The sequence below is a fragment of the Rattus norvegicus genome, chromosome 8 (genome assembly GCF_036323735.1).
Source record: "Rattus norvegicus strain BN/NHsdMcwi chromosome 8, GRCr8, whole genome shotgun sequence".
Taxonomy (NCBI): Eukaryota; Metazoa; Chordata; class Mammalia; order Rodentia; family Muridae; genus Rattus; species Rattus norvegicus.
The window spans coordinates 28952702-29018031 of record NC_086026.1 but is presented as its reverse complement, the minus strand read 5'-3'; the positions used below and the strand labels follow the sequence as shown (position 1 = coordinate 29018031).

General features: G+C 45.8%; 4 protein-coding genes and 1 pseudogene across 8 annotated transcripts; all 5 read right to left on the bottom strand.

Moving 5' to 3' along the window:
• Nucleotides 1–12234: 12234 nt before the first annotated feature.
• On the bottom strand, nt 12235–13584 carry Trir-ps1 (telomerase RNA component interacting RNase, pseudogene 1; annotated as a pseudogene).
• Nucleotides 13585–20437: 6853 nt separating this feature from the next.
• Nucleotides 20438–31560, bottom strand: Znf709l (zinc finger protein 709 like). Of its 3 annotated transcripts, none has more exons than XM_039082259.2 (4): nt 30939–31439; nt 26461–26587; nt 26216–26276; nt 20438–24155 (listed from the first exon to the last, which is right to left on the bottom strand). In XM_039082259.2, the coding sequence occupies exons 2-4, from the start codon at nt 26492–26494 to the stop codon at nt 22427–22429; spliced, it is 1824 nt and encodes a 607-aa protein (XP_038938187.1). In that variant the 5' UTR covers nt 26495–26587; nt 30939–31439; the 3' UTR covers nt 20438–22426. The 3 variants fall into 3 exon arrangements, with proteins under 3 accessions (XP_038938187.1, XP_063120789.1, NP_001396167.1); NM_001409238.1 differs by lacking the exon at nt 30939–31439 and adding an exon at nt 31446–31560 and having other exon boundaries at nt 21771–24155; XM_063264719.1 differs by lacking the exons at nt 26216–26276; nt 26461–26587; nt 30939–31439 and adding an exon at nt 24845–26194.
• Nucleotides 31561–40048: 8488 nt separating this feature from the next.
• On the bottom strand, nt 40049–48339 carry LOC120094092 (zinc finger protein 564-like). Of its 3 annotated transcripts, XM_039082262.2 has the most exons (4): nt 45538–48339; nt 42374–42500; nt 42139–42196; nt 40049–41163 (listed from the first exon to the last, which is right to left on the bottom strand). In XM_039082262.2, exons 1-4 carry the CDS (start codon nt 45538–45540, stop codon nt 40236–40238), a joined length of 1116 nt encoding a protein of 371 aa, XP_038938190.1. In that variant the 5' UTR covers nt 45541–48339; the 3' UTR covers nt 40049–40235. The 3 variants fall into 3 exon arrangements, with proteins under 3 accessions (XP_038938190.1, XP_063122445.1, XP_038938189.1); XM_063266375.1 differs by having other exon boundaries at nt 42374–48339; XM_039082261.2 differs by lacking the exon at nt 42139–42196.
• A 1816-nt stretch (nt 48340–50155) lies between these two features.
• On the bottom strand, nt 50156–52398 carry Pigy (phosphatidylinositol glycan anchor biosynthesis, class Y). Its single transcript, NM_001271975.2, has 2 exons — nt 52347–52398; nt 50156–51607 (listed from the first exon to the last, which is right to left on the bottom strand). Exon 2 carries the CDS (start codon nt 51330–51332, stop codon nt 51117–51119), a length of 216 nt encoding a protein of 71 aa, NP_001258904.1. The 5' UTR covers nt 51333–51607; nt 52347–52398; the 3' UTR covers nt 50156–51116.
• Pigyl1 (phosphatidylinositol glycan anchor biosynthesis, class Y like 1) lies at nt 50978–53002 on the bottom strand. Its single transcript, XM_039082810.1, has 2 exons — nt 52793–53002; nt 50978–52557 (listed from the first exon to the last, which is right to left on the bottom strand). The coding sequence occupies exons 1-2, from the start codon at nt 53000–53002 to the stop codon at nt 51919–51921; spliced, it is 849 nt and encodes a 282-aa protein (XP_038938738.1). The 3' UTR covers nt 50978–51918.
• Between the last annotated feature and the right edge of the window lie 12328 nt (nt 53003–65330).

Sequence of the window (65330 nt, the reverse complement as noted above, 5' to 3'; positions counted from 1 at the left end):
GCATTGAATCTGCAGATTGCTTTTGGCAAGATGGCCATTTTTACACTATTAATCCTTCCAATCCATGAGCATGGGAAATCTTTCCATCTTCTGAAATCTTCTTCAATTTCTTTCTTCAGAGACTTTATGTTCTTGTCATATTCACTTGCTTGGTTAGAGTCATACCAATGTATTTCATATTATTCATACTATTGTGAAGGGTATCATTTCCCAATTTTCTTTCTCAGCCTGTTTATCCTTTGAGTAGAAGACTTTTAACATGAAGAGGTGTTGAATTTTGTCAAATGATTTCTCAGCATCGAATGAGTTGATCATGTGATTTTTCTTTGAGTTTGTTTGTATAGTGGACTATGTTAATGGATTTCCATATATCGAACCATCCCTGCATCCCTGGGATGAAGTCCACTTGATTATGATGATTGATCATTTTGATGTGATCTTGGGTTCGGTTTGTGAAGATTTTATTGAGTACTTTTGTGTCGATATTTATAAGGGAAATTGGTCTGAAGTTCTCTTTCTTTCTTGGGTCTTTGTATGGTTTAGACATAAGCATAATTGTGGCTTCATAGAAGGAATTAGGTAGTGTTCCTTCTGTTTCTATGTTGTGGAATAGTTTGGAAAGCATTGGTATTAGGTCTTCTATGAAGGGCTGATAGAATTCTGCACTAAACCCATCTGGTCCTGGGTTTTTGTTTTTTGTTTTTTGGGTTTTTTTGGGGGGGGGTTGGGAGACATTTTAATAACTGCTTCTATTACTTTGGGAGTTGTGGGACTGTTTAACTTGGTGTCTGTCTAGAAAACTGTCCATTTCATCCAGACTTTCCAGTTTTGTTGAATATAGGCTTTTGTAGTAGGATCTAATGATTTTTTAAATTTCTTCAGTTTCTATTGTTATATCTCCCATTTCATTTCTGATTTTGTTAATTTAGATACTCTCTCCATGCCCTCTGGTTAATCTGGGTAAGGGTTTATCTATCTTGTTGATTTTCTCAAACAACCAGCTCCTGGTTTTGTTGATTCTTTGTATAGTTCTTTTTGTTTCTACTTGGTTGATTTCAGCCTGAGTTTGATTATTTCCTGCCTTCTATTCCTCTTTGGGGTATTGCTTTTTGTTTCTAGAGCTTTTAGGTGTGCTGTCAAGTTGCTGATATATGCTCTCTCTGGTTTCTTTTTGGAGGCACTCAGAGCTATGAGTTTTTCTCTTAGCACTGCTTTTTCATTGTGTCCCACAACTTTGGGTATGTTGTGCCCTCATTTTCATTAAATTCTAAAAAATTTTTAATTTCTTTCTTTATTTCTTTTTTGACCAAGTTATCATTGAGAAGAGCCTTGTTCAACTTCCTTGTGTATATGGTCTTTCTGTCATTTTTGTTGTTATTAAAGACCACCTTAATCCATCATGGTCTGATAGGATGCATGGGGTTATTTCAATCTTCTTCTATCTGTTGAGGTCTGCTTTATGACTGATTATATGGTCAATTTTGGAGAAGGTACTATGAGGTGCTGACAAGATATATTCTTTATTGGGGGGGTAAAATGTTCTATAGATATCTGTTAAATCCATTTGGTTCATAACTTCTGTTAGTTTCACTGTATCTCTGTTTTGTTTCTGTTTCCCTGATCTGTCCACTGCTGACAGTGCGGTGTTAAAGTCTCCCACTATTACTATGTAAAGTGCAATGTGTGCTTTGAGCTTTAGTAAGGTTTCTTTTATGAATGTAGGTGTCCTTGTATTTGGAGCATAGATATTTAGGATTGAGAGTTCATCTTGGTGGATTTTTCCTTTGATGAATATGAAGTGTCCTTCTTTATCTGTTTTGATAACTTTTGGTTGAAAGTCGATTTTATTTGATATTAGAATGACTACTCCTGCTTATTTCTTTGGAGCATTTGCTTGAAAATTTCCCAACCTTTTACTCTGAGATAGTGTCTGTCTTTGTCACTGAGGTATGTTTCCTATGCAGCAAAATGCTGGGTCCATCCAGATGGTTAGTCTCTGTCTTTTAATTGGAGAATTGAGTCCACTGATGTTAAAAGATATTAACAGATAGTGATTGTAGCGATTGTTGTTTCCTGTTATTTTTGTTGTCGGTAGAAAAGGCTAATCCCAACAGTATTACAGAATGAAATCTACCAGGACTCTCCAAACCAGGACTCTCATCCTCACTGTGTTCTGCTGATGTCCTGGTTATCTACGGTCCCTACAAAGACAGTCATTCGTGTAACCAGCTCCAAACAACTTAAAAACCTGTCTGACCCTGAAAACTCTCAACTCAATAGGTCTCAGATAATATATTCATCAACACTGAATTCTTCCTTGTAAATGCCGCGCTTTACCGGAAAATCTTGCCCAACTTTGAACCCAGCTACTGTGCTGCCAGTACTCAGCAGACAGCTCTGATTCTACAGGCAGGACATAGGCTTTGAGAGAATGCTATGGTGACCCCCCCATAAGTCACAGAACATGAGCCCCTTCTGAGTAACTGTACTTCAGCCCAAAAAGCTGAGCCAGCGGTCCTCATAAGGCTCTCCCTCCACACAGAGCTCGCGGGAATGGAGCTCGCCAGAATGGAGCTCGCGGGAATGGAGCTCGCGGGAATGAAGCTCGCGGGAATGGAGCTGGCACTGCAGATTCGGCCTCTACTTCCCTTGAGAAAGGAGGTCTCCCTATCTCCATGCAATCCCAGTTAAACACGTCCCGGAGACTTTGATCTTACTGATAACCATCTGGCTTCCGATTTAGGTGGCCACTATATACATTCCAAGGATCATGAACGAGAAAGACCCTCTGACATTTCTGGTCAATGAACAGCTCAAACCGACAGCTAAGCGTCTAAAACAGGCTGCCTAACTTTCCTAGCCACGCTCTCGCTCATCCTCGTCCACCTCCCACGTGCCTCTGTGGGCTTTCCACCAGAAATCTGTAGTGCAGCTTTTACCTTTAAAAAAATGTCTTTTGCTCCCTGGGTCCTCCCAGTGGAGACTCCTCAACAGTTGAGCCTCAAAACTGGGCACCAAAGTCCTCCAGCTTCTCACTGAGCCTGTTTGCAAAGCCTCTTCAGACCTTGTGATGTTTCCAAAATTCATCCCACCGGTTGCCAGTGCAACCCTGAAGGAGCCCTTAAACTCCCACCACTTTTGGGGCCTGTTGGGTGTAGGAGAGCTTCACAAACAGGGAAAGGACTGGGTGAATAAGGCACTGCCCACCGAAACACAAATGGCTTCATAGAATGCATTATCCTATGCTCTGGGGGGGGGGTCCCTTGATCACTTCAAACTGACAATACCTCACCTTTCATTCCCACTATCGAGTGGGAGTGAGACTCTCAGAATCAAGGATTATTTCAATGCAGTATCCTCAGTCTTCTGAACAAGTAGCAAGCCCTAATCTCGTTCTTAAAGAGTTCCAACCAGGCTCACACTGGAGACAAAATGTGGCTTCTCCTGGTCATGGTTTTACAGTCCTGCAAGACTCCTCAGCAGGGCCACTTACGGCAGGCTCTTCCTCCAGACAGACTTCCACTCATTCCACCACAGAGACAAACTCTCACTGAAAAGAGGGCAAGCACAGCCCTAAACTCCTCCTTTTTGGCATCACCTTAGAACCTGGGGGACTGTGGGTACCTTAAACCGTCCCACAGAATGAGATGGCTCAGCACTTACTGGCCCTACTGAGTCTTCCTCAAGTCTCCAAGTGACTCCGATCACTGTAGACTCATCTGTCTAGGGTGAAGATGTCCCACCCACATCTATTCCTGTGAGTCTCATTAGCTGTCCCCACAGACACTTCAAGACACCAGTGAGTAGCAATGGACCAACTCAACACTATAGTTATGTCTCCAAAAACCACCCTATGGTCACTTCAACCGCTATGACTTTACAATTCTAGCGCCCCTTTTTGTTTTGAATTCTACTTTTTTTGATTCTCCATGGTAAGATCTATTTCTTCTAATTATAATGAGATTAAGGGGGCTAAAGAGATGGCTCAGTGGTTAAGAGCACTGACTACTCTTCCAGAGGTCCTGAGTTCAAATCCCAGCAACCACATGGTGGCTCACAACCATCTGTAATGAAATCCAATGCCCTCTTCTGGTGTGTCTAAAAACAGCTACAGTGTACTCATATAAATAAAATAAAAAATTTTTAAATTTACGAAGAGATCAGGGTAACTGGATAAACTCCATCTTGCTCTCCAAACTCCATTTTGAGTTGTCCTCTGAGTGAAAGAGACCACAGAGTGTTCTCAGCAGTTAAAAGTAGACATGACACTGTGGCCAGCGCACAGTAATGGGATAGACAACAACAGGATGAGTTAAGAAAACATGAGTCATTCCCAGGTCAAGATGCCCCATGTAGATGTGTGGTCTCCTTGCGGTTTGAACAGATGCTGTGCACCAATCAGTTTAATTCCTTTACCCACATAGCCAATCGTGGCTCTGTAATGCAGTGTAAGCCTCTGCTTACAATTTCTTCCCTGTATAAACCCTAAGCCCCTAGACCTGGGGGTCACTTTCCTAACCTGTTACATCAGGAAACTCCAAACGTGAATAAAGATTCTGGTGTGTTTACGTCAGTGACGTTAATTATCATTAAGCTCCAGATGGTATTATCTGAGTTATCAATTATGGTGACTATTCCTGGTTGTCAACCCGACTACATCTGCAATGAACTACAATCCAGAAATGGAGGGCACATCTGTGCCCCAGATCTTTAGGTTGGAAGACCCAGATTTTGACATGGGATGACACACACTTTTAACCTAGATCTTGAGGCATAGTGGCCATGAAAAGCTGAGGCCCAGGCAAGAGAGTGCACACCTTTAATCCCAGGAGACTGAGGCAAGCAGATCTGAGTTCAAGGGCAGCCTGGGGCAGAGCAAATTCCAAATCCAGGCTGGGGGCACATGCCTTTAACCTGGGCCACAACCTTCCACTGGCGGCCCACATAAGGACATCAGAAGAAGGAAGGCTCACTCTTCTTCCCCTGCCTGCCCTTACTAGCAGCACATCTGTTGGAATCCACGTCGGGATTCCAGCTTACACTGAAGACCAGCTGAAACGATTGGCCTCCTGAGACTGAGCAACTTCTAGATACTCAGACTTCCCATCCACAGCTGCCCATTGTGGGTTAGTTGGGCTGTAGACTAAAGTCAGTAAGATAAGAACCCTTATAAAGAGAGGCATTCCATAAGTTCCGTGACTCTTGAGAACCCTGAACAACATCGACAGTTACCACCGACACCTGTCTCCCATCACTGAGGACCGCTTCAATTCCAAGAAATGCCACAGTCCAACCCCACTTCAATCTACGGAGATAACCACTCTTGCCCCTCTCCCAAAGGGGGCTCAGTCACACCCTTCCAAAGCAGTTGGCAAGAAAGAAATCTTCACCCATTTTCATCAATTTATCATGCTAATCAATGGGAAATATTGGTAAAATGGACAAAAAAGCAAAGTGTGGTCCAGCAGTGGCTGAGCTAATAAAGGCATTTGCCACCAAGCCCGATGACCCCCACATGCGCACCATGGCACACCCCCTTATAAATAAATAAATGCAATAAAGTAAATTGTCAAAAATGAAAAGCAAACTCTGTATGTATGCCTTCTGCAATCCCAGTGCTCAGAGGCAGAACCAGGCGGCTGGCTCTCTGGGGTTACAGGCTGGCCTGGTTTACATACTAAGTTCCAGGACACAACTACATACTAAGACCCTGCCTTTAAAAAAAAAAAAGGAAAAAAGAAAAAAGAAAATAAGTCAGGTCATGGAGAGATGTCACATCAAACTGCCCCCCCCACCCTCCACCCCTCACTCCTCCCCCCTCCCCCACCCCACCCCACCCCACCCCCACCCGGCCTTCTGCTCTCCTCGTCCTGTCACAGTCTGTACCACACACATTCAGTGTGTGCTTGAAGAAATAAAGTTTCAAAGTTTCATAGATATGAGAAACAAAGTTTTAAAAACAAGGTTTTGAGACATATATCTGGAGGTCAGGATGCCTATGACAAACTTGTGACCTTTCTGAGAGATACATCTGATGTCAGGATGCCCAGTGATATGATAAAGTTTTGGTGATCAAGATTCTGACTAAGCTAATTAAGCAATAACAACTGTTCTCAGAAAGACCTCCTACCCCTCCCTGTGGTAAATTCCAAGAACAACCGCAAGATGTCATCCTGACCCTGCCTGACCACCCGGTTCACCCCACCCCCCACCCCCGAGGGATGTGCCAACTTAACCCTTTCCCAGTGATTCACCAAGGCCAGGTACAGGGCTGGATGAGGAAAGTGACCAACTGAGCCAAGAACAGCCCCTTGAGCAGGCCAGCCAATACCTGACCAGATCCTTTGTCCTGTGTACCACCAATGAGAATGGACCAGCTAACCCTATTGCTGAAGTCGGCCCTCTGTAACGAATAAAAGTGTGCTTCTTGGGTTTGGAGTTGCCTCTCCCTGCGTGGATGAGTATAAAAACCTTATACCCTCATGCTATCGCAGTGGTCACTTTGTCAATCTGTGCTCTGTGGGTGGCGCTCTTGAGGTAGGGCCACTATGGGGTCTTACAACAGTCATTTTCTTCTGGGTTAGAGTTGGCCATTGATTTAGACCACATACTGCTCTTGCAGGTCTCAAGTTCAGTTCTTAGCACCCGTTGTCTTGTGGCTCACTCCACCTTTAACTCCAGCTTCACAGGACCCGATGCTATTTTCTGATCCCCGTAGGTACCTACACATGAATACATGTATCGCCTCATATTTCATCGCAGAATAAAACACAAAACAGCACAGAAATTAAAAACAAGTCTTAAAATTTTTTACGACTTCCTACATTTTAAACGTTTTGATCTAATATGTACTAATCTTTTTAATTTAACAAGTAGTTTTATAACAGTATATATAGGCTCTCAAACTCATAGACATCTGCCTACCTCTGCCCACAAATGCTGGGATTAGAGGCTACCAAATGCTACCATGCCTGCCTGAATTAATCTTACCCAAGTGTCTTCGGCAGTGATAGGATTATTTTTGGTAGACAAGCATTCAACTACTGCGCTATCCTCTGGTCCTCTGCGGTGCATTTCCGCAGACAGGAGCCTCCTGGAGGTTACGGTTCACTGGTCACGTTCCACTGCGCATGCTCTCTCTGCCTGAGCTCCTTCGTGTTGTAAAGCTGAAGTCAAGTGGCATTGTTACACTTGATATGCCTACAGATTCCCCGCTAACACGGCCTCAGGGATGTTACAAAGGTGTGTGATGAGAGACTTCTTGTAGTCCCTAACACAGGGTATGTGTGTTTTCGAGTTTTTGAAGGAAACGACCACAAAGAGGTTGCTTAGTTAGTGAAGTCTTCCCTTGTGAGACCTCATGTGTGACTGGTAGTTTCTGGAGCGGCTGTGTGCACTGATAGGGTTTCTTCACTGTGGGTTCTTTCATGTTTGTGAACGGTCCTGGAACAACTAGATGCTTTCCCACGCTCTGCACACACAGAGGACCTCTCCCCAGTGTGAGTTCTCTTGTGTACTTGAATGGAATTGGAGCTAGTAAACACTTTGCCACACACTTTACACTCACAGGGTTTCTCCCCACTGTGGATTTTAGGGTGCATCTGAAGGTATGTGGAGCGGGTGAAGGTTTTACCACACTTTTGACACTCAAAGGGCTTCTCCCCAGTGTGAATCTTTTCATGCCTTTGAAAGGAGCTGGGGCAATTGAAAAATTTCGCATATTCCTTACACTCGTAGGGTCTCTCTCCGGTGTGGGTCCTTTCCTGTCTTTGAAGGGAATTTGAACTACTTAAGGTTTTACCTCAGTGTTCACATTCATAGGGGTTTCTGCACTGTGCAGTTTTTCACGTACTTGAAATGAAACCTGACTAATAAATGAGTTTCTACATTCCTTACACTTATAAGGTGAGTTACACGTGCCGTTGATGTAATGTAGCAAGAGAGAGCAAGGCTTTCCCAAACTCCTTACATTGACAATATCCCCTCTCCTGTGAATTTTTCCATGTATTCAAAGAGAACTCTGGCGACCAAAGGCTTGACCACATGTGTTGCATATATAAGATCTTTCTTTGGTATGAGTGCTTAAATGTCTTCACAGAGAACCTGAACTTTCTCTATCTCCAGGGAGAGCACTTTCGAGGATTTGAAAAGCTTTAGGGGGCTGGAGAGATGGCTCAGCGGTTAAGAGCACCCGACTGCTCTTCCAGAGGTCCTGAGTTCAATTCCCAGCAACCACATGGTGGCTCACAACCATCTGTAAAGAGATCCGATGCCCTCTTCTGGTGTGTCTGAAAACAGCTACAGTGTACTTATATATAATAAATGAATAAATAAATCTTTAAAAAAAAAAGAAAGAAAAGCTTTAGAAGTATCTGCATCTTGACAGGTTGGCAGGTTTTATCTTGAACGTGTCTGAAGCAAACTGGAGAGTTTAAAGGCTTCTCCACATACCTTAGATTTAAAGGTTCATGTCCGCTGTGTATTCTCAAGTGTCTCTGAAAGTTTGCTAACGAAATAAACAGCACACACGACTCCTGCATTTACAATGTGTCTCTCCAGTTTGAGTCTTTTCGACTTCATGTGTCTTAGCTGGCTGAGTCTTCCCGACATCTTCTTGATGCTCATCGAGTCTGTGTTCAGTGTGAGCGCCCTTGTGCCTGTAAAGAGATTCGTGAGCGGCTTCCTTGCTCAGACAAAGGTCTGGAATCTGGCTTACCTCATACCAACCATATTCTTTTCTTTCTGAAAATCTCTCTACCACAGGACTTCTGTGAAAAATGAGATGTGTTATTCAATTAGACACAAACCAGAGTCACCCGGAAAGTAACCTCAGTTGAGATCTACCTCCATCCGACTGGCCAGTGGGCTTATCTACCTGGTTTTTGATTAAAGTTGAAGAAGGCTAGCTCACTGTAAATGGCTGCCCCAGACAGGTGGTCCCGGTTGTAAGAGAAAGCGAGCAAGCCTTGGAGAGGGCAAGCCAGCGGCAGTGTCCTGACTCAGGCTCCTGCCCCGCTCCCACAGTGACACACTGCTGTCTGGAAGTGGGAGACAAAATAACCCTCCCTTCCTCACTTTGCTTTTGGTTCGTGTTTTATTTCTTAAAATTTCAAGTTCATCAGCAGGAACCACACGTGTGTTGTCAGCACGGTCAGGACAAAAGGAAGGCTCTTGGAATTTCTTCGGTATGCACTGGGTAATTGTTCTGTAAAGTGTCTGAGCGCAACTAATACCAAAACACTAAACTGAAACAGCATATACGTAAAAATTAAAATTGTGATTGTAAAAAAAAAATGAAGGATAAGTAAATTGAAACAGGACTTACTACTGGTAGGGTTTAGGTTTTCTATCGTTTTTATTTAATGAACAATATAGCTCTATAGTCCAAGACACTAAAACGTTTAAACAGATGAATCCTGTGAATCTACAGGTTGAATCCAACTTCAATGACTTCATATAAGCCATGACATCATGTTTTTAATAAATAGAATATATTCATGCCTTACTCTGTTTCATGCTAGTGGGAACTATTTCCCCCAGTGAATACAAATTACCTTAGGCTTCTTCCAAGAATTTTGTACTGATCCTCAATGTGCTGACTTTCCCACTGTATTCCTAAAACACAGAGCAGAGCAAACTAGAAATTATTGAACTTGGAAGAGTTACTCAGTTCTGTTTTCCTGGTCCAGTGAGTTCCTGCTGATTCATCCAAAATACTCTCTTTCATTTGCTGAGTCAGTGAACACCATGGCTAATAAGACACGATTTCCTTAAAGTGAGGATGGGAAGGAAAGCTGTCACTCTTACCTACAGAGGTCAGGTTCCTGACAGTTTCTGATATTGCATCCCTGTAGCAATGCTTCTGAGAAGGACCCAGCAGAGCTCAGTCCTCCTGGGTGAAGTACACAGCCACATCCTCAAAGGTCAGTGACTCCTCCAACATCCCACAGGACACACAGAGGAGGATGCGTGAGGTAACACTGGGTACCCACACTCAGTTTCTGAGCAGTTTCTTTGATTCTGATCCACAGATGTTTATTCCATGACTGCACCAGACTCTTACTCACTATGTTCACACTGCCTTGTAGAAGTAAATCCACAAAAGAAGTGTTGATACGAGCAAGAGCAAAGCATGTCGGACACTGGGAAGCACAGTAAGACTTGAGCCTGAGTCACTCATAGTTTCTCTCTCTACAAATGTCTAGTTCTGTTCTAGAACAGCTCTACTCATGAGAGAGTCAATATGACAATACTCAGAATGCTTTCCTTCACACGTGAGCCATGGTGCACAGATAACCTCCTCCCCCCAACACACACACTTTACAAATAAATGAAAATAATAAATAAATAAATAAAAATAAATATAAATTGTTTTAATTTCCCCTTACATTTAACCTTTGCTCCAAGTTGATAAATGAAAACTTGAAATTTTTTTCACAACACTAAGTAGCTTATTTTGCCTAAATATTTATGCAATCAGTTTACTATTGCAAGCATGTCACAGCCTTTAATGCTAGCACTTGGGAAGGAGAGACAGTCAGGGTACAGAGTAAGAACCTACCTATACACACACACACACATACACACACACACACACTCACATGCACACACACACACACACACTCACATGCACACACACACTCCCCTCTTAGTAAGTCTAAAATACATATGTACTTAGAAACATTATAAAGTTCGAACATGTGGATTGTAGCTGTTACATAGTAAGACTAAGAGTGTGGAAATGGATACCTTGTTTCCTCTACAGATTTAATTAATTATGACATAACAGAACTTCATTTTTCTTTTTCTTTTTTTTTTTTTTTTTTTTTGGTTCTTTTTTTTTCGGAGCTGGGGACCGAACCCAGGTCCTTGCGCTTCCTAGGTAAGCGCTCTACCACTGAGCTAAATCCCCAGCCCCGAACTTCATTTTTCTAACAGCAAGGGTGACATTCTTACTAAATTCTGTCAGATGTGTATAAAGAAAGGTGAAGTGATTCATAATTTTATAAAACCCAAGATGTCAAAAAAAAAAAAAAAAAAGAAAAAAGAATGTACAAATTCTGAAAATCCTCTAAGAAACACTTTAGGAACCAACAAAGCTTCTTTTGTAATCTACGGAGGAGTCCACAAATGTCAGGAGTTGACTCAGTGGAAGAGAAGATTATCACGAATGAAGACTTAGATACACCCCAAGCGCTGGAAAAATAACACAGACAGTGTCTATCACTAGTCAAAGCCTTCTGTCAAGAAGGCAATGAGGGATCTGGAGAGATGGCTCAGTGGTTTGCTTTTTCAGAGGATCTGAGTTCGATTCCCAGCAACCACATCAAGTAGCCCATAACTCTAGCCTCAGAGCATCCAACATCTTCTAGCCTCTGGGGACGCTACACTCAAGTGTACAAACCTACACATAATTTTTTAAAAGTAATAATAAGATGCTTTTTTAAAAGAAGAAAACCAGTGAGCTGAATGTACACAGTGGTATAGAACTGCATTCCTGTAGCAGGAGGGTCACTTTAGTCCAGGGCCTTCAAGGGCAGCCTGAGAAACAAGCACAAAAACCAGTTTCCAAAAATGAAATCAGAGCAGGTGATGGATTGCTCATAAAAGCAAAGATTATTAGGCCTATGCTATTCCAGATAATTGAATAGCAGGCTTTTACCAAGGACAGGAAGTAACTTGAGTTAGCCAAGATTCAAGAATCTCACTTGGGCTGGGGAGATGGCTCAGCGGTTAAGAGCACCCGACTGCTCTTCCAGAGGCCCTGAGTTCAATTCCCAGCAACCACATGGTGGCTCACAACCATCTGTAATGGGATCTGATGCCCTCTTCTGGTGTGTCTGAAGACAGTGTACTTATATATAATAAATAAATAAATAAATCTTAAAAAAAAAAAAAAAAAAACCACACACACACACAAGGTCGGGAAATTGCTTCATACCAGGCTGTCAGGAGCTGATTAAAATCCCCATTGCCCCTAAATCCACCCCTCCTTCATTTAATGACTTTTTGTCTGCTTCCTTCTTTTTTTTTTTTTTTTTTTTTTTTTCCAGCACTAAGTCGGGTTCTTTACTTCTCAGAAGTGACTGCTAAAAGGAGAGACAGCAAGAAGAGACAGACAGAGCCAGAGAGAGCAAGGTGATGGGAAGAAAGGGCACAGTAAACCACTGGTCTAGTAAGTCTCAGGAGACAAGTGCTCAAGGTAAAAAAGAGTCGTCATGGAGAATGGTCTGCGGCCACGGGAAGCGCCTGGGTTTCCTTCTGTGTATCAGTCCTCCAGGAAGGCCGCTGCCATTATCGCATTAAATATTATGTTCATCAAGGAGTCCCAGGTAGTGAGCACCCGGGGGGTCATTTCACCAGGGGCCGAGTTTTATCATCATCACCGCACTGGTGGGCTTTGTACTTTTTCACTTCTGCCATGTACTTGGCCCACGCGTCACCTTTACTTGTTAATACCTCATCCTCCGTCTTCTGCTTCTTGGCTACTATTCCCGTCTTGAGGGCTAGTTTGTTCCGGCCTCTGCGCTTGCCCACGAAGCTGAACGTGGGGCCTGGGCCGCCCTTCCTCTTCTGATTCCCTGGGCCCCGCTGCGGCGGAGGCCGGTTGATCAGGTCGCTGCGGGCCCGGGGGTGGCTCCTCCTGCCGCTGCCGCTGCTCCTCCTCCATCTTCCGCTTGAACAGCTCCAGGAAGCTGCCATCGTTGGCAAACAAGTTCACACCGCTGGACACCGGACTTGAGCCCGACACCTCGTCATCCCCACTCTCGGGTGATGTTCCCGGCCCCGACTCAGCCCATCCTTAAAATCCCCATTGCCCCTAAATCCACCCCTCCTTCATTTAATGACTTTTTGTCTGCTTCCTTCTTTTTAAAAGATTTATTTGTATTTATGTGAGTACACTGTAGTTGTCTTCAGACACACCAGAAGAGGGCATCAGATCCCATTACAGATGGTTGTGAGCCATCATGTGGTTGCTGGGAATTGAACTCAGGACCTCTGGAAGAGCAGTCAGTGCTCTAACCACTGAGCCACCTCTCCAGCCCATCTGCTTCCTCTTTGACCAGACAGAAAGTTACTGTAAGGAACAGCCATACAGATGTAGAGGCTGCCCGTATTGGTCTTGCAGATACCATTTGCCGTACTTAAAACCTCTGCCCTGATTTCCTCTGTTTATACGATAGGACCCTCCACTTCCGTATCCGGGACCCATGGTATCCCAGGTGAAAACAAGCAGTGCTGGTAAACTCTACCATAGCTCCAACCCAACTTCCGGTGAACACAATTACTATCCAGAGGAAATATGTCCCAATTACGCAGCCCCGGAGACAGGGGAAGTACAGGGAGTAAGTAAACAAAAGCCATTGTCTCTTTAACATCCCCTCTCTCCTAAATAGTACAAGCCTGTCATTTCACCTCCTGCTTCAGACTCTGATCTCAGCCTATGGGCTCCCGCTTTGGTGATTGTTGGCTGTGTGTTCCTCCTGGAACTAGCTCACCACTGCTGCTTGTGGCTTCTCCTGTGACCCTAGCAAATAACCTTACCTCACCATTCACCAACTGCGCTGAGCCCCGTGTTGCCATGACTCCTTATCTGCTTTCACCTTCTCTGGCTTGCCAACTGTTTAAAGGCATCTGGGACACTGGAACAAAACCATAACCCTGGATACCTCATCTCAGCTCCAGTCCCCTACAGTCCACAACACCTCAACTCTTTGTGGTACTCAAATCTACCATCGCCTACCCACTAGTTGGTCAGGAGTTTGCACGGTAGTTTTTCTCTCACCTAAGTTGGGGGTGACACATGGACGAGACCCTACCGACTCTGGTCATGGACTCAACAGCTGCCTGACACAATTAAAGGGCTGAACTGTCACTCACAGCTCACCATGGCTCTCTTAGTGTGTACGGTTAGTTCACTTACACTTGCAGCCGTTGCCACAACTTTAGAACTGTCACCACTCAGAACGAAACCCTGCAATCACCAGCTGTCCCTTCACTACCTCCCTAGCTCTTCCTCCAGACAGCATACAACAATTCATCTATTTTCAGTTTGTACAGACTTTCCTTTTGGGGCCTTGGTATGAAAAGATCTGAGCCACTTGTGGTCTCCTGATTTTTAATATCTCCTTTAAATTTTTAACTATGGTTGTATGATGGTTTGAATAAGAACAACCCCCGCCCCCCATAGGCTCATATATTTGGATGCTTGGTCACATACTATAGCCAACTTTATTCAGATCATCAGACATTTTATACTCTGAGAGTTAAGAAAAGTCACCTGAGTAAATGTACAATTACAAGGATAAGCCACACATGGTCAAAAACATATTTTTCCATAGAGGCATATAAACAAATAATACTGACCAGTTGTTATGAACAATATGAAGTAAACTCACTCCTATCCACTACACCTGGGAGGGGGTGTGAGGTCCGAACTGAACCTCTTCCAGGACCTCTTGAGTGAGACTCACAGAGGCAGCGACCGATGCAAAAGCCAGAGGAGCTAGATTCTGGCATGTTGGGGTCATCCCACTTCAAGGGGAGACGACTCTAACAGGGAGTTATATACCTTGCAAACAATTAGGGCAGAACTCAAACAATGGTAACTAGGCAGGGTACTATTGATGGGGCGAAGCGACCTTCAAACTGACTCGTGGTCAGTGGACCGTCTGGACCTTCTACGGGGAGGACAGTTGGGAGTCACAGGTGGCTTTGTCTGGCAGTTTGGCTTGTAGCTGATCCAGGACCTAAACTAACTCTACTCCTACTAGACGGGAGGGGTCCTTCTGAGCTTGGAGGTTTGTGGTGGAATTTTCCCACTGGCCTCAGATTGACCCCAACTCTGACCCTTTCATTCCCCCCTTTTCTTTTAGCATAGCTTCCATCTTGAAGCTTATAGTCCTCTGGCTTGTACTCTTGACTCCCTGCTTCCAGCCTCACACAGTGTTGGTACAGCTGGAGCCATGGAGTCTTCTTCAGTGGAGGGGCAGGTCTGGCATGGTTGTAGTATACCCAGGGGGTGATCGTGGTCAACAGGATGATGGAATGCCCTTTTCACCTGGGTTTTAGCATGCCTTGGTGAAATCTTGACTTGTGTGGCCTGGAAACGGGCTGGCTTCATAGAGGGCACATAATTTAGGCCAAACATATCCATGAGCCTATTAGGTAGCTCTGATCTTAAATTTTAAATTATCATTTTTCAGTTCTGTAACAGCTGCCAAGTGTAGGCTGGATACAGTAGGGGCTAGAATGCCTTATACATCTAATATAGGGCAAAGGGAAAGAACATCATCCAGTCCCCACCAGTCTCTAAGGCTAATTTAATTAAGGTCTGTTGTAGAGTTCTAGTTATCCTTTCTACCTGCCCTGAACTCTGGGGACGATATGCACAATGGAGTTTCCAATTAGTCCCCAGGATCTTAGCAAGTCCCTGACTTACCTGAGATACAAAGGCAGGCCCATTATCTGATTCTATTACCTTAGGTGCTCCAAATCTGGGAAAATCTCTTCTACTATCTCCACTTGTCTATCCAGAGAAAATGTCCACAAATACTAGCAGATATTTTGAGCCATATCTTTCTTGCTTGATCCCTGTAAAATCAATTTTCCCAATAGGCCCCCAGTCTTTTACCTCACAGTCAGGAATTCGGATATTTGGGGTTCCTGGGAGTGTTGGTCAACAGGCAAACTTTAAAGTTTGTCATTCATTTTACTCCCAAGTGAGTGACTCTGGATCTTTCTGAGAACAGTTCTTGTGACAGACGTGGGTAATATCAGCTTTCCTTCACCATCCCATTTAATTTCTTTTTCTGCATATATTGGTTGCTCTGAGTAATTCAGGAAGAACAGAGGCCAATCTAGAGATGGCCGTTTCCTTTAAGGTTGCCTCTTTAGCAGCCTTGTCAGCCAGGCTGTTATCTCTAGCCATCGGTTCCTTTTTGATGTCCTTAGAGTTTTATCTTTATTTTTGACAGTTTTTCCTTCTGTTGTTAGGAGCTGTTGTTCCTGGTAAATGGCTCCCTGCACATGAGCAGTTACGTAAATGCATATCTGGCTGTCCCTGCAAATGCTAACACCCAGTCCTCTTCCCATGACGAGGACCTGTATTAATGTTATTAGCTTGACCCTTTCAGTTGAAGTGCCTGGAGGAAGAGACTTAGTCAGTTACCTCCATTTCCATTGTCACCGCTGCCCCTGCTCTCCTCTGACCCTCATGGATGAAGCTGCTTCTGTCCATAACCCAGGTCTGCTTTGTTTCTGACAGCAGAGAGTCCCTCAAGTCAGGTCGGGTACTGTGCACCTGGGCCATGACCTAGTCACATTGATGGAGTGGACAGTCCAAGTCAGGGTCTGGTGGGAGAGTCACAGGGTTCAGGGAAACAGGTGGCTGGAAAATGTCTCAGCCAGGGTTGATTAGTAAAGTCTAATAATGAAGCAGGTAGGCATTACTGAGCCATCAATCAGAACTGCAGTGGGGAGGGGTAGTCAAGATCAACTTTTGTCCCAAAGTTAATTTATCTGCATCTTTACCAAACAGTGCTGTGGCAACAATAAATGCAGGCAATCTGCTGTCACTGAGTCCAGTTTCTTTGATAAATAAGGCTTTGGCCATTTCTATGTAGTCTTTTCTCCTGGATCCATGGCTTTGTTGACTAGAGGGGCTCTAATTAATTTTTCTTGTCTAGTCTGCACTCTTCTATACACTCTGCATCTTTTATTAGCTTGTATCTGTAACTTTTATCTAAGATTTGGCACTAACTAATTGATGAAAGCCAGGGCTCCCATACTAGAGTTCTCTGTTTTCTCTGATTTAATATCATATCTAAACATTGGCCAAATTATTGTTGAGACCTGCTTACAGAGCCTAGTGGCAAAACTGGAGATGCTGCCTACCCCCTACTGCGTTGAAGACCCAATCTGGGTGGGTTCCCTGTGGGGCCAGGAGCGAGTTTCTTGGCCTCTGTCTGTGCTGAAGGGAACCTGTAATAACTGTTCGGGGAGTAGGTGTCATGCCCTGAAGAAACTTTATTCTACATTATGCCATCCTGTGGCTGGTCCCTCAGGGGAAGAGATGCCTCAACATGAGCCTACCAGAGGCATCCCCTTTCTTTATATAAAATAAATCTTTTTCCTCTAAACAACTCAGAGACCACATTTATTCAGACAGGGAGCAAACATTTCTCTTGACAAGGATAGCCATTTACTGAACAAAATGAGTATCAATTGCAAACTCTGTTAATGGATACCTATGCCTACTTGGGGTCTCTCCTGTCAGGGACCCTGGATGCCAGTCTGCACTGTGTCTGCACTAGGCAGAAGGAGAAGGGAAGAGAGGATAAGCCAGTGTGAGCTGTTAAACCCGGAGCTGATCCTGAGGGGGAAAAGAAAGGAAGTCACCAAGTGACTACTGGGAACTGAACTCAGAACCTCTGGAAGAGCAGTCAGTGCTCTTAACTGCTGAGCCATCTCTCCAGCACTGAAGATGGTACTGTCAACAAGAATGGAGGTGGTTGCTTGGCTGGGGTCAGCTTTTGTTGTTCCTGTTGACAAAGAAGAGTTAACAAGGGGGAGGAGGGAAAACTTCTGAAACATTTATCCTCTACTGCTGACACCCTAGGGAGATAAAAGTTCTCCCTCTGGGTGGCCATTTAACATCAAAAGCAGGCCACACTCCAAAGTGCATTAAGGGGTTCTTAATGCTAACTTTTTTAAACGAGTCAGAATAAGATTAAGGTGAGACAACAGTCGGTCCCACATTCAAACATTTCTTCAGTCCAAGTCTAAGAACAAAACAAGAATGAAAAGTGCCAAATACAGACCAAGTGCCTTTTTTCATGGGCTAAGTACAGACCAGCCCGTCCCTGCCAAGGATGGGATAACTCAGGTTATCTGCTCCTGCCGCAAGCAAGATGCACACAGATTCTGGTGACTTTGCCCGCCTCACATCAGATCAAAGTCCTGTTACTGCACCCTCCTGACTCTTGCAAGCATGAACCAGACCAAAAGCAGAACACAAAGAAGGAAACACAGACAAAACAACCATGGTATCTTATTCAAGTTGTCATTCCTCCGATTCACCACTCTCCTGTGGGTCCCCGCAAGAGGTGAGTTTCCTGGCCAACATACCAAATGTGAGGTCCGAATTGAACCTCTTCCAGGACCTCTTGAATGAGACTCACGGAGGCGATGATCAATGCAAAAGCCAGAGGAGTTTAATTCTGACATGTCAGGGTCATCCCACATCAAGGGGAGACGACCCTGAACAGACTCTAATGGGGATGTATGGAAGTCAAGGGGAAGGGGGGGGGGTCACTTGGGAGTCACAGGTGGCTTTGTCTGACAGTTTGGCTTATAGCTGTTCCAGGAACTAAACTAACTCTACTCCTACTGAAAGGGAGGGGGTCTTCTGTGCTTGGAGGTTCGCGGTGTAATATTCCCACTGGCTTCAAATTGATCACAATTCAGGCTCTTTCAGGGGCTCAAAAGCACATTCCTAGAACAATTTCATATTTTGAAGAAACTGAGGTCACAAGACTCTTGTTTCTTTTTCTTTTTTCTTTTCTTTTTTTTTTTTATTTTTTTGGAACTTTCCTACAAACATTCAGAATTCTCCTCACATGACTCCATTCTTGGACCAAGTTCATCAAGGATGGATTGATGGACGGATTGGGGGGGGGGGGAGAGAGAGAGAAAGAAAGAGAGAGGATAGATATGAAAACATCATCAAACTGGGTGCCCGCAACATCCAGCAGACATCAATGGGGCAGGGGTAGATGTCTCAGCAGCAGATAAAGGAGAAAATCGACTCCTTGTAAGTTGTCCTCTGACTTCCACATGCACACATGGCAAACACATAAACACACACCACACACCCAAATACACGCATATCACACACAAACACACATATACATACAAATACACATATAAACATATGTGCCACATAAACAACACAACACAAACACACACACAAAAGAAATGAATGCAATTTTTTGATTTTTAAAAAAAAGTGCTTACCATACCAGCCTGGTGACCTCAGTCCAATCTCTAGATCCCATACCAGATCCAAAAGCTATCCTCTGACCACATTGCACCATGGCCAGCATGGGTCCACACTCACAAATACACACTGGGTTCCGTGTGTGTGTGTGTGTGTGTGTGTGTGTGTGTGTGTGTGTGTGCCACAATAATTCTCAAGGGATTAAAATAATAGCACTGTACACCTTTAATCCCAGTACATGGAAAGCAGAAGCAGGCAGATCTCTAGGAGTTCAAGATCAACCTGGTCTACATAGTGACTTACAGGGCAGCCAGGGTATATAGTGAGACTGTCTCAAAAAGGGGTGAGGGGAGAAGCTAAAGATGTGGCTCAGTGACAGAAGCCATCTAGGAAGACGATGGTAAGCAAGTGAGTTTCCTGGGAAGGGCCCACCATTCTGCATAACTGCAATGGGTGCACTCTGGAGAGGCACAGCCCTTCTGTGTAACATTTTATCTATGATGTAACTTTTTAATGAACTTTTCTCTAAGAAGGTATAAATTGCCAGAGAGAAGAAATAAAGTATGGCATTTGGGCCTCTGTCTCTTCCACCAAATGTATATATGTATATTTCTGTCTACAGGTATATCCATACATAGGTGTATAGGTATATGTGTATGGATTTAAGTATGGATAAACACTTATGGAATTGATGAGACAGGTGATTGGGCCCAGGCAAAGTGTGTGTGTGTGTGTGTGTGTGTGTGTGTGTGTGACTTTTCCCCTTTCCTTTTCTTTCTGGCACATGAAGAGTTAATGAACTCTGAGCCTCTAGCCTGGTCAGTGAGGAGCCCTTGAGTCAGAGAGAAAAGAGCTCAAATAACTAAGCTTTTTTTTCCTTCTTAATCCCCTGCCTCTACCAGCAGGAGTTAATTGCCAGAAGCCAGCTGCTTTGGGCCACAAAATAGCAAAGCCTTAAAGAAGACAGAAATTGGGAAAAGGTAAAGCAGCTTTGACCACTTCCTCTTTCACTGTATGCCTCGGTTTACCCTGTGATGCTGGGCTGGACCCTGGCTGTTCAGTGGCAGAGCACTTATCTATCATGTTCAGAGAGATGGGTTCCATTCTCAACTCCATAAAACAAACAATAAAAATAGATTTTAAAAAAACACAAAAAGTACCATGACTGAGAATATACAAGAATAAAAAATGTCATGCTCACATGTGTGTGGCAATTACACAGACAGCATAGAAAGGTTCTTCTTTCCTGCCCCAAACAAGCCTCTCTGGATCAGAAATGAATGAGCCAGGCATGAAGGGGCATGCCCATAACCTCAAAACTCAGGATTCTGAGGCAGAAGGATTACAAATTTGAAGGTGAAAGACTCCCAGAGTTGGGAGACCCTCACTCAAGTCTCGGGATGACGCAACCCCCCAAGAACTCACAAGAGACAGTCCTTGCTGTAATCACATGAGGTTTATTGATAGGAACCAGTGTACTGGGGTCGAGACTCTTATCCCACGCAGGGGTAGAGGAATTCGGCCCCAAGTAGCTGGGAGAAGGGGTATTTAAAGGAAGAAACCACAACCCAAGTGGGTAGGGATGGCGTCATTGAAAAATGTTGAGAATACCTGTGAAAAATCACAAGGAGAAGCTTCCTGTTTCTCAAGATTGTAATCTAACTTTATGGTCAGCCAGTTCCTGGGAGAAGCTTCCTGTTTCTCAAGATTGTTCTTTAAGATTTTAATCTAACTTTATGGTCAGCTAGTTCCTGGGAGAGAGTTGCTGAACCAGCTGGTGTAATTACTCAATTCTGTGGTCAGCTAGTTCCTGGAACATGCAGTTCCAGGGCCCGACCAGTTTCTTTCTTCTGCTTTAAACTTTTGTCTGGGGGGGGGGGGGCAACCTTAAAACTTCTACCTTTCGAGGGCCCTGGTACTAGACAGAATATCTATGCCCCCTTTAAAAAACTTAAATAATAAAAAGAATGATTGAAATCTGTGATGAGGTAGAGAGCCGGTTCAATTGTTAACAGTAGGTACTGCTGTTGGAGAGAACCTCAGTTTTATTCCCAGGTCTCTTGTCATCGGGTGGCTCACGACTTCCTGTAATTCTACTTCTTAGGGATCCAAAACCTTCTTCTGGACTGTGTGGACACCTACATTCATGTTTACAGAACCACAAATATGTACAGCTAAAAGTAATAAAAATAAATCACTCTTTAAAAAATATGAATAAGAAGATTAGGACACAAGGAAAATTCTCACCAATAACTAAATTGTTTTTTTTAAAAGCTCATTAAAAAATTAAATAATTTTTATATCAGCAATATACTTCCCTTCACTAATGACTCCAACAGACTTGGAAAAGGAAAATTAGTAACAAGTTTAATAAAACATTATTTATAAAGCCAGACATAGTGGCACATGCTTTTAATCCCAGCACTCAGGAGGCAAAGGAAGGCAGATCCCTGAGTTTGAGGCCAGCCTGGTCTCCAAAATGAGTTCTAAGATAGCCAGGGCTACACAGAGAAACCCTGTCTCAAAACAAACAAACAAACAAACAAACAAACAAACAAACCCACTACTGGGCTTGAGATGTTCAGCAGTTAAAAGCACTGGCTGCTCTTCCAGAGGCTCCAAGTTCAATTCTCAGCAACTACATAGTGATTCACAACCATATGTAATGGGATCTGATACCCTCTTCTGGTGTTGTCTGAAGACAGCACAGTGTACCCATACATAAAATAAAAAATGTAGTAACTGCCACACAAAAAAACCCCACTACTTATTTAACTTTTGTACTATTGTTTAATGATGATTTTCAGAATAATCTAACCTCACTGTTCACATAAGCAAAGGTAACAGAAATCTATAGTCCAGAGTCACAGTTTCTTTCAATTTTACATTTCTTAAATTTTATTACAAACTTACATGGGAATGTCCCAATATTATCTACACTTATAGGATTCCTTTACAATGGGTGTCTTCATGAGCTCACAAGTTCTCAAATGAGTATCATGTGATCATTCACTAAGATGGGAAACTAATCATTATTTTTCACTTAAGGGTCCTATGCAGTGAATCTTTTCATGTGCTTTCCAGGACACAGACTACTGATGGTTTCCCAAGCTTGCTTCATCAAGCTACTGTGTAATGCAAGTTTGTGATTTCCAGGTAACTGAGCAAACTGAGAGCTTTTACACATTACTTAACATACAAGGTTTATTTTTCCCTTATGTATCTTTGTGGCCTCATTAAGTTGCATAGCCACTGAAGGCTTCCCCATCACATAAGAGTCACAGGGTTTTTTCTAGGATTCACAACTAGAGAAATGGTTTTCCAGTTATACTTTGTTACAGTGTTTCTCTAAGCAAAAATATTTTCATATCTTCAAAGGGCAGTGGAATAATGGGAGGTTTTAACACATGATTTTCATTTAAAAGATCATTGTCCATTATGAGTTCTTCCATGTACTCTAAAGGAGCGAGAACATCTGAAGGCCTTCCCACACTGCTGACATTCATAGGGTTTCTCTCCAGTGTGAGTTCTTTCATGGATCTGAAAAGATCGAGCACAACTGAAGGCCTTGTGGCATTGTTGACACTCATAGGGTTTCTCTCCCGTGTGAGTCCTTTCATGCATTCGGGCAGAACTGGAGCAGCTGAAGGTCTTATTGCACTGCTTACACTCATACGGTTTCTCTCCAGTGTGTGTTCTTTCGTGTATCCGAATGGAGCTGGGGCAACTGAAGGCCTTACCGCACTGCTTACATTCATACGGTTTCTCTCCAGTGTGTGTTCTTTCATGAATCCGAATGGAGCTGGAACAGCTGAAGGCCTTACCGCACTGTTTACACTCATAGGGCTTCTCTCCAGTATGAGTCCTCTGATGCATGCGAAAAGAACTGGAAAAGCTGAAGGCCTTACCACACTGCTTACATTCATAGGGTTTCTCTCCGGTATGAATTCGTTCATGTATTCGAAAGGAACTAGAACAGCTAAAAGCCTTACCACACTGCTTACACTCATAGGGTTTCTCTCCTGTATGAGTCCTTTCATGAATTCTAACAGAACTGGAACAGCTGAAGGCCTTACCACACTGCTTACATTCATGGGGCTTCTCTCCTGTGTGGGTCCTCTCATGCATGCGAAAGGAGCTGGAGCAGCTGAAGGCCTTACCACACTGTTTACACTCATAGGGCTTCTCTCCCGTGTGTGTTCGCTTGTGAATTTGAAAGGAGCTGGGGCAATCGAAGGCTTTCCCACACTCCTTACACTTGTAAGGCCCATTTCCAGTATGCATTATCATGTGCCTCCGGAAGTTTGGCAGAGAAATGAAGGCTTTCCCACACTCCTTACAATCATAAGGCTTCTCTCCAGTGTGAATTTTTTCATGTTTGCGAAAGGAGCTGGGGAAACTAAAGGCTTTGCCACATTTTCTACATTTATATGGTTTTTCTCCAGTGTGAATCCTCTCGTGACTTCGGAAAGACGTGAGGCAACTGAGAGCTTTCCCACACTGCTTACACTGATAAGGCTTTTCCCCAGTGTGGGTCCTTTCATGTATCTGAAAGGTTTGGTAATATCTGAAGGTTTTTCCACACCATCTACACTCATATGGTTTCTCTCCGGAGTGAGTTCGTTCATGGTTTCGAAACGAGCTGGGGTGGCTGAAGGTCTTCCCACACTCCCTACATTTATAGGGTTTCTCTCCAGTGTGGGTCCTCATGTGTCCTCGGTAGGTAGTGTGATAAATGAAAGCTTTGCCACATTCCTTACACGTGTAGGGCTTCTCTCCTGTGTGAGTCCTCTTGTGTATCTGAAAGGAACTGGGCCAGCTGAAAGCCTTACCACACTGCTTACATTTATAGGGTTTCTCTCCAGTGTGGGTCCTCTCGTGTATTCGAAATGAACTTTGAAAAATGAATGTTTTCCCACAGTCCTTACACTGGTATGATGTTCCTCCGAATATGTGACTCCCACACCATGCATGCTTGCTATGACACTGAGTGTGCCTTTTAAGAGAGGACAAACATGAGTAAACTTTCCCGCATACTCTGCATTCGTAGGGTTTTACTCCGGGGAGAACATTCTTCTGTTTAAGAACTGGAACCTGGGTGACGATTTCCCTGGGTGAACTTTCCCATTCACGTGGTCTCTGTTCTATGTGAGCGCTGTGAGAATGAAAATCATATGATCAATGGTTTCTCTATTAACAATTTTACAATCAGTAAGGATGTCATAAACGTATGTTATACTTTCCCTACTTTCAAAGAGCATGTATATAATGAATACTCTGAAAGAGTTTAAGCATCGATATTATGAAAACAGAGATACTGGGGCTGGAGAGTGACTCAGCAGTTGAGCACTAGCTCTTGCAGATGACTGAGATTCTGCTCCTGGCTCACAACCGTCTGTGAATTCAGATCTAAAGGATCCACCCCTTCTAACCTCCACATGTGCTAGGCAATGACGCAAAACATTCATACACATAAAATAAAATAAGTACATTTAAAAAATTTAAGAGATATTCATAATGTGTGGTTTCTTTTTTTTCTATTTTCAAATGTAGTTTCTTAATACTGTTTCAAAGTGAGCTGTTCTTTGAATACTGCACAGCTGTGTCATTTTGAAAAGTTCTTGGTGATCTAGGTGATTGTGGTGCACACCTTTAATCCCAGCACTCAGGTGGCAGAGACAGGTGGATTTCAGTGAGTTCAAGGTCAGCCCAATCTACAGAGTGAGTTCCAGGACAGCCAGGGCTACAGAGAGAAACCTTGTCTCAAAAAAAAAAAAAAAAAGAAAAAAGAAAAAAGAAAAACAATAGTGAAGAAAAAAGCATATATGAAAAAAGAGCACTCACTGGCTGCTCTCACAGAGGACCTGAGTTTGGCTTCCAGCATCCACGTGTGGTGCACATAATCACCTTTAACTCTGGCTCACCAAGGAATTTGATGCTCTCTGGTTTCTGTGGGAACCTGCACTTGTGTGTACATGCCCACACAGAGACATATAAGTTAAGAAAAAAAACATAAAAACACGGAAGAGAGGCTGGAGAGATGGCTCTGTGGTTAAGGCCACTTGCTGTTCCTCCAGAGCACCCGAGTTTGGTTCTCACCGACACTGGTTTGTAACTCTGGGTAACCCAACATCCTTTTCTGGCACTCCCATACACACACAAATAATTTAAAATAAATATTTACATTTTTAACTATTTGTGTGTATGCACCTGCTTGTCTATATGTGTACAATGTGGGTGCAGTACCCATGGAAGCCAGAAGGGGCCATCATATCTCCTGGAGCTGAAATTACTAAAGGTTATGAATCACTTGATTTCAGTGCTGAGAACTGTACCCAGGTCATCACAAAAGCAACAAGTACCTTTAGCCACTCAGTCAACCCTCCAGTAAAGATAAAATCTTAAAAAAAAAAAAATCATGGAATTTTTCTAAAATAGGTGTTGAGGTTTGGTCCTTTGTTATTTATTGTAAGGCTAAGTGCAGGCCCCCAGAATCTGGTTGTTCCAGAGATGAAAGAGGTCCCATGTAGACCTTGCCCCCAGTTATTTCTGATTGGTAATGAGCACACCAACTGCCAATAGCTGGGCAGGAGAGACATAGGTGGGGTTTAAGTTTCCTGGGCTTGGGACCTGAGAAGAAGGAGCAGGAGGAGGAGGGAGAAGCCGCCATGGGTTAAGTGAGCCATAAAAACATGGCCCTGCAGGCTGGCCAACTGGAGTTAAGAGCAGCCCAGGTGACACATAGTATAAATGACTTGGGGTTACTGATAGGAAAGTATATTCTAATAGCACAGAGGGTGGTATCCGCCCAGCTCTTGTGCTGTTTAAGGCTTATTGTAAATATAAAGTCTGTGTGTGTCTTTCATCTGGGGACTACAGGCTCAAAGGCCCAGAAGAAAGCCTGGGTTGAAATTAAATAATTTCAAGTGCAAGATGTAATATATATTTTACTCAAAATATAAATATTCATATTTTATATGATAAAATAATATAATAAGTTTAAATATATAAAAATAAACACGGGGGTTGGGGATTTAGCTCAGTGGTAGAGCGCTTGCCTAGCAAGCACAAGGCCCTGGGTTCGGTCCCCAGCTCCGAAAAAAAATAAATAAATAAATAAACAAACAAACACGAAGCTGGAGTTTTGCTGTTGTTTCCAATGACATACTAAGACTCCACCGTGGAACTCCAGCTTCTTCGATGAGCATGACTTACCTTATGTCTCTTTCCTGGGTTTTACACTGATCCCCAGTGCTCTGGTTTTCCCAATTTCCCCCTAAAAGGGAAAAAAATTACAAATGACAGAAAAATCCACAGGTTCTATGTCCACAAGGAACCATCATAATCTAGCATACTTACTTACAAAGTATTCCTTTCCCACATGCTGACCAGTGAAATCTCATTAATGAGCAGGAAACATCTGCTCTTTAATTAACCAGGATAAGGAATTCCATTCTTACCAACAGAAGCCAAGTTAGTGAAGATTTCGAGCATCACATCTCGGTACAGTTCCCTCTGAGAAGTGTCCAGCAGAGCCCACTCATCACGGCTGAAGTTCACAGTTACATCCTCGAAAGTCACTGAGTCCTAAAATGTCCCATGCATTGAATGTAAAGGAGAACGAACAACACTCATCTCATGAAGAGATTTACACGATTCTGCGTCCTACAACACATCTGTAACACAGTCCTTAACTACAAGGTCTGTCTATACTCAGCTGCTCAAAAATTTAACAACATGAGATCTTTCAAGTTATTTCTACTGCAGGACTATGTCCAGTCCATATCCACTGTGCTCTGATAAAAGGATGGATGCAGAGCATCCTGGAGAAATTTTATATAAATTAAAATTTTTATTTTAGGTGAGAAAAATTTTCCATCTCCTGCCTTAGTATAAACCATATCACAAACCATGCCATAAAATACATCAACTCTGTATGATGGCTTAATGGGACACGGACACTCAGAGAGAGAGAGAGAGAGAAAGAGAGAGAGAGAGAGAGAAGAGAGAGAGAGAGAATTTATTATAGTAACACAGATGAAAATAGGAAGTCAGCCAGGTGTGCTGGGGCATACCTTTAATCCCACTACTCTGAAAGCAGGTCTCTCTGAGTTAAAGGCCAGTCTGGTCTACAAAGTGAATTCCCAGGGTTTTGTTTTTTTTTTTTTTTTTTTTTTCTTTTTCCGGAGCTGGGGACCGAACCCAGGGCCTTGCGCTTGCTAGGCAAGGGCTCTACCACTGAGCTAAATCCCCAACCCCAAATCCCCAGGGTTTTACACAGAAAAACCCTATCTCAGAACAAAAAAGGAAGAAAGAAAGAAAGAAAGAAAGAAAGAAAGAAAGAAAGAAAGAAAGAGAGAGAGAGAGAGAGAGAAAGAAAAGAAAGAAAGAAAGAAAGAAAGAAAGAAAGAAAGAAAGAAAGGAAGGAAGGAAGGAAGGAAGGAAGGAGCGAGGAGATAAAGGGGAGGAGGTAGAATGGGACAGAAAGTCTGTGGAATTTCAACTGGCTACATCACTAAAAGTAATAGATCAAACGTAGTTGAATGAAAATGTTCTTTTAGAGAACTAGTCATTGTAACATGTATGAGATGTATATCACAGATTCTACTGTTCCTGTTCTCTTCCTCCCACTTGATGCAGCCAGGAGGGTATATCAAAGTCAGAACACAGATACAAGTGCCCCAGGAGGCTCCTGTACCCAGAGGCACTGGGCAGCTTCTCCCTAGTCCTTAGCACGCAGAAGACAGAAAGAAGATCAGGTACTAGAGTAGTTCCTCCTCCAAGAACCTCAACTGTGCCTCTCAATCACACTGGCTTCCAAGAGGAAAGGGTTAGCTGCAATCTTCCCAATGGGGCTACAGTATCTGACCCACAACAAAGCAAAGGAACAAAACCCAGTGTTGCTGTTGGTATCTAATTGCTCCCCACTCCCCAGCAACACCACCTGGTGGCTGTTGCTATGGCAATGGCCATACATTCCCAGTATACCTTTGGCTTAATTCCCAGCTTCACCTTGGAGCAGTTACCTCATATTCCAAATAAAAGGCAGACATTTTCTGCCTTCTCCCTCTTTCTCTTCTTTCTCTCGTCCTTTCCCCTTGTCTCATTCTCCCATTAAATCTCTCCACCTGGAACCATGTTGGCTTGACGTTCTTTACTCCTGGTCCCAGTCCATATTTAAAAAACAACAGCTGCACTGCAGTTGGAAAGGCCTTTAGTGAAGCTAGCAATGGCTACATTCTAAAGGTTCACTTTGAATCTTCCAAGTATCATAGAAGGAGGAAAATCTTTAGGAGGTGAGGCCCAGTAAAGAAAATTGTAACAAAGCAACCTTTGGAAATACTTTACATATTTCTAGATTTCATATATTTTACATTAATGAAAATGTGAGCATTTAAATCCATTCAACGTGACAAATCCAGAGGCAGACAATGCTGACAGCCTAGACCATGAGAAACGAAGGAGGGAGGGAGGGAGGGAGGGAGGGAGGGAGGAGAGAAGGGAAGAAGGGAAGAAGGGAGAGAGGAGAGAAGGAAAGAAGGGAGGAAGGAGAGAAGGGAAGAAGGGAGGGAGGAGAGAAAGGAGGAAGGGAGAGAGTGAGGGAGGGAGGAGAGAAAGGAGGGAGGGAGGGAGGGAGGGAGGAGAGAAAGGAGGGAGGGAGGGAGGGAGGGAGAGAGGAGAGAAAGGAGGGAGGGAGGGAGGGAGGGAGGGAGGGAGGGAGGGAGGGAGGGAGGGAGGAAGAGAGGGAAGGAGGGAGGACGACAACCCTCAGTTGATCTGACCTAGGGTAAAAATGTCTCCAAAAGAAAAGTCAGCCCTAGGGTTAAATTGTCCTGTCCCGGGCTGGAGAGATGGCTCAGCAGTTAAGTGCACTGACTGCTCTTCCAGAGGTCCTGAGTTCAATTCCCAGCAACCACAGGGTGGCTCACAACCATCTGTAATGAGATCTGATGCCCTCTTCTGGTGTGTCTGAAGACAACTACAGTGTACTCCTCTACAAAATAAATAAATAAATCTTTTAAAAAAAAAATTGTCCTGTCCCCAGTTCCAATGCCTGTGAGGAAGGTACACTGACAGAGAAAGGTAACATCTAAAGTTGCTCAGACTAATCACACCTGCAGCCATGTCTGTTACTTCAAACTTTAAGAAAAATATGCTAAAGCTCAAGCTGCTTTTCCTTTGCTCGTGCTGCCTGCTGCTCTTGCTTGCCCAGCAACAAAATATATAAAAAAATCATGTTCTATCGAGACTTTACCATTCAGTGTCTGTCCTCTCAGTGGGCTTGGTGTTAGAGCTATTTTAAAAGTAATAATCTTTCTGCTATCCCAGCTAGCTCCATAATAAATGAGACAGAGATGGTAAGATTTGTTTAATCAAGGTTTACGGCACAGTGACTGTGCAGTTTTTAATCTGTTCTATTCCTCTAAACTACTCTGGCTACCTCCAAGCCACCCCAGGACACTTGCATTTAGTATTGGTCTGGCTCTCTCTGCTCCAGCTGTGTTCTTATGGTCACCCCTGGACCTGTTCCTAGTGGCAAATGCCTCTCCTCTCCCTCTCTACCCTTCCTTTGTCTGGGATTGGAGTCCCGCCCTATTCTCTCCTCTGCTCAGCCATTGGCTGACCAGCTTTTATTGACAATACAGAGAATAGGGAAAAATGTTTACACAACATTAAGACTGGAGATTCTTAGAATAAGCATCACAATACCAGGTCTGGGATGCAATCAAATATGGAGGCAGAGAAATCAGCATTTGAATAAGACAAGGTTAACTTTACACAATGCACAATAACATTATTCCTGCATCTCCAAACTCAGTCCTTTACAGATCTGATCCAGTCCACAGGATGTGTGCATCTAGAAAAGCTAGTAGGAAGAAACCTAAGAGTTTTCTAAAACATAGCTACCAGTACTTATTTCTGTTTTCCTGTCACAAAAATAGTTGTAGGGATGGGCTGGGAGTAGGGAATGCTGGAGAGATGGCTCAGTGGTTACAAGCACTTGCTCTCCTACAGAATGTGGGTTTGGATCCTGACTGAAATGGTGAAGAAATGACTGCTCCCAGGAAGGCTGGGGTCATTTATTGTAGATATGAGGAAGAACATAGCCAGAGGCATCTGCAAGGGTCCAGACTGAAGCAGCCCATGGAGCGGGGCGGGAATGCTGAGCAAAATGGTCAGAGAGAGGGAGCAATGAGGGTACCTGGGAACCCAGAGAGCTAGAGGCAAAATGACGGAGGTTATATTGAAATCGGAGTAGCTGGGGGAAGGGATCCAGTCCAGTGTTTGGGCTGGAGAATTTAGGGTAGTGGGTAGGGTATGCCAGACAGAATGACCCAGAACAAGCGTTGCTGAGGGAGACTGGCTGCCAAAGCTCTCTTTAATATGTTAAATAGGTGGGTGCACGCATGCACACACACGGACATGTACGCGCAGGCCCGGATACACACACGTGCGCGCACGCGCGCGCACACACACACACACACACACACACACACACACACACAGCATACACTCAACACAGACACACAAAAACAACAAAACATTTTATCTAATAGCCACAGTACCATCAAGATGGCTCAGCAGGTAGGAGTGCTTGCCTAGCAAGCGCAAGGCCCTGGGTTCGGTCCCCAGCTCCGAAAAAAAGAAAAAAACAAACCAAAACAAAACAAAAAAACAAAACGCCCAAGCAGAGCTGTAACACTTAGACACAGACACACACACCTTTCACAATAGGTATATAATTTCAAAAAGAGTAAAAAAAAAATTGTTAAAGAAAAGAAAGCCAGTTCCTTCGTTCCAAGCCTATAATTAAAACACTGCCTCTGGCTGGAATTCAGCACTGGTGACAGTTGACATAGATGTAATCCAAAGGAGAGAAGAGTTGGCATTTGGAAACCTGGGGATTTAAGGAGAGCTGAGAATATTAGAGGTTTACATTCGGAAACTTTAACGGGTCCCCGTTATTCGGAGGTTGGGAATTCCGAGCCGGGAGTCACAACACTGAGCCGATCGAAGCCAATTCGAGCTGCGCAGAGCCAGGGACAGAGCCGAAGCTAGGCGGACAGAGGACCGCAGAGCCCCACAGACAAGCCGGGTGGGGCCGGGTGGGGCCGGGTGGGGCCGAGAGGGGCCGAGGGGGGCCGAGGGGGGCCGAGGGGAGCCGAGAGGGGCCGAGGGGAGCCGAGAGGGGACGAGGGGAGCCGAGAGGGGCCGAGAGGGGCCGAGAGGGGCCGAGAGAAGCCGAGAGAGGCCGAGAGGGGCCGAGAGGAGCCGAGCGGAGCCGAGCGGAGCCGAGCGGAGGCGAGTGCCGCCGAACCTGGCCGAGCCAGCGAAGGTCCCTTGCGCAGACTCCACCGCTGAGGTAGAAGCTCGCTCTGGTTGTGTAGGGCTGCGTCGGGTTACAGCTACCCATCCCCGCCCTCGGCCAGCCCGCCTCACTCACCATTTCCCGGCGCCCTCCCAAGCTCCCGCCTCCGTGACTGAGACCCCGTATGAACTTGACTGAAATAGAGTCAGGAGAGCGGCCTTCTCCGCGCCCACGGCCTCCGTCTCTCCCACGCCTATACGCTGGCGTCTCTGATTGGACAGCTGGTGCGGACACGCCCCTTTGCCTGAATGACAGCTGAGCACCAAGATTCTCAGCGCGGAGTTTGTCACCTAAATTAGGCATCTTTGTGGTTTTAATGAGGATTTATTCTTCGACCAGAGACTGCTTTTTGCTGTTCATCTCAGCTCCCTCTGTATGGGGGACGTGAGTGGACGCAGGAAATTACAGATTCCCTTTCTAGATTAAGCGAAGAGGCAAGGCGAAAACAAAGAATAAACAGGGCCTGCAAGATGGCTCAGCAGGGAAGAGGCAGCGTGAACCTGACTACCACAAGAAAAGACTCAGGAGAGCTCTCTCTCTCTCTCTCTCTCTCTCTCTCTCTCTCTCTCTCTCTCTCTCTCTCTTTCTCTCTCTCTCTCTCTCACACACACACACACACACACACACACCTCGTGCTTGTTTTAATCCTGGAATGCGAAGGGCATACTGATGTCCCTCCTCTCAGGCTTAACACAGGGCTGAGCAGCATCTCACAAACTATGTATGATCCACAGTTACTTAAAAGTGAACTCACCATACCTAAATACAAACACTTAAAAGTGTCCTCAACAGACTTGAAGAAATGTCCCCGTAGTTAAAAGCACTTTCTGCTCTTTAAGAGGACCCTGGTTCAGTTCCCAGCCCCGACACCGCAGCTCATAACCACCCGTAACTCCTACTCCATGTCATCCAATGCCTTCTTCTGACCTCCAGGGGCACCGCAAGCACACAGTGCACAGATCTACATACATACATGCAAAGCACTCAAAGCACATTCAATAAAGAGAATTCTTTTCTAAAATTAAATTAAAAATAAAGTGGTGAAGCATGCCAAATTTTTAATTGAGATCAAAGCTAGCCTAACCAACATAGTTAGTTATTGGCCCAGAAAAGGCTACACCATAACACCCTGTCTCAAATGTAATATAAAATAAAATATACGAACTGAAGAGCTGGCTCCGTGGTGAAGCACTTCTCTTGGAGAGGACCTGGCTTTGGCTCCTAGCACCCACATGTGACTAATGACAGTCTTTAATCCCAGTTCCAGGGAATTGTTATACAGTAGATAAGTAAATCTTTACCTTAAATATTGGTGGACTCGGGATATGGCTCAGAGATAGACCGCATCTCTAACATGTAGATTTGGGTTTGCCCCCTTAGCACACCAAGCCATGTTTTTAAAATGCCCTCAGTTAAACAAATGTAATTAAAAAGCGACTGTAACATATCTAAACATAGACACTTTAATCTTGAAGCAGGGCCTGGTCCGAGGCCAGCCTGGTCTGCAAAGTGAGTTCCTGGTATAGTGAGAGACTGTGAAGATGCAGACAGAATAGCAAAAGGTGGGGAGAGCCTCGCAGTTTCAAGGGGGTACGTTGAGGTGGGAGGCAGTGTGTAAGTTGGAACAAATACATGTTTCAAAAAAAATAAAAAAGGAGTATTTGTTCACATATATGTATGTGTGACTGGTACCTGTGGAGGTCAGAAGAGGGCACTGGATCTCCTGGAAGTAAGTCACCGTAAAGATGCTGGGAATTGAACTCAGGTCCTCTGGAAGAGCAGCAAGTGCTCTTAACCACTGAGCCATCTCTCCAGCCCCAGGCATACATGAATTTCGAGGGCTTCCTCATGAGGTTTCTTGATAACACGAGTTCATAGGGAACAGCATGTTTTGTTTTGTTTTGTTTTGTTTTGAGACAGGTTCCCACACTACAGCCTAGGCTGACTTCAAATTTGTGGCGATCCTTTGATTTCAGCTCCATTACTATTTACCTTTACGAGTGTGAGTGTTTTACCTACATGTTTGTCTGTGCACCATATGCTTGTCTGGTGTCCACAGAAGCAAAAAGAGGGCATCTGAGCCTCTGGCGCTGGAGTTACAGGTGGTAGTGAGCCACCATATGGGTCCTGGAACTGAGCTTGAACCTGAAAGATCCCACGCAGAGAGACCCTTACTCAAGTCTTGGGAAATTGTGGACCCCAGACACAGAGAGACCATTTTGGATGTAATAAGCAAAGGCGAGGTTTATTACGGAGACCTATTACAGAGATCTCCGGGCCGATACATATCCCACACAGGAGACAGAGGTGTCCGACCCCGAGAGGCTGGGAGAAAGAGCATTTAAAGGCAGAGGCTGTGAGCACCAGGGGATGGGGGGATGTCAAAGGGGAAGGCACCACAAGTTACAGGATTGTTTTATGGCTCCAGGAGATAAGGGGACACCAAAAGGTTTTATGGCCCCCTGGTTCCTGGAACAGAGCTACTAAATCAGGAGATGGGTTGGGTCTTTAGGTCCTCATTATTTTTAAAGTTTGTCAGAATTGATGAAGCATCTGTATTTGAAACACCTCTGGTTAGGCTTGGGCTGCCCGGTTTCTTGGAGTGCTCTCTGCGGGACACAATGGCTGAAAAGCACAAGTAGGGGCTTCTCAGGGTCTGGAGGACATCTGGTTAAAGTATGACTCTGAGTAAGCTGGGGGGATGTCTTTGGATGGTTTATGGGTCAGTCCTCGATAGCCTGAGCTGGTTTTTGCATTCCTTTTCTTTATCTTTATGGCCTGGTACTCCTGGCGGCAGGGCTTAGCCCTGAGTCTGTGGCTTTTGGGGCTTACTCTTTTAATTTTATATTTTTAAACCTTAAATTCGTATAATTTTCCTTTCAAACCCTGTTTAGAACAGTAAGCATGCTTAACCACTGAGCCAACTCCAGCCCCATTCACCTTATTTTTTGAGGCAGGGAGATTCACTGAGCCTAGAGATCATACACTGGCTACTGAACCTTGGAGATTCACCCATCTGCCCCCCATATCCCTGTCATCACTAAAGTTGCATTTAACCAGCTTTTGTGTGGGTGCTAGAGATCTGTCTGAACTCAGGACCTCATGCTTGTGCAGTAAATACCTTACCAACTGGGCCAGCTCCTAGCCCCTATGCCCCTGGTTGGCCTAGAACTTACTATGTAGTCCAGGCTGGCTTTGAACTTTTGTGATTCTCCTGCCTTGGTTTCCCATGTGCTGGGATCACTGGTGTGTGTTTTACCGTGGACGCTCCAGTACCATGGAGAAGATATCAGATGCCCTAGGACTAGAGATATAGATGGTTATGACTGACCATGTGGGTGCTGGGAGTTGAACCCAGGTCCTCATGGTGCCAGTGTTCTTGAGCCATCTCTCCATCCCTTCATGACTTGTTCTTAAAGATCATCTCTGAACTACTGACTTTTATGTGACACCTTCACAAAGAGAGGGATTCTATTCTGTATCTAAACAATGGTCCAATGGCCCTGCATGATGGTGTAGACTTTCAATCCCAGGACTTGAGGCAGAGACAGCAGATCTCTGTGAGCTTGAGGCCAGCCTGTCTACATGGAAAGTTCCAGAAGAAAAGAAGGAGGAAAAAGAAGAAGAGGAGGAGGAAGAAGAAGTGAGGGAAAGAAAAAGGAAGGAAGGAGCAAAAGAAAGGGTCCAAATTGGTACAAATGCTAGTATCTTTTTTTTTTCTTTTTCTTTTTTTCGAAGCTGGGGACCAAACCCAGGGCCTTGTGCTTGCTAGGCAAGCGCTCTACCACTGCGCTAAATCCCCAACCCCTGCTAGTATCTTTTTTTTTTTCCAGTTAGATCGATAACTTAAAAATGCGTTTGGGGGTTTATTTTTGCTTTTTGGGTGTCCTACTAGTTTGTTCGTGGTTTGTTGTTGCTATGGTAAAACACCTATCAAAAACAACTAACAGAGAAAAGAGTTTTCACCCTAACACTTCCACTTCACAATCTTAAGTCGGGGCAGAAATTCAAGAAATTCAGTTGAGGTTGCTTTTTCCCTGAGGCTCTAGGTTGTGTGTTGAATTCAGCCGCCACTCCCGCTATAAGGATTCCACAAGAACAAGCTACTCAGCCATAACATATATGCAAGAGAACCTAGGTCAGACCCCTACAGGTCCCCGTGAGTCAGTTGATTCTGGAGCTGGAGTTGTGAATGGTTGTACGCCACTAGTCACTGGGAACTGAGCCTGGGTCCTCTGCAACAGCAACAAGTGCCTTTTTAAAAAAGATTTATTTATTTAATGTATACGAGTACACTGCCGTTGTCTTCACACATACCAGAAGAGGGCATCAGATCTCATTACAGATGGTTGTGAGCCACCATGTGGTTGCTGGAATTTGAACTCAGAACCTCTAGAAGAGCAATCAGTGCTCTTAACCACTGAGCCATCTCTCCAGCCCGAAACAAATGCTTTTAACCGCTGAATCACCTCTTCAGCCATGCAAACACACTATTTAAAATGACATGTTAGCTAGATCTGGTGGCACATGACTTTATGAAGCCCTTGTCATAACCTGAGCTTTTTGAGTTAATATTGAAACTTAATTCTCAAAGCAACAGGATTAAGAGGTGGGAGCCATGAGAGGTGATTAAGATGTCTTCATCCTCATGGATGAGAACCCTACCTCATAAAACCTTTTGTAGTGGGGCTGGAGAGATGGTTCACCAGTTAAGAAATTTACTCTTGCTGGGGATCCAAGTTTAGTTCCCAAAATCCACATTGGGCAGCTCATAACCACTTGCTACTGACAGTCTCTTCTGGATACTGAGGGCCCCTGCACTCAGAGGTCAGACCCACACACAGAAGTACACAACCACACATAAGGCTTTTGTAATTCATAAGTGTTGGAGCCTGCCAGTCAGTCAACATGGGAACCATGACTGGGGGAGTGAGGATGACTATAGGAGAGGCAGAAAGAAGATGCAGGAGACAGGTGTGGGAGGGCTGCTGGTCAACGCCACGCCGGTATTTTCTCAGTGTCTTTTAAAGGCAAGCAACACAAAGTGTGATCAATTCCACTTTACTTTATTTGTGACCACAAATCCTTATGTAGCAAGTTTATGATACACAGCGTCTATGTTTGATGTCAGCAGACTCAGTCATGGTTAACCATAAGCAAGAACTCAGTCAAACTTAACCCCAGAAGTGCTCCCCACAGATAATGCTAATGCTTATTTTGGTTCAATTTAGCAGACTCTAGTCGGTGACTGATGAACCCCATTGTTTCAGGCCTGTTGTGAGGTAACACATCACAGAGGATCCTGGGACAGTGAAGGCAGCTCACCTCACTGCTGGGAAGTCAGAGAGGAAAGGAAGGGACTGAAGTCCTGCTGTCTCCTTACGGAGCGTGTCAGGTACCAAAAGACCAGGGGCTGGAGAGATAGTGTGGAAGTTAAGACTACATACTGCTCTCCTGAGGGCCCTCATTGGATTCCAGCACCCACACCAGGCTGTTCACAACTGCAACTCTGACTTCCGGGAGCTCTAACTTCTCTGGTTTCTATGACACCTGTACAAACCTACATGCAGAGTCACATATTAAGAAAAATAATCAGGCCAGAGAGATGGCTCAGAGGTTAAGAGCACTGACTGCACTTCCAGAGGTCCTGAGTTCAATTTCCAGCAGCCACATGGTGGCTCACAACCATCTGTAATGAGATCTGGTGCCCTCTTCTGGCCTGCAGGCAGACATGCAGGCACAACACTGTATACATAATAAATAAATATTTAAAAAGAAAAAAAAAAAAACAAACTTAAATCACCTTATTTGGGGTTGGGGATTTAGCTCAGTGGTAAAGCACTTGCCTAGGAAGCGCAAGGCCCTGGGTTCTGTCCCCAGCTCCAAAAAAAAAGAACCAAAAAAAAAAAAAAAAAAAAAAAGAAAGAAAGAAAGAAAAAAAAAAAAAAAAGACAGCAAGCACTCTTAACCACTGAGCATCCCCAGCTCCAAAAAAAAAGAACCAAAAAAAAAAAAAAAAAAAAAGAAAGAAAAAAAAAAAGTCGTGGGTGACATATAGTAATCCCAGCACTTGGGAGGCTGAGGCAGTCAGATTTCGAGTTTGATCCCATCCTGGTCTACATAGTGAGTTCAGGACAGCCAGGGCTACATAGAGATCCTGTCTCAACACCATTGCCCCTACAAAAAAAGCCAAAAACAAGAACAAAAAAATCCCCAAAGACCTCATTAGGCTGACCTATTAAAGGTTCTACCACCTCCCTATAGTGTCATATTAAAAACCAAACCTTTAAACGGGCTTGTAGGGGCCTTAAAATCCAGTCTACAGCTGGGTCTATTCAGGGGTTAGAGGGCTTGCCTAGGATACCCATGACCCCAGGCTCCATCCCTATGGATGTGAGGAGGGGGATTCTAATCTCCAGAGCAATCATCAGGATTGCTGACAACTTAGAGAAGCCTCCCTGCACCACAAGTTTCGATCAGAAGGGTCACTCCCTGATCTGGGGAAATGGCTTAGCGGCTAAAACACTTGCTGTGGAAGTATGAAAATGCAAGCTCGAATCCTCAGAGCTCACGTAAAAGCCGGGAGTGGGTATTTTCCTTAGTGACTTTCCATGACCAAGTGGCACCATGACCAAGGCGAGAGATGGAGGAAGAAGTTAGTTTGGAGCTGACAAAGTGAGTCTATAATGGTGGAGCAGAGGCTCCATCCCAAAGTTTACTCTTGATTTGAAAGTTGGAGACTAGCCACACCCAGTGACACATCTCCCCCAAGATCACACTTCCTAATCTTTCCCAAACAGTTTAACCAACTAGGGACCAAGTATTCAGATGTATGAGTCTGTAGGAGCCATTCTATTTCAACCAGCACAGTAGTGACTAATCTCCATGTTCCTACAGCAAGATGGGAGGTGTACACCAGAATCGCCGGGAGCTCCTGGGCCAGGTAGCATAGTGTATGGAAACAAGAGACCTGATTCAGTCTTCAACAGGCCGACGCCTGGATTGCTCTCCACGCCTGCACTGGCACAAACTCACACACACACACACACACACACACACACACACACCACACACCACACACCACACACACCACACAACACACATACCACACACACACACCACACAACACACATACCACACACACACACACATCACACACACACACCACACACACACACACCACACACACCACACATACACACCACACATACCACATACACACACACTACACACACACACGCACACACATACACACACTACACATACACACCACACACACACACCACACACACACCACACACACACCACACACTACACACACACACACGCACACACATACACACACACACATCTCACACACATACACCCCACACACACCACACATACCACACACACACACTACACACACACACATCTCACACACATACACCCCACACACACCACACATACCACACACACACACTACACACACACACACCACACACACCACACACACACACACTACACACACACACACACACACACACACACACACACACACACACATTAAAAACAACCAATTGGGGCTGGAGAGATGGCTCAGTGGTTAAGAGCACCGGCTGCTCTTCCAGAGGTCCTGAGTTCAATTCCCAGCAACCACATGGTGGCTCACAACCATCTGTAATGGGATCTGATGCCCTCTTCTGTTGTGTCTCTGAAGACAGCTACAGTGTACTCACATAAATAAAATAAATATATTTAAAAAAAAAAAAACCAACCAATTGGAGCTGACCAGGTGGCTCGGCAGGTAAAGGCACTTGCCGGGCAAGTGTGACAACCTGAGTTTGGTCCCTAAAACCCATGTAAAGGAAGGACAGAGTGGTCGGCAGACAGTTGTCCTCTGTCCTACACAAGCACACAATCCCCCACCCACACACTGATAAATGAAAAAAGGTTCTCAAATGTTATTCTGGAAACACAGCAGAGGCTGAGGCAGGAGGACTGCTGAATTCCAGGCCACCCTGACAGCAAGAGCTCATCACGGAAAACAAATGAGCAGGCTGACAAAATGGCTCAGCAGGTGGAGAAGGCTCTTGCTGCCGACCCTAATAACCTGAGTTGCACCCCTGAAATCCATGTAAAGCGGGAGAGAATTTATACCAGAGTTATCCTCTGACCTCACACGTGCCTTTTACATTCCATCCCAAAGCCTTCTCCATAGCAACCACTGTAATTTATGGTCCCTAGTACTAACTGGGGAATCATCCCATCTTTTTAGAATTACATGGATTTACATACTAAGTACAAAGCCTGCAGAGGCCAGAACTGACCTTCAAATCCTCAGGAGATGAACTCATGGTTGTTGTGTCAAACACGGATGCTGACAATGGAAACTAGGTTCTCTGGAAGGACAGCAAGCACTCTTAACCACTGAGCATCCCCTGCCCCCTTTACTTAGATAGGGTCTCTCTGTGTAGCTTGGGCTATCCTGGAACTCACTATGTAGACTAGATTGGCCCTGAACTCACAGAGACTCACCTGCCTCCACTTCCCAAGTACAGAGATTAAAGACCTGTGCTATCACGCCTAACTAAAAAATCTGTCTGTGTATCTTCTGGCCCATCTCAACAAAATGTGCTGTTACTTACACACACACACACACACACACACACACACACACACACACACACACACACACAGAGGTTTTATTCTTTTATTTGTAAGGTTTTTCTTCCGCCTCTTCATGCTTCCACATAAAGTCTAACCCTCAACGTCTTTCCCATATTCTCTAAACAAGAGCTTCCCTTCAGGAATCCTTTTCTGTACCTGAACTAGGATGGTAAGATTTTCTCAGGATCTGACGTGTCCTCAAAGTGAAGGCTCTCCCTACACGACATGAGCACTTTCATGCCTTAGAACAGCACTGGGAGAGCCAAAGGCTTTCCCACAGAATTTACATTTGTAAGGCCCGACGCCTGTGTGCCTAATCATGTGTCCTTGGAGGCCTGAGTTAGAAATGAAGGCCTTCCCACACCGCTGACACTCATAGGGTTTTTCTCCAGTGTGAGTCCTCTCGTGTTTGCGCACTGAGGTGGAGCAGATGAACGCTTTCCCACAGTACTTACACAGAAAGGGTCTCTCCCCCGTGTGAGTTCTCTCGTGTTTACTAAGTGCACTGGGCGAGTTAAAGACTTTTCCACACTCCTTGCACTTATAAGGTCCACCCCCAGTGTGTCTTATCGTGTGTCCTTTAAGGCCCGAGAGAGAACTGAAGGCCTTCCCGCACTCCTTACAGTTGTAGGGTTTCTCACCAGTGTGGGTCCTTTGATGTCGTCGAACTGAGCCCCAACAACTGAAGGCTTTTCCACACTCTTCACACTGATAGGGCCTCTCTCCTGTGTGGATTCTTTCATGGATCCTAAGTGAGCTGGGGTAGTGCAAACCTTTTCCGCACACGTTACATTTATGGGGTCCACCTTCAGTCCGAGGTATAACGAAGTCACCAAGGCTGGTAAAAGAAAGGAAGTCTTCCCCGTGTTCCTGACACCCGTGGGGTTTGTCTTCATGGTGAGACCTGTCACTGACTTGGAAAGGGTAATTACAGAAGGCTGTTTCACACTGCCTGCATTTGTAGTCATGTACTCCCTGTCCAGTGTGTGTACCCTTCCCAGATGAACAAGACACGAAGGCTAGCCCACACACACTGCATTCACAGAGATTTACTCCAGGAGAGCTTTCCTTTTTCAGGTCGTGGTCAAGAATTTGGTTGATGGTTTCTTCTTTGTCGTCACTGAGTCTCTCCACAATATGGTTGCTGTTAAAAAAAAAAAATCACAACACATTATAAATGCTTTGCTCACTATTTCACATTTACCAATATGATTCAAATGTATATTTCTCCTCGGGGCTGGAGAGAGTTCTCTGGAGTTAAGAGTGTGCACTGCTCACCTTGTTAATGCTTCTGTTTTTGTTTATGTTATGTGTGTAGGTATTTTCCCTACATATGTGTCTGTACACCACTGTGTGCCAGAGGATGACAGTGGGACCCTGGAACTGGAGTTACAGATGGCTGTGAACTGCCATGTGGGTGCTGGGAATTGAACCTAGGTCCTCTGCAAGAATAACAAATGCTCTTAACTTCTGAGCCATCTCTCCAGCCCAAAGCATGTGTACTGCTCTTAACAAAGGACCCAAGTTCAGTTCTTAGCACCAGTGTCAGAAGGTTCACACCTACTTAACTCTACTTAACTCTAGCTCCAGAGGAATCTGATGCCTCTGAACTGTGTAGGCACACATGTGTGCATGCATACACATACATGTAAATAAATAAAACGTGAAAGTAAGAAAGCCTGCAGATAGGTGGGCTTATTTTTTTAAAACTTTATGATGAACTAAAATTCTGTGTCTGTGTGTATGTGTACATGTGTGCGTGTAGCTCTCTGTATGTATGTGTACATGGGTGTACATGTGTAGGCCAGAAGTCAGTCTCACGTTCTTCCTCAGTCACTTGGCTAACCTTATTTTCTGAGGCAGGGTCTTCTGCTCTCACAAAGAACTAGCCAATGTGATCGCACTGGCTGGCCAGTGAGCCCCAGACATCCACCTAGGTCTACCTCCCCAAAGCTGCGATGACAAGCGCATGTCCCCAACCCACCTGGCTCTTTACATAGATTCTAGGGAGCAAACACGGGTCCCCACACCTGCACAGAAGACATTTCCCACCCTGAGCTACAGAGCCGGCTCCTACCCTTCTGTCATGGGACAATCCTTTCTGTTCTCCGTGAGTTACCTTAAGATTCTGCCCTGATTTCTGTACCAGTCTTCAATATTCTGGCCCCATCTTTCCCCTGCAACACAGGGGGGAGAAGACTGAGTTATGAGAGAGAATGCTCCAGGTTCGAGACCCGCTGCAAGGATGCTATGGTTATTTCCAGAGTCTTCCTTTTTCACACTTCCAATGGGCACAATGATGGGCAGAGCATGTTTGTCTCACTGGGAAAGTAAGGGGGTGATGTCATCCTTACCCATAGAGGCCAAGTTCATAAAGATTTCCCCAACCACTTCTCTGTAAAGGTTCCTCTGGGACGTGTCCAGCAGAGCCCACTCCTCCTGGGTGAAGTTCACGGTCACATCCTCGAAGGCCACTAAGTCCTGAAACATCCCATACGTGTTTACAAGAGGAAGAGAGATCATATGTAGCACAGAGACCTGCATTCAGTCCATACAGCGTTCCCATGAGGGGTCGCAGAGATGGCTCAGTGGTTAGCAGCATCTCTGAGGCTCTTCAGAGGGTCTGAGCTCAGTTCCTGCCATCCACACCGGGCTGCTCACAACCACCAGCTCCAGGAGATTTACCACCCTCTCTGGTCTCCTTGCCACAGGGCAGGGCAGCACGCAGCGTATTCTGACACTCACAGATACTTCTTTGGTCTCCACCCCTTTAGTTTACAGTGAATGGATACAGTTAACAGGCTACATCCGCCTTCTCACAAAGCACTGGCACGGAAACGTAGGGACCTGCCCACTTTGACCGCTGCTTCACTCACCTCCGCTCGTTTACCCACATCCATGCCGGTGTGGAGGATGAGAGGGACTGTGCTCTGCCACTTCCGCCTTATCACCGAGGCAGAGAGGCGGGGCTTCTCACTGAACCTGAACCTTACCAGTTCTCACCCCCCCAGCACAGGGGTCAAACCGCCACACTAGGCTTTGATGGATGCTAGCGAGCCAAACTCAGGTCTCCATGCTTCCACAGCACACACGCAGCCACAGTGTCTGGCTGTTGCCCAGGCCAACCTCCAACTCACGATCTTCCTTCCAGTCCTTTTCAAGGCTGGGATGACAGTTGGTGCCACCAGGTCGAACTTGTTGGAGGGTTTATCACAGTTTTTTCTCTCTCTGCCCCCCTTTAAAATTGTGCGGGATGGGCTGGTGAGATGACCTTAAGATGACCTTAAGAGCGCCTGCTGCGCTGCTGGAGGTCCCAGGTTCAGTTCCCAGCGCGGCTCACAACCATCTGTAACTCCAGTTCCAGGAGTTCTGGTGCCCTCTTCTGGCCGCTGAGGGCAAAACACGATGCACTGACATACTTGCAGGCATCTACTTACCTACACATGCATAATAAAAGTGAGCATTTTTTTTTCTTTTTTCTTTTTTTCGGAGCTGGGGACCGAACCCAGGGCCTTGTGCTTGCTAGGCAAGCGCTCTACCACTGAGCTAAATCCCCAACCCCAAAAGTGAGCTTTTAAACATAAAAGTGTACAAGGAAATCGGCAGAACGACAGAGAGCAGACAGAAGGGAGTAGCATGAGCACCTAGGGCCGAAAGTCTATTCACAGTCCTGAGCAGCCACCACTCCGCCCACTCCCTCTTCAGCGCTGAGACACATGCTGAAAGGAGGCACCACAAAAGTTCCTTCCAGTAGGGCTTGGCTCATACTGAAAACGGTCAACAGCTATGTTCTGCCCATCTTGTTTGTTTGTTTCTTTGTTTGTTATTGGTGTACACAGGCTGCAGAGGGTGTGGAGATCAGGGCTCCACCGGTCCTCCATTCCACCTTGCAGCAGTGGCATGCCAGGAGGCTAGGGTGGAGGAAGGCAGGGCAGGACCACCGAGTCTCATGTGTTACTTATTCATTCATTTTTACGGGCACAGGTGTTTTGTCTGCATGCGTGTCTGAAGGAGCTGGGTCCCCGGGCTGCGCATTTACAGAGAGTTGAGAACAGTCATGTGAATGCTGGAAATCAAACCTGGGTCCTCAATCACTTAGCCACCTCTCCAGCCCTTTGCTTCCCTTTTTAATGAAATGCATACCTTTCTTGGTTTTAGGGAAAGATGACTGTCATTTTTCAATCTTTTTTTTTCTAAGATTTTTTATTTATTTTATGTATATAAGTACACTGTAGCTGTCTTCAGATACACCAGAAGAGGGCATCGGATTTCTTTACAGATGGTTGTGAGCCACCACGTGGTTGCTGGGAATTGAACTCATGACCTCTGGAAGAGGGTGCTCTTAACCACTGAGCCATCTCTCCAGCCCTTTCTTTATTGATTAACTACTTGCTTTTTCTGAAAAACTGTGACTCAAATAAATGAATAAAGTCCTTAAAGGTGACACCCCACAGGGAAAGGGAGGACTTAGGAGTTATACCTCAAGGGCAGCTGACCCAGAAAAGGTTTGCGGAAAAAAGAACTTTAATCTCAATGTCTGTGACCAGGGAAGACATCGAGAGGGCAGGTCTATGCATCCTAGAGAACACAGTTCCAAAAGACTTCGTGCAGACAGCCAACAAAGCAGAATTTAGGCTTTGTTGGAGCGATTCAGCCAAACTTGCTATCCTCCTGTAATCACCGCAATAGGGAAATGAGACAGGAGTATTAACACACACACACACACACACACACACACACACACTGGAGATACAGTTCAATAATAAGGCTCAAAGTCCTGGGTCCTATCCTCTATACTGCAAAAATCAGTCAACCAGCCAAACCAACCTTGCCCTAAAGAAAAGTTGTAATTAAAATAACGTGTGTATTTAGAATGTAGAAAGGTCACCAGCTGCGATTGCACAGATCTGTAATCGAAATATTTGGGATTTGGGAGGTGAAGGTGAGAGGATGAGGAGTTAAATGTAGCAGACAGTACTGACAAGCATGCAAGAAGCCCTGGATTCCGTCCCCGGTACTGCTTAAACCCAGGCTAGACTATTCTAGAAACCCTGTTGAGAAAGTGAGAAGAGTAGGCCGGGGAGGCGGGAGGGGACGGACGAGATAGGGTGGGGGGGCTGGAAGGGAAAGACAGTGACCTGGAGAGGAGGAGCTGCTACTGGAGATGTGGAAAGGGGGAACCCGAAACAAAGGCCTTCATTGGCAGCTGAGTTTGAAAAGTTCCACTGGAATAGGGTGGCTAATTTGAGACCTCCAGTAAACAGAGACAACACTGGGGAAGTCAGCCCCACTTAGAGAGCAGGGACGGGCTGGGGGCCCTCAGGCCGCAGGTAGCTCTCCCGCACTCCGCACAGCGGAATCTCGCTGCCGCCCCGCCCACCCCACTACGGTGCTGAGAGCAGAGCCGGAGCCGGGCGGAGCCAAACCGAAGCGGAGCCGAGCCAGTGGCAGATTCGGGAGCGACTCCCGAGTGACGCAGCGTCACGCAGCAGTCGTTTCCAGACCCGGCTGCACTCACCATCGCGTCCTGCGGGAGGTCCTAGGGAAGCCCCCCTCCCGATTCCCGGTTCCCTGCAGATCACAGCAGGACCCGGCCGGAGGCAGAGAGCCGAAGTGACAACTACCAAGACAGACCAGACCACCCAAGCCTCCGAAGTCTGAGTCTCAGTCTCTTTGGTGGCTTTGCGTGGCGGCGTCCCGCCCCTGCTAGCGGCGCGTTTCATTGGACAGTTACTTCGATCCCGCCCCTTCGCCCTGAGAGGCCAAGGGGGAAAAACTAGGGGATAAATTTGCACAAGCTGCAACCAGGACAACGGTTCTCTTCAACCTGTGGATCGCAACCCCTTTGGGGGATTGGGGTGTGTGTGTGTGTGTGTGTGTGTGTGTGTGTGTGTGTGTGTGTGTGTGTGTGTGTGTGTGTGTGTGTGTGTGTGTGTGTGTGTGTGGTGTGTGTAAAACTAGGGGATAAATTTGCACAAGCTGCAACCAGGACAACGGTTCTCTTGAATCTGTGGATCGCAACCCCTTTAGGGGATTGGTGTGTGTGTGTGGTGTCGAAAGACCCTGACGGAGTTTTTCTGTGTGACCCTGGCTGTCCTGGAACTCACTCTGTAGCAGAGGCTGGCCTCTAACTCAGAGATCCACCTGCCTCTGCTGGGATTAAAGGAGTGTGCCACTGTCACCAAACTAGAACAGATATTTACATTACAATTCATAACACATAGTTATGAAGTAGCAATGAAAATAATTTATGGTCGGGGGTTACCATAACATAAGGAATTGTATTTAAGGGTCGCAGCATTAGGAAGGTTGAGAACACTGCTCTAGAATCTCAAGTCGATTGGGGCTACTAAGGAGAAACATAAAGGCCTTTTCTTATTTTTTTCTTTTTTTAGATAGGTTCTCATGTAACCCAGACTGGCCTCAAATAAGTTCTGTAACCAAGGATGAAGTTGAACTCCTTGATCCTTCTGTCTCTTGAATGTTGGGATTACAGGTATATGCTATCATACCCAGCCGGGTTTATGATGTGTTGGGGCTGTTTCCGAGGGCCTTCTTCTGGTAGCCAAACACACTACCAAAAAGGCTAAACCCCCAGTTCCCTCCCCGTTTGTCTCTCCCTTTTTAGTAAAAGAACTGGCTCTATAGGGCCTATCATTAGCTTCCAACTGCCTCTGAGTGCTAGACTTTCATCCATGGGTCACCTAAGGAGTGTGGTCCTACAGCCTTGCTGTGGATGGATCACAGTGGTGTTAATAGATCACCTGTGTTGTCGTCCAGGAACTCTGAGCTTGCTAAACTAAAAATTAGCTAAAAATTTTAGATCAGGATCGATGGAGAGGACATGAAAGTGAGAGCCCGACGTCCACAGAACAATGAAGGGCGACAGTCAGGAGCTTGGGGTTTCTATAGGACAGCAAAGGGCAGTTTTGGGGGTGGACGATCCCACCTGCAGACCTGTTTCCTTGCAGTCTCGAAGTTGTAAACAGAGGGATGCCGGTGTGTTCCCAGCTCCTTGTGTACATGTTATCAGCATGTGAACTTCCTGTCTCTAGTTTCTCAGCTCACCTGAGGCTTCTAGGTCAATAACCCTTCAGAAAACACCGACTTTCCATTACTTAGGGCCTGCAAAAGTGTGTGACGGAAACCGGAGATGTAGCTCAGTTAACAGAGTCCTTCTTTGCCTAGAATTCAAAAATCCCTGGGTTCAGTCCCCAGCAGAGTTATTAAAAAATAAAAAGGTCCAGTGTGGCGGTGCACTCCTTTACTCCCAGCCTTCCAGAGGCGGAGGCAGGTAAATCTGGAGTTTGAGGCTAGACCTGTTTGTATAACATGCTCCAGGACAGCCAGGGCTACACAGTCTGTTTCAGATAAATAAAATGAGTTTAAATTATTGCTAGAGGGGAAATGTGCACTATGGCATGGTGTGACACACTGTTTTAAAAAATGGATTTGGGGTTCTGCCTGCATGTATGTCTGTGTACTGCATGCATGCCAGGTGGAGGCCACAAGAGGGCATTGGATCCGCTGAGACAAGGGTTTCAAATGGTTGGGAACTCCTGTGTGGGTGCTGAAGAAAATCCAGTGCTCTTTCCAGCAGCCCTCTCTGCAGCCCCCAGGGGACAGCTTCCAGGAGCCAGTTCTCTGCTTCCACCATGGGATGCCAGGTCATCAGGGTTGTGTAGCCAGCGCTCTTACCCAGGTGAGCCATCTCACTGGGCCTGATGGCTAAGCTTCTGAGACCAGAAATATAAAATTCCACCCTCTCCTCACTCCACATCACTTTTCCCAGGGGTGGTCTGACCTCAGATGCCTTCTCACCTCACACTGCTTCTTTATCCCATAAGTACCTCTAAGCCTTACCCCTGGGGAGGCCAATGAAAACTTGGATCTCCCATCCCATAGCTGACTTGTAAAATCTAGAATGTTATCCCCAAAGGAGGCCACAGATGTTTAGAGTTTATTTGCTACTGATGTATTTTTACTGAAGTCCTGGCTGACAACACACACACACACACTCACTCATCACAGGCCTACAACCACTCTCACAGTGAGCCATTCTCATCTCTCCTGTAAAGCAGAGGTGTGCTTCACTGTTCTTCAAACGGTTGCAGAAAAGGCCCTTCAGCCTGTCCAGAGAGGAAAGGGAAGAGCTGGGCCTCTGGGGTCTGGGCTGAGGATGTAAGACTGCTTCCTGTACTGTTGGAAGACTCAAAAGCAAAGAGCTATGGGGGAACAAGGGCAGACCAGATACTGGCACACCACAGATCCTTCTGTCCATGACCTTGAGCCTCCACACAATCTGGGAAGGGGTGGTGCTGTCTGCCGGGTCCCAGCCCTCACATGGGAAGGAACTAGGGCATGCTGCTCTAGGGTAAGCACAGAGGTGGTGACGGTCATCTCCATGGCCCTTTTCCCAGCCGGAACTTCTGGTTCCCCTAAGCCAACAATAATAGATTTTTTTATGTTTGTCTGTAACAGTACCTGGGTATGTGTACAAGTGCAGTTGTCCAAGGATATCAGAGAGGGCATTGAGTTACAGGCAATAGTGAGCCACCATACACAGGCACTGGAAACCACACTGTCACCCAGAAAGAGGGAACCTCAAGGAACTGCTTAATTGCTTAATCGATTGGCCTGTGGATATGTCTATGACACGATTTCTTTATTTCTGATACAGGAGGGCCCAGCCCACTGTGGGTGGTGCCACCCCTACCCAGGCAGTCTGAACAGTAGCTGAATGTGAGCTGGGGAGCAAGCCATCCGATGGTCTCTGCTTCAATTCCTGCCTCCAGGTCCCCACTTTGAGCTCCTGCCCTGACTTCCCCCTCATTGATGAACTACAACTTAAAAGTGGAAGTCAGACAAACCTTTCCTCCCCTAAGTTGCTTGTGGTTGTTTTACCACAGCAACAGAAAATAACCCAGGAGCTAGAGCGATGACTTGGAAGAGCTCTTGCTGTTCTTGACAAGGGCCCAGGTTCAGTTCCCAGCACCCACACGGTGGCTCACATAACTCCTTAACTCAAGTTCCAGAGGATCCAATACCGGCTTCTAACCTCTGTGTGCATCTCAAGCAGAGGGCTCATTTATACAAGCAAGTAAACCACTCATGATCTAAAAAAAATCACTTCCTAAAAGTAGGACACTCTTGGGGCTGGGGATTTAGCTCAGTGGTAGAGCGCTTACCTAGGAAGCGCAAGGCCCTAGGTTCAGTCCCCAGCTCCGAAAAAAAGAACCAAAAAAAAAAAAAAAAGTAGGACACTCTTAATCTCTGAGCCATCACTCCAGCCCCCTGACTTCTTTAACCCTGTTTCCAGGGTGTCTGGGACTTCCCCAGAGGAAGAATGTCACAGCCTCTGGGCCACAGGGCCCAATGTACTCAAGGATTTCCAGACTCTGTCCAATGCAGGCATCAAGAACTGGCAATGGTCACACCCATCTCTGGCTTACCTTCAAGCAAGGATGGACGGCTTTCAGCCAAAGAAAACATGTTCTCTTTTTTGAAAACTTTGTGTTTATTTTTAGGGGTGTGTGTTAAAAACCTGAGTACAGTGCTTTTGGAGGCAGAGCCTCTGAACTTAGAGGTACAGGGAGTCATAAGGAGTCAGAGGAATTTAGGCTGGGAGAACAGGTGTCGTGGTTGAGTAAGAAGAGCCCCCATAGGCTCATGTATCTGCATGCCTGATCTAGCTCTGCTTTGAGTGAAATTTCCTTGCAACTTTGAAAATCTGTATATGGGCCTTTATTCCTTGAATAAGAATCCAAGAACCAGAAAACACCAACACTGACCTTGCTCACCTGACACTGAAAAAATGATGGTAGGGGCTGGAGAGATGGCTCAGTGGTTAAGAGCACTGGCTGCTCTTCCAGAGGTCCTGAGTTCAATTCCCAGCAACCACATGGTGGCTCACAACCATCTGTAATGGGACCCAATGCCCTCTTCTGGTGTGTCTGAAGACAGCTAGAGTGTACTCATATAAATAAATGTAAAAGAGGGGTTGGGGATTTAGCTCAGTGGTAGAGCGCTTGCCTAGCAAGTGCAAGGCCCTGGGTTCGGTCCCCAGCTCTGAAAAAAAAGAAAAGAAAAAAAATAAATGTAAAAGAAAAAACAATGAAGGTAAGTTTATAGTCAGATTTTTTTCCCTCTTAAAAATAAATTTATTAATGTGTGTGAATGAATAGACATGTCACAGGTGTGCAGGTACCCAGAGTCCAGCAGAGGGAGTCAGAGCCTCTGGAACTGGAAATACAGGCAGTTGTGAGCCACCAACCTACGGACCACTCAGCTCCTCAAAGGAGTCATCCCTGAGCACTGGATTTTCTTCAGCACCCACACAGTAGTTCCCAACCATCTGAAACCCTTGTCTCAGCAGATCCAACACCTCACCACTGACCTTGAAGCTGAAACAAAATCCCAAATTATTATTTTTACAGTCTCGTTGTGCTGGCCCAAACTCAAGAGATCCACCTCTGTCTCCCGAGTGCTGGGAGTAAAGGTGAGTGCCACCACTGCTCGGCTTCCAAATGACGGACTTTTAAATGAATGGACTCAAAACAACAACAACAACAACACAGTCCTCAGGGTGGTTGGCTGGCAGAGTGCCGACTTAGCGTTCACGACCTGGGTTCTGCCAGACCACATAAACACATGCGGCAATGCTTGCCTATAACTTCAGCACTCAGGAGGTAGAGACAGGAAGGTAAGGAGGTCAAGGTCTGCCTCTCACAGTTTGAGGTTAGCCAGAACTAAGGGAAGGGAGGAAACAGGCAGGTGGAGAGATGCTCAGGGGTTAAGGACATGAACTTGCTTGCCCTTGCAGAGGATCTGAGTAAAGCTCCGGCAGTCTTACAGTTGCTCGTACCTCCAACCCTCGTGTGGCCTCTTTGGGGACCCACACTCATATCCACATAATTAAGAATAAATCTTAGAAAAAACAGTCTTCGGATGAAGACCGGTCATGTTCCTCTCCCTTGGGACATATTTATTGTAAGTGTTTTTCAGCTACAGCACTAACAGGAGAATCTGCAACACCTGAGGGCAGAACCCAACAACCAGGAGCCTCTTGCCCCGTGCACAAGCGGGGCCTCAGCTACCCTAGTTATGTCTGAAGAGCTTCAGGCCCATCCAAGTCCACAGGTGGAAGAACACGTACACCGGTACGGTGACCGGCAGAAGCAAACTGTAGAAGCACAGGCTGCTGGCGCTGGTACAGCCCTCTGGGAAGTTTTCTTCCACAGAGGCGGAGTAGAACAGGCCCGCCAGGGAGATGAGCGGGATGAGGACAGTCAGGGTGGGCAGAGACAGGATCATCCTCCTCCCTTCTGAAGGTATACAGTTCAAGAAAACTCGGTTGTTTTCAAAGTTATGTTCTTGTGCTGGTGCACTCCTGTCTTATCTTCCCTTTCTCTGGACTCCTCTTTCATCCAGGCATGCTTCCCAAGAGCACACAAAAACTTCAGCGGTCCCAGGCTGAGGGTGACGGCTCCTCAGCCTCGTTCTGATCCAATCCACCACCACACGAAGCGGTTACCAGCGACTGCAGACAACACACGTGTCCCTCGCAGCGCTGGCTAAAGGATTCCTTACTGTATGAGAAAAGTGCAAGATGACAAGATGAGGGGAAGGGAAAGGAAAAGAAGGGGAAACAGCCTGTACAGTACTGAGCAGGTTAAAGGCAGGAGGATTGCTGTCACTTGCAGTCTGGCCTCAAACATTGGGATCCTCTTGCATCAGTCTTCCCAAGCCACCACGCCCGACTAGAAAACAAACCTTCAAAACACTCAAGTGTCATCCATTTCTTTGGGAACTAAGAAATTCGAAAAGCAGAATGAAGGACAGGTGGACTGATAGTGTTTTCTCGAACCGAGGAAGCGGAATGAGACCTACAAATCCAGATTCACTTCAGACACCTGAGTGGAGGCTTCCCGTACGACGAGGACCGGCTGGGGACCAGCACCGGAACCCGGAGCCTCGTCACGAGCCGCCCGTCGTCAATGCACAGAGTGAAGACAGCGCCAGCCCTGGGCCCAGTCGCCTCGGGGACGCGAAGGGGCACCCGGGTCCCGCTGCAGTCTCTGGCTGACCGAGGGTAGCGATGGCCGGGTCGGAGAGAACCGAGCCAAGCCGGAGAGAACCGAGCCAAGCCGGAGAGAACCGGACCAAGCCGAACAGGGCAGAGGAGAACCCGGCCGAATCGAAAGTGAACCAGCCAGCCAAGCGGAACCGGAGGCGTCCGTGGCGCAGACGCCTTGCTAGCGCGAGTCCTGTCCCAGCCGGTTCCAACAGCTCCTCCGCCCGTATCGGATCTCGAGACCCTGAACTCACCATTCACTGGCCTGTAAATGTCCGGGTCCCGGCTGCGCCTGGCTGTGACCGTCACCGCTCTACGAAGGCGGAGCACCCGGGCCAGCCGCCCAATCAAATCCCTGAGGGGGCGGGGTAAGAAACCCAGATCCCGCGAGGGAGCCGATCCGCGCGTGCTCATTGGACAGCGCACCACGCCTTCGCTCCGGCGCTCAGGCTCCGCCCCCGTAGTCTTGAGTGACGGGTGAAGCCAGAGGGGTGCTGAGAGGACCCTGATTGATAAGGACCTCCCTGCCCCGGACCCCACGGCCTCCGGCTGGGCGTCCTGTGTGCCAGGACTGCTGGACCTTGGAGAGGAACGTATTTGCCGCAGAGTGTGTTCACGGCGTTCCAGAGCAGACCGGTGTCTTTCTGCGCTGAAAAGCTTTCCCCATTTCTAACTGATAAACTTGAAGCCTGAATCAAACTTGGTCGCAGCCACCATCACCCAGCCTCTGAAGCAGCGGGGAACGAGTCCGATCCGTCGTTTTACGTTTGAATTGGTGAATGTCAAAATAGTAGTTTGGGCCGATGAGAGGGCTCAGCGAGTACGGGCGTTTCCTGCCAAGCCTTAGTAACTGAGTTCGATCCTCGGGGACCCCCACCCCCACGGTGGAGAACCTATTTTCTTCTCGCATTGTCCTCTGACCTCCACGCATGTACTGCAGCACACCCGCGTGTACTCCTGCAAAAAGTGTAAAATGCAATTTTAAGAGAGAATGTTGGGGTTGGGGATTTAGCTCCGTGGTAGAGCGCTTGCCTAGGAAGCGCAAGGCCCTGGGTTCGGTCCCCAGCTCCGAAACAAAAGAACCAAAAGAGAGAGAGAGAGAGAGAGAGAGAGAGAGAGAGAGAGAGAGAGAGAGAGAGAGAGAGAGAGAGAGAGAGAGAGAGAGAGAGAGAGAGAGAGAGAGAGAGAGAGAGAGAGAGAGAGAGAGAGAGAGGGAGAGAGGGAGAGAGAGAGAGAGAGAGAGAGAGAGAGAGAGAGAGAGAGAGAGAGAGAGAGAGAGAGAGAGAGAGAGAGAGAGAGAATGTAGCCAGGCATGGGAGCCTAAACTCCTAATCCCAGCACTCAGTAGGCAAAAGCTGGAAGATTTCTGTGAGTTTGAGGTCACCCTGGTCTACATACACCCAGGTCATCGCAACTACATAGTAAGACGGTGTGTGTGTGTGTGTGTGTGTGTGTTGGGGGACGGGTAGTAAATGCTGTGCACAGCCACCGCTTTGCCTAGTAAGACAGTGTTGTCTCTGATCCCAGAGTAAAGAAAAATGAGACTGAGCTAGGATTCTATGCAGTACCACACAGGGACCGCCATCCCTTAATCTTCCAGCAAACTAAAAGATCAGAAAGTTTTTCTTCGCACAGGTAAGTAGTGGTATCGATTCCATGCAGTTTTTAGTGCAACCACAAGGTGGCAGAAAAGAGCTGAGGACAAAGCCATCCTATGGTTTACACAGAGCAGATATGAACATTTTTTTAAATTAAATTTTTAAAAATCGAAACAAAAAGTATCAAGATGGTTCAAGTGGTAAAGACACTCACTGCACAAGCCTGTGGAGGGACCAGTATTGGCACAAGACACCCAAAACCGAGTTCTGAGCACAGAGATTTGCCCCAAAGGACAAAGGGCAGGGAATGAATCAAAGACTGGATTTAAAGGATTGGGGCGGGGGCGGGGGCGCACAACAGAGAGGATGGTGACAACACAACAAAGGCCTGGATAGAGAGGAGATCGACGTGGCACATAGGAAAGTGGCGGTTTGAAATTGTAAAGGGTAAACCCCATGTTAGGACTAGGTATTTAATTTCAATTGGAATGTTCCATAGGGCAGCCAAAGGGAGCCTTAGTTTGCTGGACTCCAATACTCTGACAGCCGGACCTTGAAGAGGATGTGGTCAGATAAGGGAACAGACCTTGAGAGCTAGCGTGAGGAATACAACATAGTGGTTTTTAGCAGAGGGAATGAGAGAGAAGGGCAAGGCCTACCAGACCATGTTTGCCAAGATGGCTAGAGTGCCTCAGCCTGACTCCTCCAAGCTGCCCTCTGCATGGGGAGAAACCTATTTAAATAAACAGATTTAAATCGACAGACGCTGCTGCACTAAGGATCAGAGACCTTGGTGCTTGTGCGACAGGCTTTTCCTGTGCACACACCACACACACACACACACACACACACACACACACACACATTTGCTCACTCCAGAGAGTGGTCCCACTGCAAACCAAAGTATAGACTGCACCAGTGTAGTGAACCAGTGAGTGTGGCTGGGGTTACTTACAGAAATACGAGTGACGGGCTACGTACAGGTGTAGAAATGACTCAAAAACAACTGTGGTAGGATGAAGTGCCTAGGGTGGGGTGGCTTTGGCGGGCCATGCCAAGGGGTGCCACTGAGAAATGACGCCACACAACAGACCTAATGTAAGAGGGTCATTGGGGGAGGGAGGAGAGTGAAGGGCCTTCTTGGAGTGGGGACATCAGGGAGACAGAGAGAGAGGGGGGCAAAGGAGAAGGAGAGAGATCTGTGGTGGCTATGGGCTTTCATATGCCTTACATGGGGGTAACATACGCTGCCCCTGGGTCCCTGAGGGCAGGCTGGTAGAAAGTCCTGGTTGCTAACAAACTATCATCAAAGCCCACCCCCGCACGGGGTCTGTGATGGTTTGTATATACTTGGCCCAGAGAGTGGCACTATCAGGAAGTGTGGACTTGTTAGGGTAGGTGTGTTAAGACCCTCATCCTAGCTTCCTAGAAGCCAGTCTTCTAGCAGCCTTCAGATCAGATGAAAATATAGAACTCTTAGCTCTTCCAGCCCCATGTCTGCCTGGACGCTGCCAGGCTCCTGCCTTGATGATAATGGACTGAACCTCTGAACTTGTAAGCCAGCCCCAATTGAATGTCACCCTTATAAGAGTGGCCTCAGTCATGGTATCTGTTCATAGAGATGAAACCCCTAACTAAGACAGTATCACAAAAGCTTGGTAGGTTGAGTACAGCTGTAGGCAGCTCAGCAAGTTGGAGAGAGTCCTTTTCAGGTGCCTCAGCTGCTCTCTGCTTCTTCTAGGCAGCTGGGCCTGCCTGAGAGATGCACTCATTCACACATACACACATTCACTTGGGAAGGGAGGGGCCTAGTGAATCTGATCAGTTTCAGGGACTTCCTGAAGCTCTTTTGAGTTATTTATTTTTCATCTTATGAGCTTTTCTGCCAGGTGGGATGTCTCATTCTAGGGGGAAACAGGAGTAATCAGTTCTGACATCGTCTGAAAACGCGGTTGGTGGTGCATGTTACTTTTCTGTTCTACTTTCAATTTTCCCCTACTGGCTTGTCCATTAGGTCTATTTCCTGCATGCTTATACTTATACTTAGTTGGTTTTTGGTCTGTCCTTCTTTATTCTAAAAGTTAGGAGAAGTCAACTCACAGCTTTGGAGAACCATCTGGCCTAATTTTTTTTTTTTTGAGGCAAGAGCAAAGATTACATCTTAAAAGCAGGTGCTAAGTCCATGAAACAGCTGAGAGTCCAGAAGCTCCCAGACAAGTGCAAGAGCACTTGCTATGGCTTTTTCAAAAATAGGGGCTGGAGAGATGGCTCAGAGGTTTAGAGCACTGGCTACTCTTCCAGAGGTTCTGAGTTCAATTCCCAGCAACCACATGGTGGCTCATAACCATCTGTAATGGGATCTGATGCCCTCTTCTGGTGTGTCTGAAGACAGCTACAGTGTACTCATATACATAAAAGAAAATAATAAATCTTTTAAAAAATATTTTATGGGATTAGAGAGATGGCTCAGCCATTAAGAGAATTGGCTATTTTTTCCTAAGGACCAGAGTTCAAATCCCAGCACCCACTGGTGGGAACAAGCAAAAGAAACTTATTTAAAGTACTACCATTTCGTTTTCAGATTCCATTTAATCATAGGGAGAGACCAAATTCAAGGTCCCAGGCCCTAGGGGAGCTGGGGACTTCCCTATTGCTGACCAGCTTCTGTTGTAAACAGTTGTCTGAGTCCAGACATCTCAGGATCCACTTCTCTGTCTTGCTGGCAGGGTCACACAAGTTCATGTTCCCAGTCCTACGAACAAACACCTATCCCACTTCTCCAAATGTTTTAATTGCCTGTTAACCAGTAAAGGATATAGAAAGTGCCGTTATCTGAACCAAGGTGCATAAGTTATAAAAACATATAACCAACTGCCTTTTGTGCCCTAATTAACTGCATGTCGCTGACCTGCTCCTTTGTCCCCTTGTCACTCTGAGCTCCGCACCTAATGTCTAGTAGAACGAATTAGGACCTTGAAGCCAGGAGCCCTGGATAAGGCCCAGTCTCCAACGGGGCTCTCCCTTGCTTAACCCATAATGTCAAAGCCCAATTGGCTAACACTGCAGCTCCTCCCAGCTCCCCTTGCTTTGGGTTCCCATCCTTTAAAGCTGTTGTACAATCTTCCTTCTGAGACTCAGTTCAGATCCTGAACTGGCTGCCTCCCTGCACGCTCAGAAAAATAAAGCTTTCAGCTTCAAGCTTTTGTCTCTGAAGTGAGTTTTCTTGGCTTCCAACCCAAACCCAACACCACATAGTGGCTCACAACCACCTGTAACTCAAGTTCCAAGGCCATGTATTGCCCTCTTCTGGCCTCTGTGGGCACTGCACACACAGTACACAGACACAAGCAGGCCAAATGCCTATATACGTAAGCAATCCTATAAAATACATCGTGTTACATCGGTTTATTTGTGTGTGGATACACATGCTTCTGTGCCACACTGAGCATGGGCAGGTCAGAGGACAATGTATGAGAGCCATTTTTCTCCTTTCTTCACGTGGGTCCCGGGAATCAAACAGGCCATTAAACTGGGAGTGAGTTCCTTTGCTCTTTAACCCTCTTACCAGCTCCAGTTCTGATTCTTTCCTTCTGATGTTCAGAGAATTGGATCTGAGACTCTGCTTCCTGGTGCAGACCCAGATTAGGTCTTTCCTGTGTTATGGGGTCTGCTTAGATCCAACACTACTCAAACACCAGGTCCATGCAGATGACAAAATTTATTTTAATTAAGCCATTTCTGAGCAACCAGGGCCAGAGATCAGACCGGTGAGCTGGACTGCAACCCTGAAGGGATGTTGTACAGCTTAAAGGTGAAACCATAAAGCCAGGGGGAGCAAGGTGGGTTGAGCAAAGGAGTTTCCACCAATCAGGATAGGAGTTGGATCCCAGGCCTGGGAACATGAACTTAATTTGACTCTGCTAGCAAGATGGAGAAGTTGTCCTTGAGATACCTGAACCCAGACAACTGTTTCCTTATAAGCTATCTGAAGGTGTGAGAGGACATGTGATATTTTGCTGGAGTGAACACTAAGAGGGTATGTGATGTCTGGAAAGAGTATAAGTAGAACCCAACAGACAGTGAAAGGTCGCACTTGCATTGCTGCTGGCTTCACTGGTTTTTCCTGGTCTACACGTCATAGAACTGTGCCAAAGAACGTCTCACAGTATTCCGACTGATTCTTGCCACTTCTGTTGACTGACGCCTACTCAGCAGAGGCTGGCAGTTTCTGCTGGATCGAGCTGCTGCTACTGAATCGTGTTTGGTGTTTGCTATTGGACTGAACTGCTGGTATCCTGACAATGAAGAGTGGAATCACCCAAAGAATGCACTACTTCTAGACAGCTCCACAACCCTCTTTTCTTATAAACCTTTTCCCCCTCCTCTGGTTGGTGGGCTAGAAGGGAGGTTGAAGTGTTCAAGAACCCTAAATAAAGTAGGTTTAGGAAAATCTAAGCCTACAGTGGGTGGCTTCAGTACCCAACTCCCTCCAACAGACAGGCCACCCAAACAAAAGGTAAAGAGAAAAATGCTGGAGTTAAACTTCCTTCTCAGCAGCCCCCGGACCTTTCTCTGAACTTGACCACACACTTGGACACAAAGCAAGTCTCAGCAGACACAAGATAAGTGAAATAACTCATGCACCCTATCTTATCACCATGGATTAAGGCAGTATGTCAACAACAGAATGTTGTTCTTGGAAACTGAACAACTGTCTACTGAATGAAGATGAATCAAAATAGAAATCGTGAAAGAAATTTAAATCTTTTTAGAATTGGATGAAAATGAAAATGCAGCATACTAAAACCTATGGGACACAGTGGAGGTGGTTCTAAGAGGCAAGGTCATAGCACTACGCGCCTACATCAAAACAAAACAAAACAAAAACTTAGAGATCTCACACTAATAAGTTGCCAGCAAACTGAAAACTGCAGAACAAAAGGAAGAAATAATGACCAAGAAATAATCAAACTCAGGGCTGAAATCAATCAAACTGAAACAAACAAAGCGATATAGTCAATGACACAAAGCATTCTTCTTTGAGAAAATCAATAAGATTGACAAACCCTTAGCCAAATTAACTAAAAAGCAAAGAGAGAAAAACTTTATAATCTAATAATATTGGAGATGAAAAGAATTACAAAAAATACCCCCCCAAATCCAGAGAATCTTAACATATTTTTTAAAATTTCTGTATTCTACCAAACTGGAAATGGATTCGTGTGTGTGTGTGTGTGTGTGTGTGTGTGTGTGTGTGTCCCACCAAAGTTAAATGAAGATCAGAGAAGCAATTTACACAGACCCATAGTGAAATAAAAGTAGTAAACAAAAGCCCAGGCCCAGATGGATTCAGCACAGAATTCTGCCAGACCTTCAAAGAACACCAATACTGCTCAAATTACTCCACAAAATAAAAACCAAAGGAACGTTTTCTAATTCTTTTTAGGAGACACTATTACACTGATCCCCAAACCACACAAAGACAAAGCAACAGCAACAAAAGATAAAATTACAGGCCAAACATCCCTTATGAACATAGATGCAATAATTCTCAGTAAAATTCTTGCAAACCAAGTCCAAGAAACGGATAGAAAAATCATCCACCATGCTTAAGTAGGCTTGATCCCAGCAATGCAGGGATGACTCAACACACATAAATCAGTGAATGTATTCTACCACATAAACAGACTGAACCGCAAAAACCACATGATCACCTCACTGGCTGCAGAAAATAGATCTTTGACGAAGTCCAACACCCCTTCATAATAAAAGTCCTAGAGTGACTAAAGATACAAGGCATATACTTCAACATAATTAAGGCTGTTTACAGCAAGCCATTATCAATCTACGCTCAAAGCATTTCCACTAAAACCAGGAACAGTGCAAGGATGTCCACTGTCTCCATAACTATTCGGTGTAGCCCTTGAAGTCTTTTTTAAAGATTTAATTATTTATTCTATATAAATACACTGTTGCTCTCTTCAGACACACCAGAAGAGGGCATCAGATCTCATTATAGATGGTTGTGAGCCACCATGTGGTAACTGGGAATTGAACTCAGGATCTCTGGAAGAACAGTCAGCACTCCTAACCACTGAGCCATCACTCCAGCGCTGAGCACTTGAAGTCTTAGCTAGAGCAATAAGACAACTGAAGATGGCCAAGGGGATCAAGTGGCCATCAGAGGGAACTAACAGAGACCCATAAATGGACAATGTGCAGAGGGTGAGAGACTTTGGAGTACTCAGTCCTAAAGGGGATGTCTCCATCCCTTCAGGGCTCAAGGAACTGTGTGGAAGAGTAGGCCAACTGCCGCCCCAAGAAATCTCACTGGGCCTATAAACCACACTTTACGGTAGGCGCTATCCAGTAGTAGATGGCCAGCACAAAATGAACTTAACAGTATTTTTAGAGACTGATTGTCTCAAATTGCTTTGCTTGAGCATTTTTGTCCTATTGGTCTTTTGCTTGTATATCTTTGCCTCTGTTTTTTATGTTATGTTTTTTGTTTCTGTCTGTCTGCCTGCCTGTCTGTCTGTCTGTCTGTCTGTCTGAGACAGGGTTTCTCTGTGTAGCCCTGGCTGTCCTGGAACTCACTCTGTAGATCAGGCTAAGTTCTGTGATTAAAGGTGTGTGCCACCACCACCAACTGTTTGTTTTTTAAAGAGGAGGGTGGGTAGAGATGGGTGAGTGAGAGGTGGGAAGAGTTGTGGGGGGAAGGGGTTATCAGAGTATATTGTATGGAAAATTGGTCTCAATTTAAAAATCTATAGAAGAAAAACACTAGATCTGAGCTTCACCTTCCCTATGCTGCACAAGAAGTCAGGTCACAGTCTGTGGACTTATCTGCGAGTGGAGGAATCCCCGGGCCTGACCTCAGAGGTCCTCCAGAAGCCTCTCATGTCAGGGAGACTTGGTACTTGCTCTGATGTTTCCAAAGTCCAGCACTCTGAGTGGGCACCAAGTCAACAAGCTTGTGCCGTGCCATGGTTTCAGACACGTGGCACAGTTTATTTCGGTGGTCACAGCTGTATCACAGGCTGCAAACTCTGTGACAGGGCTGGCTGGTGGGATCAGCTGTTGTTGTTATTGTCTGTCCTTATTTGCAGACAGGATCTCACTATGTGGCCCATGGTGGCTTCAAACTCATGGAGTAAAGCCGGTTATCACCAAGCCCGGGATTTTATAATTTTTTTATGCTTGAATAATTGCCAATAAACTAGATTGTCCTTGTGTAATTTGATTAATGCACATTTTCTCTGGAAGTACGTTTTCACTATGCAATTTTGTTAGTTTTCAAGGCTTTTGTATCCACATATGATTTAACAGTTAAATCGCTTCCCATTACCAGAGGATAATGATGTCACTGAGAGCTCAATTCCTGCGAAACTCCCTGGAGGGGTTGTGGCAGTTTGCTTCTCTGTTGCTATGATAAACACTGACCAAAACCAGTTTGGGGAAGGAAAGGGTTTATTTGGCTTACAAGTTGCAGTTCCTCATCAAGAGAAGACAGAGCAGAGTCTAGAACCCAGAGGCAAGAACTGAAGCAGAAGCCAGGAAGGAACGCTACTTACTGGCTTGCTTGCTTGCTTTGTTTTGCTCAGCTACCTTTTTTGTACAGTCCAAACCCACTTGCCTAGGGAATGGTACCACCCATGGTGGACAAACCCTCCTAAATCGACTAGAAATCAAGAAAGTGATCCACGAATACACACGCAGGCCAATCTGATGGTGGCAATTCCTCAACTACGTTTCCTTCTTCCCATGTATATCGGGTTGGCAACGCTAACTCTAAAGACGGGGATTTAATATTACATATACAATGCTGTCACTCACCAAAAATACTCAGCTTTTATAAAACAAGGAAACATTTAAATATTTTTAAAAGATTCACATAGGCATCTTATTTTATGCTTGTGTGCCTGAGTGTATGTATGTGTATTATATGTGCTTGCAGGAGCCCAGAGGTCAGAAGAGGGGTCAGATCCCCTGGGACTGTAGCTACAGGCAGTTGTGAGTCACCAATTTGGGTCCAGGGAACTGAACCCAGGTCCTCTGCAAAAACAGCAAGTGCTCTTATTGGCTGAGGCATCTCTCCAGCTCCCTGGTTCCCCGACCCTGCCACAAGCTAAATAAATCAATAAATTTTTAATGTGAATTTGCCTTCCAGAGTGGACTGTGACGTCTGGGGTAGAGCACATCTATTTTTCCTGCTTCTGTTCCTCCTACCCTGTCACTGGTTTAGGGCACACAGATTCTGCACTAACCATCATCCAGTGCGGAGGATGCGTTTGTTACCTTTTTTTAATAGTCCAGACCCACGGGCGTAGGGCTAGCTCTGCCCACAAGAGGGCGCTAGCTCCCTTTCTCTTCCAGGGAACTGGCTCGAAGCAGTTTGTCCGCTTGCTGCTGTTGTTTTAAGACAGTCTCCCTATGCAGCCCAGATGGGCTTCGAACTCAGCAATCCTCCTGTCTCAGCTTTCCGAGACCTGAGATTGCAGGCGTGAACCTCCTTGCTTGTGGCCTTGGTGAGGTTAATACATAAGCAGAAGTAGCGGTTGCTGGACGTAAAGCTGACACGGTTCACTCGGCTTCCCTTATGAAACTGAAGTCTTTATGGGTTCCCTCGTTGTTCTACTATATGGTTTCTCTTTTCTGTTTTAAAAATTATTCTTTACATTTGTTTCTTTTCCTGTTATGTATACAGGTATTTTTGCCTGTGTGCATGTCTGTGGACCACATATATAACTAGTGCTCAGGAAGGTCAGAAGAGGGCGTCAGATCTCCTCCGTCTGGTGTTACGATGGTTGTGAGCTGCCAAGTGGATGCTAGGAATTGAACCTGCGTCTTCTGAAAGAGAAACCAGTGCTCTCAACTACTGTGCCATCTCTCCAGCCCCAGTTTCTATTCTCAGTGAGTAGCTTATCAAGTCTGGTCACATGAGCCTGTAATCCCAAGATAAGAGGTTCAGAGGTCATTCCTGATTACATAGGGAATTAGAGGCTAGCCTGAGCTACATGAGAACATCCCACCACCACCAAGTGTGTATTCCAGAAGAGTAAAATTCACATGCAGAGGAAGAGACATTAAAAGCTACAAGAACAAAGGAAGGGAGCTTCCTACACACAGCCCAGGACTGTCTCACCAAGAGACATTTGCCCTATAACAGATTACATACAATAACAGATTAAAGGCAATAACCAATTACATGCGAGGAGCACAAATACACTTTTCTGGAAGAGATGGGAGATGTCTCTGTCAACCAAATATTTATTTTGCATGGACTTGAGCTGGATCCCAGAACAGAGGAGGGGGCAGTAAGGTGGCCCCACCCATAAAGGCAAGGCTTTTGCCAATTGACAATCGGAGTTCCACTCTGGAACCTACACGGTGAAAGAAGAGAACTGTGTCTCAAGGTTGCCCCTCAAGCTCCACATACATGCTGTGATGTGTGAGTACACAAATGAATAAACATTTAAAAGTAATTTTAAAAGATTTTGGTTTTTAAGTGTGTGTGTGTGTGTGTGTGTGTGTGTGTGTGTGTGTGTGTGTCCAAGAATTTAATGTGATCATACGCACACAGTACCCATGAGGGTCAGAAGCAGATGTGAGATCCCCTGGGGCTGAAGTCAGGGCAGTTGTGAGCCACCTGGTGCAGTTGAGGAATGGAACTTGGGTTCTAATCACATACTTATTTAAATATTTAAAAGAGCAGTTACGAGCCTCTTACAGAGGACCCAGATTTCGTTCCCAGAGCCCAAGCTGGGTGGCTCAGTACTGCTGCCAGCTCCAAGAGAGCAGACGACTTGCTCATGGACTTGTATGTGTGTAGATGCACACACACACACACACACACACACACACACACACACACATGCATAACTTAAAATACATACTAAAATAATAGTAATAAAAACTGGATATGGTGGTGGTGCGCTTCTACAGTGTCTCACTGGGGAGGTGGAGACAGCAAAGATTCCAGGGGCTCACTGGCCAGCGAGTGAGAGAGTGAGTGAGGAAACTGGATGGATGGTGTGTGGATAAGATGGTGGGTGCTTCCCTTTAATCCCCACCACGGATTGTTGCCTGGAGAGTACATGGAATACCCTTCCCTCCCCAAGTTGCTTTTGGTCATACTGTCTTATCACAGCAGTTGAAATTCTAACTAAGTCACCTAGTGTGCATGGGTGTAACTTCCATTCCCCAGCACCGTCCATTCCCGGGCACCATGGAAACCAGATGGTGGTAACACACACCTGTCACCCCAGCACCATGGAAACCAGATGGTGGTGACACACACCTGTCACCCCAGCACCATGGAAACCAGATGGTGGTGACACACACCTGTCACCCCAGCACCATGGAGACCAGATGGTGGTGACACACACCTGTCACCCCAGCATCCGAGGGGGAAGCAGAAGAGAGCAGGGTCATCCTTGGCTACACAGAGAGCCCAAGGCCAGCTTGGGCTACAGAAGATCCTGCCCCAAAATGAGTTATTGTAAAACTGTCTTCCCACCGCCTGAAACTTGCTTTAATTCCACATGGGCCCTCAGTGGGGAGAGCAGATCCGGCCCCTGTGACTAAAGTGTCTGTAGCAGGAAGTCAGATGTGGACAAGTCTTACAGCCTCAGGTTCAGGCTGAAGAACTCGCTGGTCAGAGCACTGCGGGGCCTAGGAAAGTGTGAGCAGGTGACCCATGGGAAAGATATGGAACTGGGGTAAGCGTCCAGGAACTGGAGGCTGAAGGGCTGTTCACTAGGACGGGCTCATGGGATGAGCACAGGCTTCACTCACGGGGGGAGTGCCTGTGAGGGTGTGTGTGAAGGAGACTCGTGCTCAAGGGCTAGAGATTTCTGGGCGGTTTTCTTTTTTAATTTACATTTAATTTACATGTATGTATGCATGTATGTATGTGTATTTTTAGGTGTGTGTGTGTGTGTGTGTGTGTGACAATGTCTTTATGGAGGTCAGAGGACAATTTGCAAGAGTAATTTTTCCTTCTACCACAAGACCTGGAACTAAGGTCTTAGATATGGGAGCAACACTTTCATCCACTGCCTCTCTCTCTCTCTCTCTCTCTCTCTCTCTCTCTCTCTCTCTCTCTCTCTCTCTCTCTGACTCTGGCTGGCCTGCCATTATGTAACTCAAGCTGGCCTCAGAATCACAGAGTTCCTGCTGACTCTGCCTGCCAAGCATTGGAATCAAAGGGTCAAAGGCATGCAGCACCAAGCCTAGCCTCTTCAGTGTTTGGAAACAGTATGTCAACTAGCCCAGGCTGGCCTTGACTCAGGAGGGGATAACCTTGTCTCCTGCCTCCCCACCTCTACATACCCAATAGTAGAATGGCAGCTTACACTGCTACTCTGGGCTTGGCTGGTTCTACTATAGGATGCGCTTTTTCCCACCTGCTCCCACCTAGCACTCAGTGTTTGTTAGAACAAATCTGAATTATCAAGTTGATTGCAGTTCCGACGTTGACCAAACCATCAGTCATCTAGCTGCTGGTCATCTCTAATTTCCCTTTACTAAGGAAGGAGGAAAGGAGGTAAGGAAAGAGCAGGGAGGAAGAGGTCAGTTCAGAGCTGGAGTGGTTGTTCGAGGCCCCGAGTTCCACCTCCAGTACTGAAAAAAATTTTT

Excerpts from the sequence above, each read along its gene's own strand:
- Pigy (NM_001271975.2), bottom strand. The coding sequence starts at position 51,332 with ATGATCCTGTCTCTGCCCACCCTGACTGTCCTCATCCCGCTCATCTCC.
- Pigyl1 (XM_039082810.1), bottom strand. The coding sequence starts at position 53,002 with ATGCGAGAAGAAAATAGGTTCTCCACCGTGGGGGTGGGGGTCCCCGAG. Across the intron at positions 52,558-52,792 it reads GTGATGGTGGCTGCGACCAA|ACTACGGGGGCGGAGCCTGA; the intron begins GTTTGATTCAGG and ends CCGTCACTCAAG.
- LOC120094092 (XM_039082261.2), bottom strand. The coding sequence starts at position 45,742 with ATGAAACGCGCCGCTAGCAGGGGCGGGACGCCGCCACGCAAAGCCACC. Across the intron at positions 42,501-45,537 it reads ACCTCCCGCAGGACGCGATG|GACTTAGTGGCCTTCGAGGA; the intron begins GTGAGTGCAGCC and ends GGGATGTTTCAG. Across the intron at positions 41,164-42,373 it reads TATGAACTTGGCCTCTATGG|CAACCATATTGTGGAGAGAC; the intron begins GTAAGGATGACA and ends TTTTTTTAACAG.
- Znf709l (NM_001409238.1), bottom strand. Across the intron at positions 26,277-26,460 it reads CACTAACTTGGCTTCTGTTG|GGGGAAATTGGGAAAACCAG; the intron begins GTAAGAATGGAA and ends TTTCCCTTTTAG. Across the intron at positions 24,156-26,215 it reads ACCCAGGAAAGAGACATAAG|CGCTCACATAGAACAGAGAC; the intron begins GTAAGTCATGCT and ends TCATTCTCACAG.